The following is a 71,788-nucleotide window of genomic DNA, read 5'->3' as shown; positions in this document are numbered from 1 at the left end:
TCCTTTCAGACAAAATCACTTTCCTTTGAAAGTGCCTTAAGCTACTTACAAGCATTCAACTTATACTCACATGCATTTCTCTGAAAGAGAATCAGTCTGTTCCAACACTTCAATTCACTGTGCGAAGTAAATGGAGTGTTGCTTCACTTTCTAAATGCTGTCCTTTCAGAGAAAATCACTTTCCTTTGAAAGTGCCTTAAGCTACTTACAAGCATTCACCGGAAACTCACATGCGTTTCTCTGAAAGAGAAGCAGTCTGTTCCAACACTTCAATTCACTGTGCGAAGTGAATGGAGAGTTGCTTCACTTTCTAAATGCTGTCCTTTCAGAGAAAATCACTTTCCTTTGAAAGTTCCTTAAGCTACTTGCAAGCATTAGGAAGAAACTCACATGCGTTTCTCTGAAAGAGAAGCAGACTGTTCCAACACTTCAATTCACTGTGGGAAGTGAATGGAGTGTTACTTCACTTTCTAAATGCTGTCCTTTCAGAGAAAATCACTTTCCTTTGAAAGTGCCTTAAGCTACTTGCAAGCATTAGGAAGAAACTCACATGCGTTTCTCTGAAAGAGAAGCAGTCTGTTCCAACACTTCAATTCACTGTGTGAAGTGAATGGAGTGTTGCCTCACTTTCTAAATGCTGTCCTTTCAGAGAAAATCACTTTCCTTTGAAAGTGCCTTAAGCTACTTACAAGCATTCACCAGAAACTCACATGCGTTTCTCTGAAAGAGAAGCAGTCTGTTCCGACACTTCAATTCAATGTGCGAAGTGAATGGAGTGTTGCTTCACTTTCTAAATGCTGTCCATTCAGAGAAAATCACTTTCCTTTGAAAGTGACTTAAGCTACTTACAAACATTCAACAGACACTCTCATGCATTTCTCTGAAAAAGAAGCAGTCTGTTCCAACACTTCAATTCACTGTGCGAAGTGAATGGAGTGTTGCTTCACTTTCTAAATTATGTCCTTTCAGAGAAAATCACTTTCCTTTGAAAGTGCCTTAAGCAACTTGCAAGCATTCACAAGAAACACTAATGCGTTTATATGAAAGAGAAGCAGTCTGTTCCAACACTTCAATTCACTGTGCGAAGTGAATGGAGTGTTGCTTCACTTTCTAAATGCTGTCCTTTCAGAGAAAATCACTTTCCTTTCAAAGTGCCTTAAGCTACTTACAAGCATTCAACTTAAACTCACATGCATTTCTCTGAAAGAGAAGCAGTCTGTTCCAACACTTCAATTCACTGTGCGAAGTGAATGGAGTGTTGCTTCACTTTCTAAATGCTGTCCTTTCAGAGAAAATCACTTTCCTTTGAAAGTGCCTTAAGCTACTAACAAGCATTCACCGGAAACTCACATGCGTTTCTCTGAAAGAGAAGCAGTCTGTTCCAACACTTCAATTCACTGTGCGAAGTGAATGGAGTGTTGCTTCACTTTCTAAATGCTGTCCTTTCAGAGAAAATCACTTTCCTTTGAAAGTGCCTTAAGCTACTTGCAAGCATTAGGAAGAAACTCACATGCATTTCTCTGAAAGAGGAGCAGACTGTTCCAACACTTCAATTCACTGTGCGAAGTGAATGGAGTGTTGCCTCCCTTTCTAAATGCTGTCCTTTCAGAGAAAATCACTTTCCTTTGAAAGTGCCTTAAACTACTTTCAAGCATTCACAAAAAACTCACATGCGTTTCTTTTAAAGAGAAGCAGTGTGTTCCAACACTTCAATTCACTGTGCGAAGTGAATGGAGTGTTGCTTCAGTTTCTAAATGCTGTCCTTTCAGAGAAAATCACTTTCCTTTGAAAGTGCCTTAAGCAACTTGCAATAATTCACAAGAAACTCACATGCGTTTCTCTGAAAGAGAAGCAGTCTGTTCCAACACTTCAATTCACTGTGCGAAGTGAATGGAGTGTTGCTTCACTTTCTAAATGCTGTCCTTTCAGAGAAAATCACTTTCTTTTTAAAGTGCCTTAAGCTACTTGCAAGCATCAGGAAGAAACTCACATGCGTTTCTCTGAAAGAGAAGCAGTCTGTTCCAACACTTCAATTCACTGTGCGAAGTGAATGGAGTGTTGCTTCACTTTATAAATGCTGTCCTTTCAGAAAAAATCAATTTCCTTTGAAAGTGCCTTAGGCTACTTGCAAGCATTAGGAAGAAACTCACATGCGTTTCTCTGAAAGAGAAGCAGTCTGTTCCAACACTTCAATTCACTGTGCGAAGTGAATGGAGTGTTGCCTCCCTTTCTAAATGCTGTCCTTTCAGAGAAAATCACTTTCCATTGAAAGTGCCTTAAACTACTTTCAAGCATTCACAAAAAACTCACATGCGTTTCTCTGAAAGAGAAGCAGTCTGTTCCAACACTTCAATTCACTGTGTGAAGTGAATGGAGTGTTGCCTCACTTTCTAAATGCTGTCCTTTCAGAGAAAATCACTTTCCTTTAAAAGTGCCTTAAGCTACTTACAAGCATTAACCAGAAACTCACATGCGTTTCTCTGAAAGAGAAGCAGTCTGTTCCAACACTTCAATTCAATGTGCGAAGTGAATGGAGTGTTGCTGCACTTTCTAAATGCTGTCCTTTCAGAGAAAATCACTTTCCTTTGAAAGTGCCTTAAGCTACTTACAAGCATTCAACGGAAACTCACATGCATTTCTCTGAAAGAGAAGCAGTCTGTTCCAACAGTTCAATTCACTGTGCGAAGTGAATGGAGTGTTGCTTCACTTTCTAAATTATGTCCTTTCAGAGAAAATCACTTTCCTTTGAAAGTGCCTTAAGCAACTTGCAAGCATTCACAAGAAACACTAATGCGTTTATATGAAAGAGAAGCAGTCTGTTCCAACACTTCAATTCACTGCTCGAAGGGAATGGAGTGTTGCTTCACTTTCTAAATGCTGTCCTTTCAGAGAAAATCACTGTCCTTTGAAAGTGCCTTAAGCTACTAACAAGCATTCACCAGAAACTCACATGCGTTTCTCTGAAAGAGAAGCAGTCGGTTCCAACACTTCAATTCACTGTGTGAAGTGAATGGAGTGTTGCCTCACTTTCTAAACACTGTCCTTTCAGAGCAAATCACTTTCCTTTGAAAGTGCCTTAAACTACTTTCAAGCATTCATAAAAAACTCACATGCGTTTCTCTGAAAGAGAAGCAGTCTGTTCCGACACTTCAATTCAATGTGCGAAGTGAATGGAGTGTTGCTTCACTTTCTAAATGCTGTCCTTTCAGAGAAAATCACTTTCCTTTGAAAGTGCCTTAAGCTACTTACAAACATTCAACAGACACTCTCATGCATTTCTCTGAAAAAGAAGCAGTCTGTTCCAACACTTCAATTCACTGTGCGAAGTGAATGGAGTGTTGCTTCACTTTCTAAATTATGTCCTTTCAGAGAAAATCACTTTCCTTTGAAAGTGCCTTAAGCAACTTGCAAGCATTCACAAGAAACACTAATGCGTTTATATGAAAGAGAAGCAGTCTGTTCCAACACTTCAATTCACTGTGCGAAGTGAATGGAGTGTTGCTTCACTTTCTAAATGCTGTCCTTTCAGAGAAAATCACTTTCCTTTCAAAGTGCCTTAAGCTACTTACAAGCATTCAACTTAAACTCACATGCATTTCTCTGAAAGAGAAGCAGTCTGTTCCAACACTTCAATTCACTGTGCGAAGTGAATGGAGTGTTGCTTCACTTTCTAAATGCTGTCCTTTCAGAGAAAATCACTTTCCTTTGAAAGTGCCTTAAGCTACTAACAAGCATTCACCGGAAACTCACATGCGTTTCTCTGAAAGAGAAGCAGTCTGTTCCAACACTTCAATTCACTGTGCGAAGTGAATGGAGTGTTGCTTCACTTTCTAAATGCTGTCCTTTCAGAGAAAATCACTTTCCTTTGAAAGTGCCTTAAGCTACTTGCAAGCATTAGGAAGAAACTCACATGCATTTCTCTGAAAGAGGAGCAGACTGTTCCAACACTTCAATTCACTGTGCGAAGTGAATGGAGTGTTGCTTCACTTTCTAAATGCTGTCCTTTCAGAGAAAATCACTTTCCTTTGAAAGTGCCTTAAACTACTTTCAAGCATTCACAAAAAACTCACATGCGTTTCTTTTAAAGAGAAGCAGTGTGTTCCAACACTTCAATTCACTGTGCGAAGTGAATGGAGTGTTGCTTCAGTTTCTAAATGCTGTCCTTTCAGAGAAAATCACTTTCCTTTGAAAGTGCCTTAAGCAACTTGCAATAATTCACAAGAAACTCACATGCGTTTCTCTGAAAGAGAAGCAGTCTGTTCCAACACTTCAATTCACTGTGCGAAGTGAATGGAGTGTTGCTTCACTTTCTAAATGCTGTCCTTTCAGAGAAAATCACTTTCTTTTTAAAGTGCCTTAAGCTACTTGCAAGCATCAGGAAGAAACTCACATGCGTTTCTCTGAAAGAGAAGCAGTCTGTTCCAACACTTCAATTCACTGTGCGAAGTGAATGGAGTGTTGCTTCACTTTCTAAATGCTGTCCTTTCAGAGAAAATCACTTTCCTTTGAAAGTGCCTTAGGCTACTTGCAAGCATTAAGAAGAAACTCACATGCGTTTCTCTGAAAGAGAAGCAGTCTGTTCCAACACTTCAATTCACTGTGCGAAGTGAATGGAGTGTTGCCTCCCTTTCTAAATGCTGTCCTTTCAGAGAAAATCACTTTCCATTGAAAGTGCCTTAAACTACTTTCAAGCATTCACAAAAAACTCACATGCGTTTCTCTGAAAGAGAAGCAGTCTGTTCCAACACTTCAATTCACTGTGTGAAGTGAATGGAGTGTTGCCTCACTTTCTAAATGCTGTCCTTTCAGAGAAAATCACTTTCCTTTAAAAGTGCCTTAAGCTACTTACAAGCATTCACCAGAAACTCACATGCGTTTCTCTGAAAGAGAAGCAGTCTGTTCCAACACTTCAATTCAATGTGCGAAGTGAATGGAGTGTTGCTGCACTTTCTAAATGCTGTCCTTTCAGAGAAAATCACTTTCCTTTGAAAGTGCCTTAAGCTACTTACAAGCATTCAACGGAAACTCACATGCATTTCTCTGAAAGAGAAGCAGTCTGTTCCAACAGTTCAATTCACTGTGCGAAGTGAATGGAGTGTTGCTTCACTTTCTAAATTATGTCCTTTCAGAGAAAATCACTTTCCTTTGAAAGTGCCTTAAGCAACTTGCAAGCATTCACAAGAAACACTAATGCGTTTATATGAAAGAGAAGCAGTCTGTTCCAACACTTCAATTCACTGCTCGAAGGGAATGGAGTGTTGCTTCACTTTCTAAATGCTGTCCTTTCAGAGAAAATCACTGTCCTTTGAAAGTGCCTTAAGCTACTAACAAGCATTCACCAGAAACTCACATGCGTTTCTCTGAAAGAGAAGCAGTCGGTTCCAACACTTCAATTCACTGTGTGAAGTGAATGGAGTGTTGCCTCACTTTCTAAACACTGTCCTTTCAGAGCAAATCACTTTCCTTTGAAAGTGCCTTAAACTACTTTCAAGCATTCATAAAAAACTCACATGCGTTTCTCTGAAAGAGAAGCAGTCTGTTCCAACACTTCAATTCACTGTGCGAAGTGAACGGAGTTTTGCTTCACTTTCTAAATGCTGTCCTTTCAGAGAAAATCATTTTCCTTTGAATGTGCCTTAAGCTACTTACAAGCATTCACCAGAAACTCACATGCGTTTCTCTGAAAGAGAAGCAGTCTGGTCCAACACTTCAATTCACCGTGCGAAGTGAATGGAGTGTTGCTTCACTTTCTAAATGCTGTCCTTTCAGACAAAATCACTTTCCTTTTAAAGTGCCTTAAACTACTTTCAAGCATTCACAAAAAACTCACATGCGTTTCTCTTAAAGAGAAGCAGTCTGTTCGAACACTTCAATTCACTGTGCGAAGTGAATGGAGTGTTGCTTCAGTTTCTAAATGCTGTCCTTTCAGAGAAAATCACTTTCCTTTGAATGTGCCTTAAGCAACTTGCAAGCATTCAAAAGAAACTCACATGCGTTTCTCTGAAAGAGAAGCAGTCTGTTCCAACACTTCAATTCACTGTGCGAAGTGAATGGAGTGTTGCTTCACTTTCTAAATGCTGTCCTTTCAGAGAAAATCACTTTCCTTTGAAAGTGCCTTAAGCTACTTACAAGCATTCACCAGAAACTCACATGTGTTTCTCTGAAAGAGAAGCAGTCTGTTCCAATACTTCAATTCACTCTGCGAATTGAATGGAGTGTTGCTTCACTTTCTAAATGCTGTCCTTTCAGAGAAAATCACTTTCCTTTGAAAGTGCCTTAAGCTACTTGCAAGCATTAGGAAGAAACTCACATGCGTTTCTCTGAAAGAGAAGCAGTCTGTTCCAACACTTCAATTCACTGTGTGAAGTGAATGGAGTGTTGCCTCACTTTCTAAATGCTGTCCTTTCAGAGAAAATCACTTTCCTTTAAAAGTGCCTTAAGCTACTTACAAGCATTCACCAGAAACTCACATGCGTTTCTCTGAAAGAGAAGCAGTCTGTTCCAACACTTCAATTCAATGTGCGAAGTGAATGGAGTGTTGCTGCACTTTCGAAATGCTGTCCTTTCAGAGAAAATCACTTTCCTTTGAAAGTGCCTTAAGCTACTTACAAGCATTCAACAGAAACTCACATGCATTTCTCTGAAAGAGAAGCAGTCTGTTCGAACACTTCAATTCACTGTGCGTAGTGAATGGAGTGTTGCTTCACTTTCTAAATTATGTCCTTTCAGAGAAAATCACTTTCCTTTGAAAGTGCCTTAAGCAACTTGCAAGCATTCACAAGAAACACTAATGCGTTTATATGAAAGAGAAGCAGTCTGTTCCAACACTTCAATTCACTGCTCGAAGGGAATGGAGTGTTGCTTCACTTTCTAAATGCTGTCCTTTCAGAGAAAATCACTGTCCTTTGAAAGTGCCTTAAGCTACTAACAAGCATTCACCAGAAACTCACATGCGTTTCTCTGAAAGAGAAGCAGTCGGTTCCAACACTTCAATTCACTGTGCGAAGTGAATGGAGTGTTGCCTCACTTTCTAAACACTGTCCTTTCAGAGAAAATCACTTTCCTTTGAAAGTGCCTTAAACTACTTTCAAGCATTCATAAAAAACTCACATGCGTTTCTCTGAAAGAGAAGCAGTCTGTTCCAACACTTCAATTCACTGTGCGAAGTGAACGGAGTGTTGCTTCACTTTCTAAATGCTGTCCTTTCAGAGAAAATCAGTTTCCTTTGAAAGTGCCTTAAGCAACTTGCAAGCATTCACAAGAAACTCACATACGTTTCTCTGAAAGAAAAGCAGTCTGTTCCAACACTTCAATTCACTGTGCGAAGTGAATGGAGTGTTGCTTCACTTTCTAAATGCTGTCCTTTCAGAGAAAATCACTTTCCTTTGAAAGTGCCTTAAGCTACTTACAAGCATTCAACTTAAACTCACATGCATTTCTCTGAAAGAGAATCAGTCTGTTCCAACACTTCAATTCACTGTGCGAAGTGAATGGAGTGTTGCTTCACTTTCTAAATGCTGTCCTTTCAGAGAAAATCACTTTCCTTTGAAAGTGCCTTAAGCTACTTACAAGCATTCAACTTAAACTCACATGCGTTTCTCTGAAAGAGAAGCAGTCTGTTCCAACACTTCAATTCACTGTGCGAAGTGAATTTAGTGTTGCTTCACTTTCTAAATGCTGTCCTTTCAGAGAAAATCACTTTCCTTTGAAAGTGCCTTAAGCTACTTGCAAGCATCAGGAAGAAACTCACATGCGTTTCTCTGAAAGAGAAGCAGTCTGTTCCAACACTTCAATTCACTGTGCGAAGTGAATGGAGTGTTGCTTCACTTTCTAAATGCTGTCCTTTCAGAGAAAATCACTTTCCTTTGAAAGTGCCTTAAGCTACTTGCAAGCATTAGGAAGAAACTCACATACGTTTCTCTGAAAGAGAAGCAGTCTGTTCCAACACTTCAATTCACTGTGCGAAGTGAATGGAGTGTTGCTTCACTTTCTAAATGCTGTCCTTTCAGAGAAAATCACTTTCCTTTGAAAGTGCCTTAAGCTACTTACAAGCATTCACCGGAAACTCACATGCGTTTCTCTGAAAGAGAAGCAGTCTGTTCCAACACTTCAATTCACTGTGCGAAGTGAATGGAGTGTTGCTTCACTTTCTAAATGCTGTCCTTTCAGAGAAAATCACTTTCCTTTGAAAGTGCCTTAATCTACTTGCAAGCATTAAGAAGAAACTCACATGCATTTCTCTGAAAGAGGAGCAGACTGTTCCAACACTTCAATTCACTGTGCGAAGTGAATGGAGTGTTGCTTCACTTTCTAAATGCTGTCCTTTCAGAGAAAATCACTTTCCTTTGAAAGTGCCTTAAACTACTTTCAAGCATTCACAAAAAACTCACATGCGTTTCTTTTAAAGAGAAGCAGTGTGTTCCATCACTTCAATTCACTGTGCGAAGTGAATGGAGTGTTGCTTCAGTTTCTAAATGCTGTCCTTTCAGAGAAAATCACTTTCCTTTGAAAGTGCCTTAAGCGACTTGCAATAATTCACAAGACACTCACATGCATTTCTCTGAAAGAGAAGCAGTCTGTTCCAACACTTCAATTCACTGTGCGAAGTGAATGGAGTGTTGCTTCACTTTCTAAATGCTGTCCTTTCAGAGAAAATCACTTTCCTTTGAAAGTGCCTTAAACTACTTTCAAGCATTCATGAAAAACTCACATGCGTTTCTCTGAAAGAGAAGCAGTCTGTTCCAACACTTCAATTCACTGTGCGAAGTGAACGGAGTGTTGCTTCACTTTCTAAATGCTGTCCTTTCAGAGAAAATCACTTTCCTTTGAAAGTGCCTTAAGCTACTTGCAAGCATTAGGAAGAAACTCACATGCGTTTCTCTGAAAGAGAAGCAGTCTGTTCCAACACTTCAATTCACTGTGCGAAGTGAATGGAGTGTTGCCTCACTTTCTAAATGCTGTCCTTTCAGAGAAAATCACTTTCCATTGAAAGTGCCTTAAACTACTTTCAAGCATTCACAAAAAACTCACATGCGTTTCTCTGAAAGAGAAGCAGTCTGTTCCAACACTTCAATTCACTGTGCGAAGTGAATGGAGTGTTGCTTCACTTTCTAAATGCTGTCCTTTCAGAGAAAATCATTTTCCTTTGAATGTGCCTTAAGCTACTTACAAGCATTCACCAGAAACTCACATGCGTTTCTTTGAAAGAGAAGCAGTCTGGTCCAACACTTCAATTCACCGTACGAAGTGAATGGAGTGTTGCTTCACTTTCTAAATGCTGTCCTTTCAGACAAAATCACTTTCCTTTTAAAGTGCCTTAAACTACTTTCAAGCATTCACAAAAAACTCACATGCGTTTCTCTTAAAGAGAAGCAGTCTGTTCGAACACTTCAATTCACTGTGCAAAGTGAATGGAGTGTTGCTTCAGTTTCTAAATGCTGTCCTTTCAGAGAAAATCACTTTCCTTTGAATGTGCCTTAAGCAACTTGCAAGCATTGAAAAGAAACTCACATGCGTTTCTCTGAAAGAGAAGCAGTCTGTTCCAACACTTCAATTCACTGTGCGAAGTGAATGGAGTGTTGCTTCACTTTCTAAATGCTGTCCTTTCAGAGAAAATCACTTTCCTTTGAAAGTGCCTTAAGCTACTTACAAGCATTCACCAGAAACTCACATGTGTTTCTCTGAAAGAGAAGCAGTCTGTTCCAATACTTCAATTCACTCTGCGAAGTGAATGGAGTGTTGCTTCACTTTCTAAATGCTGTCCTTTCAGAGAAAATCACTTTCCTTTGAAAGTGCCTTAAGCTACTTGCAAGCATTAGGAAGAAACTCACATGCGTTTCTCTGAAAGAGAAGCAGACTGTTCCAACATTTCAATTTACTGTGCGAAGTGAATGGAGTGTTGCTTCACTTTCTAAATGCTGTCCTTTCAGAGAAAATCACTTTCCTTTGAAAGTGCCTTAAGCTACTTGCAAGCATTAGGAAGAAACTCACATGCGTTTCTCTGAAAGAGAAGCAGTCTGTTCCAACACTTCAATTCACTGTGTGAAGTGAATGGAGTGTTGCCTCACTTTCTAAATGCTGTCCTTTCAGAGAAAATCACTTTCCTTTAAAAGTGCCTTAAGCTACTTACAAGCATTCACCAGAAACTCACATGCGTTTCTCTGAAAGATAAGCAGTCTGTTCCAACACTTCAATTCAATGTGCGAAGTGAATGGAGTGTTGCTGCACTTTCTAAATGCTGTCCTTTCAGAGAAAATCACTTTCCTTTGAAAGTGCCTTAAGCAACTTGCAAGCATTCACAAGAAACACTAATGCGTTTATATGAAAGAGAAGCAGTCTGTTCCAAAACTTCAATTCACTGCTCGAAGGGAATGGAGTGTTGCTTCACTTTCTAAATGCTGTCCTTTCAGAGAAAATCACTGTCCTTTGAAAGTGCCTTAAGCTACTAACAAGCATTCACCAGAAACTCACATGCGTTTCTCTGAAAGAGAAGCAGTCGGTTCCAACACTTCAATTCACTGTGCGAAGTGAATGGAGTGTTGCCTCACTTTCTAAACACTGTCCTTTCAGAGAAAATCACTTTCCTTTGAAAGTGCCTTAAACTACTTTCAAGCATTCAACTTAAACTCACATGCGTTTCTCTGAAAGAGAAGCAGTCTGTTCCAACACTTCAATTCACTGTGCGAAGTGAATTTAGTGTTGCTTCTCTTTCTAAATGCTGTCCTTTCAGAGAAAATCACTTTCCTTTGAAAGTGCCTTAAGCTACTTGCAAGCATCAGGAAGAAACTCACATGCGTTTCTCTGAAAGAGAAGCAGTCTGTTCCAACACTTCAATTCACTGTGCGAAGTGAATGGAGTGTTGCTTCACTTTCTAAATGCTGTCCTTTCAGAGAAAATCACTTTCCTTTGAAAGTGCCTTAAGCTACTTGCAAGCATTAGGAAGAAACTCACATGCGTTTCTCTGAAAGAGAAGCAGTCTGTTCCAACACTTCAATTCACTGTGCGAAGTGAATGGAGTGTTGCTTCACTTTCTAAATGCTGTCCTTTCAGAGAAAATCACTTTCCTTTGAAAGTGCCTTAAGCTACTTACAAGCATTCACCGGAAACTCACATTCGTTTCTCTGAAAGAGAAGCAGTCTGTTCCAACACTTCAATTCACTGTGCGAAGTGAATGGAGTGTTGCTTCACTTTCTAAATGCTGTCCTTTCAGAGAAAATCACTTTCCTTTGAAAGTGCCTTAATCTACTTGCAAGCATTAAGAAGAAACTCACATGCATTTCTCTGAAAGAGGAGCAGACTGTTCCAACACTTCAATTCACTGTGCGAAGTGAATGGAGTGTTGCTTCACTTTCTAAATGCTGTCCTTTCAGAGAAAATCACTTTCCTTTGAAAGTGCCTTAAGCGACTTGCAATAATTCACAAGACACTCACATGCATTTCTCTGAAAGAGAAGCAGTCTGTTCCAACACTTCAATTCACTGTGCGAAGTGAATGGAGTGTTGCTTCACTTTCTAAATGCTGTCCTTTCAGAGAAAATCACTTTCCTTTGAAAGTGCCTTAAACTACTTTCAAGCATTCATGAAAAACTCACATGCGTTTCTCTGAAAGAGAAGCAGTCTGTTCCAACACTTCAATTCACTGTGCGAAGTGAACGGAGTGTTGCTTCACTTTCTAAATGCTGTCCTTTCAGAGAAAATCACTTTCCTTTGAAAGTGCCTTAAGCTACTTGCAAGCATCAGGAAGAAACTCACATGCGTTTCTCTGAAAGAGAAGCAGTCTGTTCCAACACTTCAATTCACTGTGCGAAGTGAATGGAGTGTTGCCTCACTTTCTAAATGCTGTCCTTTCAGAGAAAATCACTTTCCATTGAAAGTGCCTTAAACTACTTTCAAGCATTCACAAAAAACTCACATGCGTTTCTCTGAAAGAGAAGCAGTCTGTTCCAACACTTCAATTCACTGTGCGAAGTGAATGGAGTGTTGCTTCACTTTCTAAATGCTGTCCTTTCAGAGAAAATCATTTTCCTTTGAATGTGCCTTAAGCTACTTACAAGCATTCACCAGAAACTCACATGCGTTTCTTTGAAAGAGAAGCAGTCTGGTCCAACACTTCAATTCACCGTGCGAAGTGAATGGAGTGTTGCTTCACTTTCTAAATGCTGTCCTTTCAGACAAAATCACTTTCCTTTTAAAGTGCCTTAAACTACTTTCAAGCATTCACAAAAAACTCACATGCGTTTCTCTTAAAGAGAAGCAGTCTGTTCGAACACTTCAATTCACTGTGCAAAGTGAATGGAGTGTTGCTTCAGTTTCTAAATGCTGTCCTTTCAGAGAAAATCACTTTCCTTTGAATGTGCCTTAAGCAACTTGCAAGCATTCAAAAGAAACTCACATGCGTTTCTCTGAAAGAGAAGCAGTCTGTTCCAACACTTCAATTCACTGTGCGAAGTGAATGGAGTGTTGTTTCACTTTCTAAATGCTGTCCTTTCAGAGAAAATCACTTTCCTTTGAAAGTGACTTAAGCTACTTACAAGCATTCACCAGAAACTCACATGTGTTTCTCTGAAAGAGAAGCAGTCTGTTCCAATACTTCAATTCACTCTGCGAAGTGAATGGAGTGTTGCTTCACTTTCTAAATGCTGTCCTTTCAGAGAAAATCACTTTCCTTTGAAAGTGCCTTAAGCTACTTGCAAGCATTAGGAAGAAACTCACATGCGTTTCTCTGAAAGAGAAGCAGACTGTTCCAACATTTCAATTCACTGTGCGAAGTGAATGGAGTGTTGCTTCACTTTCTAAATGCTGTCCTTTCAGAGAAAATCACTTTCCTTTGAAAGTGCCTTAAGCTACTTGCAAGCATTAGGAAGAAACTCACATGCGTTTCTCTGAAAGAGAAGCAGTCTGTTCCAACACTTCAATTCACTGTGTGAAGTGAATGGAGTGTTGCCTCACTTTCTAAATGCTGTCCTTTCAGAGAAAATCACTTTCCTTTAAAAGTGCCTTAAGCTACTTACAAGCATTCACCAGAAACTCACATGCGTTTCTCTGAAAGAGAAGCAGTCTGTTCCAACACTTCAATTCAATGTGCGAAGTGAATGGAGTGTTGCTGCACTTTCTAAATGCTGTCCTTTCAGAGAAAATCACTTTCCTTTGAAAGTGCCTTAAGCAACTTGCAAGCATTCACAAGAAACACTAATGCGTTTATATGAAAGAGAAGCAGTCTGTTCCAACACTTCAATTCACTGCTCGAAGGGAATGGAGTGTTGCTTCACTTTCTAAATGCTGTCCTTTCAGAGAAAATCACTGTCCTTTGAAAGTGCCTTAAGCTACTAACAAGCATTCACCAGAAACTCACATGCGTTTCTCTGAAAGAGAAGCAGTCGGTTCCAACACTTCAATTCACTGTGCGAAGTGAATGGAGTGTTGCCTCACTTTCTAAACACTGTCCTTTCAGAGAAAATCACTTTCCTTTGAAAGTGCCTTAAACTACTTTCAAGCATTCATAAAAAACTCACATGCGTTTCTCTGAAAGAGAAGCAGTCTGTTCCAACACTTCAATTCACTGTGCGAAGTGAACGGAGTGTTGCTTCACTTTCTAAATGCTGTCCTTTCAGAGAAAATCACTTTCCTTTGAAAGTGCCTTAAGCAACTTGCAAGCATTCACAAGAAACTCACATACGTTTCTCTGAAAGAGAAGCAGTCTGTTCCAACACTTCAATTCACTGTGCGAAGTGAATGGAGTGTTGCTTCACTTTCTAAATGCTGTCCTTTCAGAGAAAATCACTTTCCTTTGAAAGTGCCTTAAGCTACTTACAAGCATTCAACTTAAACTCACATGCATTTCTCTGAAAGAGAAGCAGTCTGTTCCAACACTTCAATTCACTGTGCGAAGTGAATGGAGTGTTGCTTCACTTTCTAAATGCTGTCCTTTCAGAGAAAATCACTTTCCTTTGAAAGTGCCTTAAGCTACTTACAAGCATTCACCGGAAACTCACATGCGTTTCTCTGAAAGAGAAGCAGTCTGTTCCAACACTTCAATTCACTGTGCGAAGTGAATGGAGTGTTGCTTCACTTTCTAAATGCTGTCCTTTCAGACAAAATCACTTTCCTTTGAAAGTGCGTTAAGCTACTTGCAAGCATTAGGAAGAAACTCACATGCGTTTCTCTGAAAGAGAAGCAGACTGTTCCAACACTTCAATTCACTGTGCGAAGTGAATGGAGTGTTACTTCACTTTCTAAATGCTGTCCTTTCAGAGAAAATCACTTTCCTTTGAAAGTGCCTTAAGCTACTTGCAAGCATTAGGAAGAAACTCACATGCGTTTCTCTGAAAGAGAAGCAGTCTGTTCCAACACTTCAATTCACTGTGTGAAGTGAATGGAGTGTTGCCTCACTTTCTAAATGCTGTCCTTTCAGAGAAAATCACTTTCCTTTGAAAGTGCCTTAAGCTACTAACAAGCATTCACCAGAAACTCACATGCGTTTCTCTGAAAGAGAAGCAGTCTGTTCCAACACTTCAATTCACTGTGTGAAGTGAATGGAGTGTTGCCTCACTTTCTAAATGCTGTCCTTTCAGAGAAAATCACTTTCCTTTCAAAGTGCCTTAAGCTACTTACAAGCATTCACCAGAAACTCACATGCGTTTCTCTGAAAGAGAAGCAGTCTGTTCCAACACTTCAATTCAATGTGCGAAGTGAATGGAGTGTTGCTTCACTTTCTAAATGCTGTCCTTTCAGAGAAAATCACTTTCCTTTGAAAGTGCCTTAAGCTACTTACAAGCATTCAACAGACACTCACATGCATTTCTCTGAAAGAGAAGCAGTCTGTTCCAACACTTCAATTCACTGTGCGAAGTGAATGGAGTGTTGCTTCACTTTCTAAATGCTGTCCTTTCAGAGAAAATCACTTTCCTTTGAAAGTGCCTTAAGCAACTTGCAAGCATTCACAAGAAACACTAATGCGTTTATATGAAAGAGAAGCAGTCTGTTCCAACACTTCAATTCACTGTGCGAAGTGAATGGAGTGTTGCTTCACTTTCTAAATGCTGTCCTTTCAGAGAAAATCACTTTCCTTTGAAAGTGCCTTAAGCTACTTACAAGCATTCACCAGAAACTCACATCTGTTTCTCTGAAAGAGAAGCAGTCTGTTCCAATACTTCAATTCACTGTGCGAAGTGAATGGAGTGTTGCTTCACTTTCTAAATGCTGTCCTTTCAGAGAAAATCACTTTCCTTTGAAAGTGCCTTAAGCTACTTACAAGCATTCAACTTAAACTCACATGCATTTCTCTGAAAGAGAAGCAGTCTGTTCCAACACTTCAATTCACTGTGCGAAGTGAATGGAGTGTTGCTTCACTTTCTAAATGCTGTCCTTTCAGAGAAAATCACTTTCCTTTGAAAGTGCCTTAAGCTACTTACAAGCATTCAACAGAAACTCACATGCATTTCTCTGAAAGAGAAGCAGTCTGTTCCAACACTTCAATTCACTGTGCGAAGTGAATGGAGTGTTGCTTCACTTTCTAAATGCTGTCCTTTCAGAGAAAATCACTTTCCTTTGAAAGTGCCTTAAGCTACTTACAAGCATTCACCAGAAACTCACATGCATTTCTCTGAAAGAGAAACAGTCTTTTCCAACACTTCAGTTCACTGTGCGAAGTGAATGGAGTGTTGCTTCACTTTCTAAATGCTGTCCTTTCTGAGAAAATCACTTTCCTTTGAAAGTGCCTTAAGCTACTTGCAAGCATCAGGAAGAAACTCACATGCGTTTCTCTGAAAGAGAAGCAGTCTGTTCCAACACTTCAATTCACTGTGCGAAGTGAATGGAGTGTTGTTTCACTTTCTAAATGCTGTCCTTTCAGAGAAAATCACTTTCCTTTGAAAGTGCCTTAAGCTACTTGCAAGCATTAGGAAGAAACTCACATGCGTTTCTCTGAAAGAGAAGCAGTCTGTTCCAACACTTCAATTCACTGTGCGAAGTGAATGGAGTGTTGCTTCACTTTCTAAATGCTGTCCTTTCAGAGAAAATCACTTTCCTTTGAAAGTGCCTTAAGCTACTTACAAGCATTCACCGGAAACTCACATTCGTTTCTCTGAAAGAGAAGCAGTCTGTTCCAACACTTCAATTCACTGTGCGAAGTGAATGGAGTGTTGCTTCACTTTCTAAATGCTGTCCTTTCAGAGAAAATCACTTTCCTTTGAAAGTGCCTTAAACTACTTTCAAGCATTCATGAAAAACTCACATGCGTTTCTCTGAAAGAGAAGCAGTCTGTTCCAACACTTCAATTCACTGTGCGAAGTGAACGGAGTGTTGCTTCACTTTCTAAATGCTGTCCTTTCAGAGAAAATCACTTTCCTTTGAAAGTGCCTTAAGCTACTTGCAAGCATTAGGAAGAAACTCACATGCGTTTCTCTGAAAGAGAAGCAGTCTGTTCCAACACTTCAATTCACTGTGCGAAGTGAATGGAGTGTTGCCTCACTTTCTAAATGCTGTCCTTTCAGAGAAAATCACTTTCCATTGAAAGTGCCTTAAACTACTTTCAAGCATTCACAAAAAACTCACATGCGTTTCTCTGAAAGAGAAGCAGTCTGTTCCAACACTTCAATTCACTGTGCGAAGTGAATGGAGTGTTGCTTCACTTTCTAAATGCTGTCCTTTCAGAGAAAATCATTTTCCTTTGAATGTGCCTTAAGCTACTTACAAGCATTCACCAGAAACTCACATGCGTTTCTTTGAAAGAGAAGCAGTCTGGTCCAACACTTCAATTCACCGTGCGAAGTGAATGGAGTGTTGCTTCACTTTCTAAATGCTGTCCTTTCAGACAAAATCACTTTCCTTTTAAAGTGCCTTAAACTACTTTCAAGCATTCACAAAAAACTCACATGCGTTTCTCTTAAAGAGAAGCAGTCTGTTCGAACACTTCAATTCACTGTGCAAAGTGAATGGAGTGTTGCTTCAGTTTCTAAATGCTGTCCTTTCAGAGAAAATCACTTTCCTTTGAATGTGCCTTAAGCAACTTGCAAGCATTCAAAAGAAACTCACATGCGTTTCTCTGAAAGAGAAGCAGTCTGTTCCAACACTTCAATTCACTGTGCGAAGTGAATGGAGTGTTGTTTCACTTTCTAAATGCTGTCCTTTCAGAGAAAATCACTTTCCTTTGAAAGTGCCTTAAGCTACTTACAAGCATTCACCAGAAACTCACATGTGTTTCTCTGAAAGAGAAGCAGTCTGTTCCAATACTTCAATTCACTCTGCGAAGTGAATGGAGTGTTGCTTCACTTTCTAAATGCTGTCCTTTCAGAGAAAATCACTTTCCTTTGAAAGTGCCTTAAGCTACTTGCAAGCATTAGGAAGAAACTCACATGCGTTTCTCTGAAAGAGAAGCAGACTGTTCCAACATTTCAATTCACTGTGCGAAGTGAATGGAGTGTTGCTTCACTTTCTAAATGCTGTCCTTTCAGAGAAAATCACTTTCCTTTGAAAGTGCCTTAAGCTACTTGCAAGCATTAGGAAGAAACTCACATGCGTTTCTCTGAAAGAGAAGCAGTCTGTTCCAACACTTCAATTCACTGTGTGAAGTGAATGGAGTGTTGCCTCACTTTCTAAATGCTGTCCTTTCAGAGAAAATCACTTTCCTTTAAAAGTGCCTTAAGCTACTTACAAGCATTCACCAGAAACTCACATGCGTTTCTCTGAAATAGAAGCAGTCTGTTCCAACACTTCAATTCAATGTGCGAAGTGAATGGAGTGTTGCTGCACTTTCTAAATGCTGTCCTTTCAGAGAAAATCACTTTCCTTTGAAAGTGCCTTAAGCAACTTGCAAGCATTCACAAGAAACACTAATGCGTTTATATGAAAGAGAAGCAGTCTGTTCCAACACTTCAATTCACTGCTCGAAGGGAATGGAGTGTTGCTTCACTTTCTAAATGCTGTCCTTTCAGAGAAAATCACTGTCCTTTGAAAGTGCCTTAAGCTACTAACAAGCATTCACCAGAAACTCACATGCGTTTCTCTGAAAGAGAAGCAGTCGGTTCCAACACTTCAATTCACTGTGCGAAGTGAATGGAGTGTTGCCTCACTTTCTAAACACTGTCCTTTCAGAGAAAATCACTTTCCTTTGAAAGTGCCTTAAACTACTTTCAAGCATTCATAAAAAACTCACATGCGTTTCTCTGAAAGAGAAGCAGTCTGTTCCAACACTTCAATTCACTGTGCGAAGTGAACGGAGTGTTGCTTCACTTTCTAAATGCTGTCCTTTCAGAGAAAATCACTTTCCTTTGAAAGTGCCTTAAGCAACTTGCAAGCATTCACAAGAAACTCACATACGTTTCTCTGAAAGAGAAGCAGTCTGTTCCAACACTTCAATTCACTGTGCGAAGTGAATGGAGTGTTGCTTCACTTTCTAAATGCTGTCCTTTCAGAGAAAATCACTTTCCTTTGAAAGTGCCTTAAGCTACTTACAAGCATTCAACTTAAACTCACATGCATTTCTCTGAAAGAGAAGCAGTCTGTTCCAACACTTCAATTCACTGTGCGAAGTGAATGGAGTGTTGCTTCACTTTCTAAATGCTGTCCTTTCAGAGAAAATCACTTTCCTTTGAAAGTGCCTTAAGCTACTTACAAGCATTCACCGGAAACTCACATGCGTTTCTCTGAAAGAGAAGCAGTCTGTTCCAACACTTCAATTCACTGTGCGAAGTGAATGGAGTGTTGCTTCACTTTCTAAATGCTGTCCTTTCAGACAAAATCACTTTCCTTTGAAAGTGCGTTAAGCTACTTGCAAGCATTAGGAAGAAACTCACATGCGTTTCTCTGAAAGAGAAGCAGACTGTTCCAACACTTCAATTCACTGTGCGAAGTGAATGGAGTGTTACTTCACTTTCTAAATGCTGTCCTTTCAGAGAAAATCACTTTCCTTTGAAAGTGCCTTAAGCTACTTGCAAGCATTAGGAAGAAACTCACATGCGTTTCTCTGAAAGAGAAGCAGTCTGTTCCAACACTTCAATTCACTGTGTGAAGTGAATGGAGTGTTGCCTCACTTTCTAAATGCTGTCCTTTCAGAGAAAATCACTTTCCTTTGAAAGTGCCTTAAGCTACTAACAAGCATTCACCAGAAACTCACATGCGTTTCTCTGAAAGAGAAGCAGTCTGTTCCAACACTTCAATTCACTGTGTGAAGTGAATGGAGTGTTGCCTCACTTTCTAAATGCTGTCCTTTCAGAGAAAATCACTTTCCTTTCAAAGTGCCTTAAGCTACTTACAAGCATTCACCAGAAACTCACATGCGTTTCTCTGAAAGAGAAGCAGTCTGTTCCAACACTTCAATTCAATGTGCGAAGTGAATGGAGTGTTGCTTCACTTTCTAAATGCTGTCCTTTCAGAGAAAATCACTTTCCTTTGAAAGTGCCTTAAGCTACTTACAAGCATTCAACAGACACTCACATGCATTTCTCTGAAAGAGAAGCAGTCTGTTCCAACACTTCAATTCACTGTGCGAAGTGAATGGAGTGTTGCTTCACTTTCTAAATGCTGTCCTTTCAGAGAAAATCACTTTCCTTTGAAAGTGCCTTAAGCAACTTGCAAGCATTCACAAGAAACACTAATGCGTTTATATGAAAGAGAAGCAGTCTGTTCCAACACTGCAATTCACTGTGCGAAGTGAATGGAGTGTTGCTTCACTTTCTAAATGCTGTCCTTTCAGAGAAAATCACTTTCCTTTGAAAGTGCCTTAAGCTACTTACAAGCATTCACCAGAAACTCACATCTGTTTCCCTGAAAGAGAAGCAGTCTGTTCCAATACTTCAATTCACTGTGCGAAGTGAATGGAGTGTTGCTTCACTTTCTAAATGCTGTCCTTTCAGAGAAAATCACTTTCCTTTGAAAGTGCCTTAAGCTACTTACAAGCATTCAACTTAAACTCACATGCATTTCTCTGAAAGAGAAGCAGTCTGTTCCAACACTTCAATTCACTGTGCGAAGTGAATGGAGTGTTGCTTCACTTTCTAAATGCTGTCCTTTCAGAGAAAATCACTTTCCTTTGAAAGTGCCTTAAGCTACTTACAAGCATTCAACAGAAACTCACATGCATTTCTCTGAAAGAGAAGCAGTCTGTTCCAACACTTCAATTCACTGTGCGAAGTGAATGGAGTGTTGCTTCACTTTCTAAATGCTGTCCTTTCAGAGAAAATCACTTTCCTTTGAAAGTGCCTTAAGCTACTTACAAGCATTCACCAGAAACTCACATGCGTTTCTCTGAAAGAGAAACAGTCTTTTCCAACACTTCAGTTCACTGTGCGAAGTGAATGGAGTGTTGCTTCACTTTCTAAATGCTGTCATTTCTGAGAAAATCACTTTCCTTTGAAAGTGCCTTAAGCTACTTGCAAGCATCAGGAAGAAACTCACATGCGTTTCTCTGAAAGAGAAGCAGTCTGTTCCAACACTTCAATTCACTGTGCGAAGTGAATGGAGTGTTGTTTCACTTTCTAAATGCTGTCCTTTCAGAGAAAATCACTTTCCTTTGAAAGTGCCTTAAGCTACTTGCAAGCATTAGGAAGAAACTCACATGCGTTTCTCTGAAAGAGAAGCAGTCTGTTCCAACACTTCATTTCACTGTGCGAAGTGAATGGAGTGTTGCCTCACTTTCTAAATGCTGTCCTTTCAGAGAAAATCACTTTCCATTGAAAGTGTCTTAAACTACTTTCAAGCATTTACAAAAAACTCACATGCGTTTCTCTGAAAGAGAAGCAGTCTGTTCCAACACTTCAATTCACTGTGCGAAGTGAATGGAGTGTTGCTTCACTTTCTAAATGCTGTCCTTTCAGAGAAAATCATTTTCCTTTGAATGTGCCTTAAGCTACTTACAAGCATTCAACAGAAACTCACATGCATTTCTCTGAAAGAGAAGTAATCTGTTCCAACACTTCAATTCTCTGTGCGAAGTGAATTTAGTGTTGCTTCACTTTCTAAATGCTGTCCTTTCAGAGAAAATCACTTTCCTTTGAATGTGCCTTAAGCTACTTGCAAGCATTCACAAGAAACACTATTGCATTTCTATGAAAGAGAAGCAGTCTGTTCCAACACTTCAATTTATTGTGCGAAGGGAATGGAGTGTTGTTTTACTTTCTAAATGCTGTCCTTTGAGAGAAAATCACTTTCCTTTGAAAGAGCCTTAAGCTACTTACAAGCATTCAACAGAAACTCACATGCATTTCTCTGAAAGAGAAGCAGTCTGTTCCAACACTTCAATTCACTGTACAAAGTGAATGGAGTGTTGCTTCACTTTCTAAATGCTGTCCTTTCAGAGAAAATCACTTTCCTTTGAAAGTGCCTTAAGCAACTTGCAAGCATTCACAAGAAACACTCATGCGTTTCTATGAATGAGAAGCACTCTGTTCCAACACTTCAATTCACTGCACAAAGGGAATGGAGTGTTGCTTCACTTTCTAAATGCTCTTCTTTCAGAGAAAATCACTTTCCTTTGAAAGTGCCTTAAGCTACTTACAAGCATTCACCAGAAACTCACATGCGTTTCTTTGAAAGAGAAGCAGTCTGTTCCAACACTTCAATTCACTGTTCGAAGTGAATGGAGTGTTGCTTCACTTTCTAAATGCTGTCCAATCACAGAAAATCACTTTCCTTTGAAAGTGCCTTAAGCTACTTGCAAGCATTAGGAAGAAACTCACATGCGTTTCTCTGAAAGAGGAGCAGTCTGTTCCAACACTTCAATTCACTGTGCGAAGTGAATGGAGTGTTGCTTCACTTTCTAAATTCTGTCCTTTCAGAGAAAAACACTTTCCTTTGAAAGTGCCTTAAACTACTTTCAAGCATTCACAAAAAACTCACATGTGTTTCTCTGAAAGAGAAGCAGTCTGTTCCAACACTTCAATTCACAGTGCGAAGTGAATGGAGTGTTGCTTCACTTTCTAAATGCTGTCCTTTCAGAGAAAATCACTTTCCTTTGAAAGTGCCTTAAACTACTTTCAAGCATTCACAAAAAACTCACATGCGTTTCTCTTAAAGAGAAGCAGTCTGTTCGAACACTTCAATTCACTGTGCAAAGTGAATGGAGTGTTGCTTCACTTTCTAAATGCTGTCCTTTCAGAGAAAATCACTTTCCTTTGAATGTGCCTTAAGCAACTTGCAAGCATTCAAAAGAAACTCACATGCGTTTCTCTGAAAGAGAAGCAGTCTGTTCCAACACTTCAATTCACAGTGCGAAGTGAATGGAGTGTTGCTTCACTTTCTAAATGCTGTCCTTTCAGAGAAAATCACTTTCCTTTGAAAGAGCCTTAAGCTACTTACAAGCATTCAACAGAAACTCACATGCATTTCTCTGAAAGAGAAGCAGTCTGTTCCAACACTTCAATTCACTGTACAAAGTGAATGGAGTGTTGCTTCACTTTCTAAATGCTGTCCTTTCAGAGAAAATCACTTTCCTTTGAAAGTGCCTTAAGCAACTTGCAAGCATTCACAAGAAACACTAATGTGTTTCTATGAATGAGAAGCACTCTGTTCCAACACTTCAATTAACTGCACGAAGGGAATGGAGTGTTGCTTCACTTTCAAAATGCTGTCCTTTCAGAGAAAATCACTTTCCTTTGAAAGTGCCTTAAGCTACTTGCGAGCATTAGGAAGAAACTCACATGCGTTTCTCTGAAAGAGAAGCAGTCTGTTCCAACACTTCAATACACTGTACGAAGTGAATGGAGTGTTGCTTCACTTTCTAAATTCTGTATTTTCAGAGAAAAACACTTTTCTTTGAAAGTGCCTTAAACTACTTTCAAGCATTCACAAAAAACTCACATGCGTTTCTCTGAAAGAGAAGCAGTCTGTTCCAACACTTCAAGTCACAGTGCGAAGTGAATGGAGTGTTGCTTCACTTTCTAAATGCTGTCCTTTCAGAGAAAATCCCTTTCCTTTGAATGTGCCTTAAGCTACTTACAAGCATTCAACAGAAACTCACATGCATTTCTCTGAAAGAGAAGTAATCTGTTCCAACACTTCAATTCTCTGTGCGAAGTGAATGGAGTGTTGCTTCACTTTCTAAATGCTGTCCTTTCAGAGAAAATCACTTTCCTTTGAATGTGCCTTAAGCTACTTGCAAGCATTCACAAGACACACTAATGCGTTTCTATGAAAGAGAAGCAGTCTGTTCCAACACTTCAATTTATTGTGCGAAGGGAATGGAGTGTTGCTTTACTTTCTAAATGCTGTCCTTTCAGAGAAAATCACTTTCCTTTGAAAGAGCCTTAAGCTACTTACAAGCATTCAACAGAAACTCACATACATTTCTCTGAAAGAGAAGCAGTCTGTTCCAACACTTCATTTCACTGTACAAAGTGAATGGAGTGTTGCTTCACTTTCTAAATGCTGTCCTTTCAGAGAAAATCACTTTCCTTTGAAAGTGCCTTAAGCTACTTACAAGCATTAGGAAGAAACTCACATGCGTTTCTCTGAAAGAGAAGCAGTCTGTTCCAACACTTCAATTCACTGTGCGAAGTGAATGGAGTGTTGCATCACTTTCTAAATTCTGTCCTTTCAGAGAAAATCACTTTCCTTTGAAAGTGCCTTAAACTACTTTCAAGCATTCACAAAAAACTCACATGCGTTTCTCTGAAAGAGAAGCAGTCTGTTCCAATACTTCAATTCACTCTGCGAAGTGAATGGAGTGCTGCTTCACTTTCTAAATGCTGTCCTTTCAGGGAAAATCACTTTCCTTTGAAAGTGCCTTAAGCTACTTACAAGCATTCAACTTAAACTCACATGCATTTCTCTGAAAGAGAAGCAGTCTGTTCCAACACTTCAATTCACTGTGCGAAGTGACTGGAGTGTTGCTTCACTTTCTAAATGCTGTCCTTTCAGAGAAAATCACTTTCCTTTGAAAGTGCCTTAAGCTACTTACAAGCATTCACCAGAAACTCACATGCGTTTCTCTGAAAGAGAAGCAGTCTGTTCCAACACTTCAATTCACTGTGCGAAGTGAATGGAGTGTTGCTTCACTTTCTAAATGCTGTCCTTTCAGAGAAAATCACTTTCCTTTGAAAGTGCCTTAAGCTACTTGCAAGCATTAGGAAGAAACTCACATGCGTTTCTCTGAAAGAGAAGCAGTCTGTTCCAACACTTCAATTCACTGTGCGAAGTGAATGGAGTGTTGCTTCACTTTCTAAATTATGTCCTTTCAGAGAAAATCACTTTCCTTTGAAAGTGCCTTAAGCAACTTGCAAGCATTCACAAGAAACACTAATGCGTTTATATGAAAGAGAAGCAGTCTGTTCCAACACTTCAATTCACTGCTCGAAGGGAATGGAGTGTTGCTTCACTTTCTAAATGCTGTCCTTTCAGAGAAAATCACTGTCCTTTGAAAGTGCCTTAAGCTACTAACAAGCATTCACCAGAAACTCACATGCGTTTCTCTGAAAGAGAAGCAGTCGGTTCCAACACTTCAATTCACTGTGCGAAGTGAATGGAGTGTTGCCTCACTTTCTAAACACTGTCCTTTCAGAGAAAATCACTTTCCTTTGAAAGTGCCTTAAACTACTTTCAGGCATTCATAAAAAACTCACATGCGTTTCTCTGAAAGAGAAGCAGTCTGTTCCAACACTTCAATTCACTGTGCGAAGTGAACGGAGTGTTGCTTCACTTTCTAAATGCTGTCCTTTCAGAGAAAATCACTCTCCTTTGAAAGTGCCTTAAGCAACTTGCAAGCATTCACAAGAAACTCACATGCGTTTCTCTGAAAGAGAAGCAGTCTGTTCCAACACTTCAATTCACTGTGCGAAGTGAATGGAGTGTTGCTTCACTTTCTAAATGCTGTCCTTTCAGAGAAAATCACGTTCCTTTGAAAGTGCCTTAAGCTACTTACAAGCATTCAACAGAAACTAACATGCATTTCTCTGAAAGAGAAGCAGTCTGTTCCAACACTTCAATTCACTGCTCGAAGGGAATGGAGTGTTGCTTCACTTTCTAAATGCTGTCCTTTCAGAGAAAATCACTGTCCTTTGAAAGTGCCTTAAGCTACTAACAAGCATTCACCAGAAACTCACATGCGTTTCTCTGAAAGAGAAGCAGTCGGTTCAAACACTTCAATTCACTGTGCGAAGTGAATGGAGTGTTGCCTCACTTTCTAAACACTGTCCTTTCAGAGAAAATCACTTTCCTTTGAAAGTGCCTTAAACTACTTTCAAGCATTCATAAAAAACTCACATGCGTTTCTCTGAAAGAGAAGCAGTCTGTTCCAACACTTCAATTCACTGTGCGAAGTGAACGGAGTGTTGCTTCACTTTCTAAATGCTGTCCTTTCAGAGAAAATCACTTTCCTTTGAAAGTGCCTTAAGCAACTTGCAAGCATTCACAAGAAACTCACATACGTTTCTCTGAAAGAGAAGCAGTCTGTTCCAACACTTCAATTCACTGTGCGAAGTAAATGGAGTGTTGCTTCACTTTCTAAATGCTGTCCTTTCAGAGAAAATCACTTTCCTTTGAAAGTGCCTTAAGCTACTTACAAGCATTCAACTTAAACTCACATGCATTTCTCTGAAAGAGAATCAGTCTGTTCCAACACTTCAATTCACTGTGCGAAGTGAATGGAGTGTTGCTTCACTTTCTAAATGCTGTCCTTTCAGAGACAATCACTTTCCTTTGAAAGTGCCTTAAGCTACTTACAAGCATTCACCGGAAACTCACATGCGTTTCTCTGAAAGAGAAGCAGTCTGTTCCAACACTTCAATTCACTGTGCGAAGTGAATGGAGTGTTGCTTCACTTTCTAAATGCTGTCCTTTCAGAGAAAATCACTTTCCTTTGAAAGTGCCTTAAGCTACTTGCAAGCATTAGGAAGAAACTCACATGCGTTTCTCTGAAAGAGAAGCAGACTGTTCCAACACTTCAATTCACTGTGCGAAGTGAATGGAGTGTTATTTCACTTTCTAAATGCTGTCCTTTCAGAGAAAATCACTTTCCTTTGAAAGTGCCTTAAGCTACTTGCAAGCATTAGGAAGAAACTCACATGCGTTTCTCTGAAAGAGAAGCAGTCTGTTCCAAAACTTCAATTCACTGTGTGAAGTGAATGGAGTGATGCCTCACTTTCTAAATGCTGTCCTTTCAGAGAAAATCACTTTCCTTTGAAAGTGCCTTAAGCTACTTACAAGCATTCGCCAGAAACTCACATGCGTTTCTCTGAAAGAGAAGCAGTCTGTTCCAACACTTCAATTCAATGTGCGAAGTGAATGGAGTGTTGCCTCACTTTCTAAATGCTGTCCTTTCAGAGAAAATCACTTTCCTTTCAAAGTGCCTTAAGCTACTTACAAGCATTCAACAGAAACTCACATGCATTTCTCTGAAAGAGAAGCAGTCTGTTCCAACACTTCAATTCACTGTGTGAAGTGAATGGAGTGTTGCTTCACTTTCTAAATTATGTCCTTTCAGAGAAAATCACTTTCCTTTGAAAGTGCCTTAAGCAACTTGCAAGCATTCACAAGAAACACTAATGCGTTTATAGGAAAGAGAAGCAGTCTGTTCCAACACTTCAATTCACTGTGCGAAGTGAATGGAGTGTTGCTTCACTTTCTAAATGCTGTCCTTTCAGAGAAAATCACTTTCCTTTGAAAGTGCCTTAAGCTACTTACAAGCATTCAACTTAAACTCACATGCATTTCTCTGAAAGAGAAGCAGTCTGTTCCAACACTTCAATTCACTGTGCGAAGTGAATGGAGTGTTGCTTCACTTTCTAAATGCTGTCCTTTCAGAGAAAATCACTTTCCTTTGAAAGTGCCTTAAGCTACTTGCAAGCATTAGGAAGAAACTCACATGCGTTTCTCTGAAAGAGGAGCAGACTGTTCCAACACTCCAATTCACTGTGCGAAGTGAATGGAGTGTTGCTTCACTTTCTAAATGCTGTCCTTTCAGAGAAAATCACTTTCCTTTGAAAGTGCCTTAAGCTACTTGCAAGCATTAGGAAGAAACTCACATGCGTTTCTCTGAAAGAGAAGCAGTCTGTTCCAACACTTCAAGTCACTGTGTGAAGTGAATGAAGCATTGCCTCACTTTCTAAATGCTGTCCTTTCAGAGAAAATCACTTTCCTTTGTAAGTGCCTTTAACTACTTTCAAGCATTCATAAAAAACTCACATGCGTTTCTCTGAAAGAGAAGCAGTCTGTTCCAACACTTCAATTCACTGTGCGAAGTGAATTTAGTGTTGCTTCACTTTCTAAATGCTGTTCTTTCAGAGAAAATCACTTTCCTTGGAAAGTGCCTTAAGCTACTTGCAAGCATCAGGAAGAAACTCACATGCGTTTCTCTGAAAGAGAAGCAGTCTGTTCCAACACTTCAATTCACTGTGCGAAGTGAATGGAGTGTTGCTTCACTTTCTAAATGCTGTCATTTCAGAGAAAATCACTTTCCTTTGAAAGTGCCTTAAGCTACTTGCAAGCATTAGGAAGAAACTCACATGCGTTTCTCTGAAAGAGAAGCAGTCTGTTCCAACACTTCAATTCACTGTGCGAAGTGAATGGAGTGTTGCCTCACTTTCTAAATGCTGTCCTTTCAGAGAAAATCACTTTCCATTGAAAGTGCCTTAAACTACTTTCAAGCATTCACAAAAAACTCACATGCGTTTCTCTGAAAGAGAAGCAGTCTGTTCCAACACTTCAATTCACTGTGCGAAGTGAATGGAGTGTTGCTTCACTTTCTAAATGCTGTCCTTTCAGAGAAAATCATTTTCCTTTGAATGTGCCTTAAGCTACTTACAAGCATTCACCAGAAACTCACATGCGTTTCTCTGAAAGAGAAGCAGTCTGGTCCAACACTTCAATTCACCGTGCGAAGTGAATGGAGTGTTGCTTCACTTTCTAAATGCTGTCCTTTCAGACAAAATCACTTTCCTTTTAAAGTGCCTTAAACTACTTTCAAGCATTCACAAAAAACTCACATGCGTTTCTCTTAAAGAGAAGCAGTCTGTTCGAACACTTCAATTCACTGTGCGAAGTGAATGGAGTGCTGCTTCACTTTCTAAATGCTGTCCTTTCAGAGAAAATCACTGTCCTTTGAAAGTGATTTAAGCTACTTATAAGCATTCACCAGAAACTCACATGCGTTGCTCTGAAAGAGAAGCAGTCGGTTCCAACACTTCAATTCACTGTGCGAAGTGAATGGAGTGTTGCTTCACTTTCTAAATGCTGTCCTTTCAGAGAAAATCACTTTCCTTTGATAGTGCCTTAAGCTACTTGCAAGCATTAGGAAGAAACTCACATGCGTTTCTCTGAAAGAAAAGCAGTCTGTTCCAACACTTCAATTCACTGTGCGAAGTGAATGGAGTGTTGCTTCACTTTCTAAATGCTGTCCTTTCAGAGAAAATCACTTTCCTTTGAAAGTGCCTTAAGCTACTTACAAGCATTCAACAGACACTCACATACATTTCTCTGAAAGAGAAGCAGTCTGTTCCAACACTTCAATTCACTGTGCGAAGTGAATGGAGTGTTGCTTCACTTTCTAAATTATGTCCTTTCAGAGAAAATCACTTTCCTTTGAAAGTGCCTTAAGCAACTTGCAAGCATTCACAAGAAACACTAATGCGTTTATATGAAAGAGAAGCAGTCTGTTCCAACACTTCAATTCACTGTGCGAAGTGAATGGAGTGTTGCTTCACTTTCTAAATGCTGTCCTTTCAGAGAAAATCACTTTCCTTTGAAAGTGCCTTAAGCTACTTACAAGCATTCACCAGAAACTCACATCCGTTTCTCTGAAAGAGAAGCAGTCTGTTCCAATACTTCAATTCACTGTGCGAAGTGAATGGAGTGTTGCTTCACTTTCTAAATGCTGTCCTTTCAGAGAAAATCACTTTCTTTTGAAAGTGCCTTAAGCTACTTACAAGCATTCAACTTAAACTCACATGCATTTCTCTGAAAAAGAAGCAGTCTGTTCCAACACTTCAATTCACTGTGCGAAGTGAATGGAGTGTTGCTTCACTTTCTAAATGCTGTCCTTTCAGAGAAAATCACTTTCCTTTGAAAGTGCCTTAAGCTACTTACAAGCATTCACCGGAAATTCACATGCGTTTCTCTGAAAGAGAAGCAGTCTGTTCCAACACTTCAATTCACTGTGCGAAGTGAATGGAGTGTTGCTTCAGTTTCTAAATGCTGTCCTTTCAGAGAAAATCACTTTCCTTTGAAAGTGCCTTAAGCTACTTGCAAGCATTAGGAAGAAACTCACATGCGTTTCTCTGAAAGAGGAGCAGACTGTTCCAACACTTCAATTCACTTTGCGAAGTGAATGGAGTGTTGCTTCACTTTCTAAATGCTGTCCTTTCAGAGAAAATCACTTTCCTTTGAAAGTGCCTTAAGCTACTTGCAAGCATTAGGAAGAAACTCACATGCGTTTCTCTGAAAGAGAAGCAGTCTGTTCCAACACTTCAAGTCACTGTGTGAAGTGAATGGAGTGTTGCCTCACTTTCTAAATGCTGTCCTTTCAGAGAAAATCACTTTCCTTTGAAAGTGCCTTTAACTACTTTCAAGCATTCATAAAAAACTCACATGCGTTTCTCTGAAAGAGAAGCAGTCTGTTCCAACACTTCAATTCACTGTGCGAAGTGAATTTAGTGTTGCTTCACTTTCTAAATGCTGTCCTTTCAGAGAAAATCACTTTCCTTTGATAGTGCCTTAAGCTACTTGCAAGCATTAGGAAGAAACTCACATGCGTTTCTCTGAAAGAGAAGCAGTCTGTTCCAACACTTCAATTCACTGTGCGAAGTGAATGGAGTGTTGCTTCACTTTCTAAATGCTGTCCTTTCAGAGAAAATCACTTTCCTTTGAAAGTGCCTTAAGCTACTTACAAGCATTCACCGGAAACTCACATGCGTTTCTCTGAAAGAGAAGCAGTCTGTTCCAACACTTCAATTCACTGTGCGAAGTGAATGGAGTGTTGCTTCACTTTCTAAATGCTGTCCTTTCAGAGAAAATCACTTTCCTTTGAAAGTGCCTTAAGCTACTTGCAAGCATTAGGAAGAAACTCACATGCGTTTCTCTGAAAGAGAAGCAGACTGTTCCAACACTTCAATTCACTGTGCGAAGTGAATGGAGTGTTGCTTCACTTTCTAAATGCTGTCCTTTCAGAGAAAATCACTTTCCTTTGAAAGTGCCTTAAGCTACTTGCAAGCATTAGGAAGAAACTCACATGCGTTTCTCTGAAAGAGAAGCAGTCTGTTCCAACACTTCAATTCACTGTGTGAAGTGAATGGAGTGTTGCCTCACTTTCTAAATGCTGTCCTTTCAGAGAAAATCACTTTCCTTTGAAAGTGCCTTAAGCTCCTTACAAGCATTCACCAGAAACTCACATGCGTTTCTCTGAAAGAGAAGCAGTCTGTTCCAACACTTCAATTCAATGTGCGAAGTGAATGGAGTGTTGCTTCACTTTCTAAATGCTGTCCTTTCAGAGAAAATCACTTTCCTTTGAAAGTGCCTTAAGCTACTTACAAGCATTCAACAGAAACTCACATGCATTTCTCTGAAAGAGAAGCAGTCTGTTCGACACTTCAATTCACTGTGCGAAGTGAATGGAGTGTTGCTTCACTTTCTAAATTATGTCCTTTCAGAGAAAATCACTTTCCTTTGAAAGTGCCTTAAGCAACTTGCAAGCATTCACAAGAAACACTAATGCGTTTATATGAAAGAGAAGCACTCTGTTCCAACACTTCAATTCACTGCACGAAGGGAATGGAGTGTTGCTTCACTTTCTAAATGCTGTCCTTTCAGAGAAAATCACTGTCCTTTGAAAGTGCCTTAAGCTACTTGCAAGCATTAGGAAGAAACTCACATGCGTTTCTCTGAAAGAGAAGCAGTCTGTTCCAATACTTCATTTCACTGTGCGAAGTGAATGGAGTGTTGCCTCACTTTCTAAATGCTGTCCTTTCAGAGAAAATCACTTTCCTTTGAAAGTGCCTTAAGCTACTTGCAAGTAATCATAAAAAACTCACATGCGTTTCTCTGAAAGAGAAGCAGTCTGTTCCAACACTTCAATTCACTGTGCGAAGTGAATGGAGTGTTGCTTCACTTTCTAAATGCTGTCCTTTCAGAGAAAATCACTTTCCTTTGATAGTGCCTTAAGCTACTTGCAAGCATTAGGAAGAAACTCACATGCGTTTCTCTGAAAGAAAAGCAGTCTGTTCCAACACTTCAATTCACTGTGCGAAGTGAATGGAGTGTTGCTTCACTTTCTAAATGCTGTCCTTTCAGAGAAAATCACTTTCCTTTGAAAGTGCCTTAAGCTACTTGCAAGCATTAGGAAGAAACTCACATGCATTTCTCTGAAAGAGAAGCAGACTATTCCAACACTTCAATTCACTGTGCGAAGTGAATGGAGTGTTGCTTCACTTTCTAAATGCTGTCCTTTCAGAGAAAATCACTTTCCTTTGAAAGTGCCTTAAACTACTTTCAAGCATTCATAAAAAACTCACATCCATTTCTCTGAAAGAGAAGCATTCTGTTCCAACACTTCAATTCACTGTGCAAAGTGAATGGAGTGTTTCTTCACTTTCTAAATTATGTCCTTTCAGAGAAAATCACTTTCCTTTGAAAGTGCCTTAAGCTACTAACAAGCATTCACCAGAAACTCACATGCGTTTCTCTGAAAGAGAAGCAGTCGGTTCCAACACTTCAATTCACTCTGCGAAGTGAATGGAGTGTTGCTTCACTTTCTAAATGCTGTCCTTTCAGGAAAATCACTTTCCTTTGAAAGTGCCTTAAGCTACTTGCAAGCATTAGGAAGAAACTCACATGTGTTTCTCTGAAAGAGAAGCAGTCTGTTCCAACACTTCAATTCACTATGCGAAGTGAATGGAGTGTTGCCTCACTTTCTAAATGCTGTCCTTTCAGAGAAAATCACTTTCCTTTGAAAGTGCCTTAAGCAACTTGCAAGTATTCACAAGAAACTCACATACGTTTCTCTGAAAGAGAAGCAGTCTGTTCCAACACTTCAATTCACTGTGCGAAGTGAATGGAGTGTTGCTTCACTTTCTAAATGCTGTCCTTTCAGAGAAAATCACTTTCCTTTGAAAGTGCCTTAAGCTACTTACAAGCATTCACCAGAAACTCACATGCGTTTCTCTGAAAGAGAAGCAGTCTGTTCCAACACTTCAATTCACTCTGCGAAGTGAATGGAGTGTTGCTTCACTTTCTAAATGCTGTCCTTTCAGAGAAAATCACTTTCCTTTGAAAGTGCCTTAAGCTACTTACAAGCATTCACCAGAAACTCACATCCGTTTCTCTGAAAGAGAAGCAGTCTGTTCCAATACTTCAATTCACTCTGCGAAGTGAATGGAGTGTTGCTTCACTTTCTAAATGCTGTCCTTTCAGAGAAAATCACTTTCCTTTGAAAGTGCCTTAAGCTACTTACAAGCATTCACAAGAAACTCACATGCGTTTCTCTGAAAGAGAAGCAGTCTGTTCCAACACTTCAATTCACTGTGCGAAGTGAATGGAGTGTTGCTTCACTTTCTAAATGCTGTCCTTTCAGAGAAAATCACTTTCCTTTGAAAGTGCCTTAAGCTACTTACAAGCATTCACCGTAAACTCACATGCGTTTCTCTGAAAGAGAAGCAGTCTGTTCCAACACTTCAATTCACTGTGCGAAGTGAATGGAGTGTTGCTTCACTTTCTAAATGCTGTCCTTTCAGAGAAAATCACTTTCCTTTGAAAGTGCCTTAAGCTACTTGCAAGCATTAGGAAGAAACTCACATGCATTTCTCTGAAAGAGAAGCAGACTATTCCAACACTTCAATTCACTGTGCGAAGTGAATGGAGTGTTGCTTCACTTTCTAAATGCTGTCCTTTCAGAGAAAATCACTTTCCTTTGAAAGTGCCTTAAACTACTTTCAAGCATTCATAAAAAACTCACATCCGTTTCTCTGAAAGAGAAGCATTCTGTTCCAACACTTCAATTCACTGTGCAAAGTGAATGGAGTGTTGCTTCACTTTCTAAATTATGTCCTTTCAGAGAAAATCACTTTCCTTTGAAAGTGCCTTAAGCTACTAACAAGCATTCACCAGAAACTCACATGCGTTTCTCTGAAAGAGAAGCAGTCGGTTCCAACACTTCAATTCACTCTGCGAAGTGAATGGAGTGTTGCTTCACTTTCTAAATGCTGTCCTTTCAGGTAAATCACTTTCCTTTGAAAGTGCCTTAAGCTACTTGCAAGCATTAGGAAGAAACTCACATGTGTTTCTCTGAAAGAGAAGCAGTCTGTTCCAACACTTCAATTCACTATGCAAAGTGAATGGAGTGTTGCCTCACTTTCTAAATGCTGTCCTTTCAGAGAAAATCACTTTCCTTTGAAAGTGCCTTAAGCTACTTGCAAGTATTCACAAGAAACTCACATACGTTTCTCTGAAAGAGAAGCAGTCTGTTCCAACACTTCAATTCACTGTGCGAAGTGAATGGAGTGTTGCTTCACTTTCTAAATGCTGTCCTTTCAGAGAAAATCACTTTCCTTTGAAAGTGCCTTAAGCTACTTACAAGCATTCACCAGAAACTCACATGCGTTTCTCTGAAAGAGAAGCAGTCTGTTCCAACACTTCAATTCACTCTGCGAAGTGAATGGAGTGTTGCTTCACTTTCTAAATGCTGTCCTTTCAGAGAAAATCACTTTCCTTTGAAAGTGCCTTAAGCTACTTACAAGCATTCACCAGAAACTCACATCCGTTTCTCTGAAAGAGAAGCAGTCTGTTCCAATACTTCAATTCACTCTGCGAAGTGAATGGAGTGTTGCTTCACTTTCTAAATGCTGTCCTTTCAGAGAAAATCACTTTCCTTTGAAAGTGCCTTAAGCTACTTACAAGCATTCACAAGAAACTCACATGCGTTTCTCTGAAAGAGAAGCAGTCTGTTCCAACACTTCAATTCACTGTGCGAAGTGAATGGAGTGTTGCTTCACTTTCTAAATGCTGTCCTTTCAGAGAAAATCACTTTCCTTTGAAAGTGCCTTAAGCTACTTACAAGCATTCACCGTAAACTCACATGCGTTTCTCTGAAAGAGAAGCAGTCTGTTCCAACACTTCAATTCACTGTGCGAAGTGAATGGAGTGTTGCTTCACTTTCTAAATACTGTCCTTTCAGAGAAAATCACTTTCCTTTGAAAGTGCCTTAAGCTACATGCAAGCATTAGGAAGAAACTCACATGCGTTTCTCTGAAAGAGGAGCAGACTGTTCCAACACTTCAATTCAATGTGCGAAGTGAATGGAGTGTTGCTTCACTTTCTAAATGCTGTACTTTCAGAGAAAATCACTTTCCTTTGAAAGTGCCTTAAGCTACTTGCAAGCATTAGGAAGAAACTCACATGCGTTTCTCTGAAAGAGAAGCAGTCTGTTCCAACACTTCAAGTCACTGTGTGAAGTGAATGGAGTGTTGCCTCACTTTCTAAATGCTGTCCTTTCAGAGAAAATCACTTTCCTTTGAAAGTGCCTTTAACTACTTTCAAGCATTCATAAAAAACTCACATGCGTTTCTCTGAAAGAGAAGCAGTCTGTTCCAACACTTCAATTCACTGTGCGAAGTGAATTTAGTGTTGCTTCACTTTCTAAATGCTGTCCTTTCAGAGAAAATCACTTTCCTTTGATAGTGCCTTAAGCTATTTGCAAGCATTAGGAAGAAACTCACATGCGTTTCTCTGAAAGAGAAGCAGTCTGTTCCAGCACTTCAATTCACTGTGCGAAGTGAATGGAGTGTTGCTTCACTTTCTAAATGCTGTCCTTTCAGAGAAAATCACTTTCCTTTGAAAGTGCCTTAAGCTACTTACAAGCATTCACCGGAAACTCACATGCGTTTCTCTGAAAGAGAAGCAGTCTGTTCCAACACTTCAATTCACTGTGCGAAGTGAATGGAGTGTTGCTTCACTTTCTAAATGCTGTCCTTTCAGAGAAAATCACTTTCCTTTGAAAGTGCCTTAAGCTACTTGCAAGCATTAGGAAGAAACTCACATGCGTTTCTCTGAAAGAGAAGCAGTCTGTTCCAACACTTCAATTCACTGTGCGAAGTGAATGGAGTGTTGCTTCACTTTCTAAATGCTGTCCTTTCAGAGAAAATCACTTTCCTTTGAAAGTGCCTTAAGCTACTTACAAGCAATCACCAGAAACTCACATGCGTTTCTCTGAAAGAGAAGCAGTCTGTTCCAACACTTCAATTCACTGTGCGAAGTGAATGGAGTGTTGCTTCACTTTCTAAATGCTGTCCTTTCAGAGAAAATCACTTTCCTTTGAAAGTGCCTTAAGCTACTTGCAAGCATTAGGAAGAAACTCACATGCGTTTCTCTGAAAGAGAAGCAGTCTGTTCCAACACTTCAATTCACTGTGTGAAGTGAATGGAGTGTTGCTTCACTTTCTAAATGCTGTCCTTTCAGAGAAAATCACTTTCCTTTGAAAATGCCTTAAGCTCCTTACAAGCACTCAACAGAAACTCACATGTTTTTCTCTGAAAGAGAAGCAGTCTGTTTCAACACTTCAATTCACTGTGCGAAGTGAATGGAGTGTTGCTTCACTATCTACATGCTGTCCTTTCAGAGAAAATCACTTTCCTTTGAAAGTGCCTTAAGCTACTTGCAAGCATTCCCAAGAAACACTAATGCGTTTCTATGAAAGAGAAGCAGTCTGTTCCAACACTTCAATTCACTGTGCGAAATGAATGGAGTGTTGCTTCACTTTCTAAATGCTGTCCTTTCAGAGAAAATCACTTTCCTTTGAAAGTACCTTAAGCTACTTGCAAGCATTAGGAATAAACTCACATGCGTTTCTCTGAAAGAGAAGCAGTCTGTTCCAACACTTCAATTCACTGTGCGAAGTGAATGGAGTGTTGCTTCACTTTCTAAATGCTGTCCTTTCAGAGAAAATCACTTTCCTTTGAAAGTGCCTTAAGCTACTTACAAGCATTCACCAGAAACTCACATGCATTCCTCTGAAAGAGAAGCAGTCTGTTCCAACACATCAATTCTCTGTGCGAAGTGAATGGAGTGTTGCTTCACTTTCTAAATGCTGTCCTTTCAGAGAAAATCACTTTCCTTTGAAAGTGCCTTAAGCTACTTACAAGCATTCAACAGAAACTCACATGCATTTCTCTGAAAAAGAAGCATTCTGTTACAAAACTTCAATTCTCTGTGCGAAGTGAATGGAGTGTTGCTTCACTTTCTAAATGTTGTCCTTTCAGAGAAAATCACTTTCCTTTGAAAGTGCCTTAAGCTACTTACAAGCAATCACCAGAAACTCACATGCGTTTCTCTGAAAGAGAAGCAGTCTGTTCCAACACTTCAATTCACTGTGCGAAGTGAATGGAGTGTTGCCTCACTTTCTAAATACTGTCCTTTCAGAGAAAATCACTTTCATTTGAAAATGCCTTAAGCTCCTTACAAGCATTCAACAGAAACTCACATGCGTTTCTCTGAAAGAGAAGCAGTCTGTTTCAACACTTCAATTCACTGTGCGAAGTGAATGGAGTGTTGCTTCACTATCTAAATGCTGTCCTTTCAGAGAAAATCACTTTCCTTTGAAAGTGCCTTAAGCTACTTGCAAGCATTCCCAAGAAACACTAATGCGTTTCTCTGAAAGAGAAGCAGTCTGTTCCAACACTTCAATTCACTGTGCGAAGTGAATGGAGTGTTGCTTCACTTTCTAAATGCTGTCCTTTCAGAGAAAATCACTTTCCTTTGAAAGTGCCTTAAGCTACTTACAAGCATTAGGAAGAAACTCACATGCGTTTCTCTGAAAGAGGAGCAGTCTGTTCCAACACTTCAATTCATTGTGCGAAGTGAATGGAGTGTTGCTTCACTTTCTAAATTCTGTCCTTTCAGAGAAAATCACTTTCCTTTGAAAGTGCCTTAAACTACTTTCAAGCATTCACAAAAAACCACATGCGTTTCTCTTAAAGAGAAGCAGTGTGTTCCAACACTTCAATTCACTGTGCGAAGTGAATGGAGTGTTGCTTCAGTTTCTAAATGCTGTCCTTTCAGAGAAAATCACTTTCCTTTGAAAGTGCCTTAAGCGACTTGCAATAATTCACAAGAAACTCACATGCGTTTCTCTGAAAGAGAAGCAGTCTGTTCCAACACTTCAATTCACTGCGCGAAGTGAATGGAGTGTTGCTTCAGTTTCTAAATGCTGTCCTTTCAGAGAAAATCACTTTCCTTTGAAAGTGCCTTAAGCTACTTACAAGCATTCACCAGAAACTCACATGCGTTTCTCTGAAAGAGAAGCAGTCTGTTCCAACACTTCAATTCACTGTGCGAAGTGAATGGAGTGTTGCTTCACTTTCTAAATGCTGTCATTTCAGAGAAAATCACTTTCCTTTAAAAGTGCCTTAAACTACTTTCAAGCATTCACAAAAAACTCACATGCGTTTCTCTTAAAGAGAAGCAGTCTGTTCCAACACTTCAATTCACTGTGCGAAGTGAACGGAGTGTTGCTTCAGTTTCTAAATGCTGTCCTTTCAGAGAAAATCACTTTCCTTTGAAAGTGCCTTAAGCAACTTGCAAGCATTCACAAGAAACACTAATGCGTTTATATGAAAGAGAAGCACTCTGCTCCAACACTTCAATTCACAGCACGAAGGGAATGGAGTGTTGCTCCACTTTCTAAATGCTGTCCTTTCAGAGAAAATCACTTTCCTTTGAAAGTGCCTTAAGCTACTTACAAGCATTCACCAGAAACCCACTTGCGTTTCTCTGAAAGAGAAGCAGTCTGGTCCAACACTTCAATTCACTGTGCGAAGTGAATAGAGTGTTGCTTCACTTTCTAAATGCTGTCCTTTCAGAGAAAATCACTTTCCTTTGAAAGTACCTTAAGCTACATGCAAGCATTCCCAAGAAACACTAATGCGTTTCTCTGAAAGAGAAGCAGTCTGTTCCAACACTTCAATTCATTGCGCGAAGGGAATGGAGTGTTGCTTTACTTTCTAAATGCTGTCCTTTCATAGAAAATCACTTTCCTTTGAAAGAGCCTTAAGCTACTTACAAGCATTCAACAGAAACTCACATGCATTTCTCTGAAAGAGAAGCCGTCTGTTCCAACACGTCAATTCACTGTACAAAGTGAATTGAGTGTTGCTTCACTTTCTAAATGCTGTCCTTTCAGAGAAAATCACTTTCCTTTGAAAGTGCCTTAAGCAATTTGCAAGCATTCACAAGAAACACTAATGCGTTTCTATGAAAGAGAAGCACTCTGTTCCAACACTTCAATTCACTGCACGAAGGGAATGGAGTGTTGCTTCACTTTCTAAATGCTGTCCTTTCAGAGAAAATCACTTTCCTTTGAAAGTGCCTTAAGCTACTTACAAGCATTCACCAGAAATTCACATGCGTTTCTCTGAAAGAGAAGCAGTCTATTCCAACACTTCAATTCACTGTGCGAAGTGAATGGAGTGTTGCTTCACTTTCTAAATTCTGTCCTTTCAGAGAATATCACTTTCCTTTGAAAGTGCCTTAAACTACTTTCAAGCATTCACAAAAAACCACATGCGTTTCTCTTAAAGAGAAGCAGTGTGTTCCAACACTTCAATTCACTGTGCGAAGTGAATGGAGTGTTGCTTCAGTTTCTAAATGCTGTCCTTTCAGAGAAAATCACTTTCCTTTGAAAGTGCCTTAAGCAACTTGCAATAATTCACAAGAAACTCACATGCGTTTCTCTGAAAGAGAAGCAGTCTGTTCCAACACTTCAATTCACTGCGCGAAGTGAATGGGGTGTTGCTTCAGTTTCTAAATGCTGTCCTTTCAGAGAAAATCACTTTCCTTTGAAAGTGCCTTAAGCTACTTACAAGCATTCACCAGAAACTCACATGCGTTTCTCTGAAAGAGAAGCAGTCTGTTCCAACACTTCAATTCACTGTGCGAAGTGAATGGAGTGTTGCTTCAGTTTCTAAATGCTGTCCTTTCAGAGAAAATCACTTTCCTTTGAAAGTGCCTTAAGCAATTTGCAAGCATTCACAAGAAACACTAATGAGTTTCTATGAAAGAGAAGCACTCTGTTCCAACACTTCAATTCACTGCACGAAGGGAATTGAGTGTTGCTTCACTTTCTAAATGCTGTACTTTCAGAGAAAATCACTTTCCTTTGAAAGTGCCTTAAGCTACTTACAAGCATTAGGAAGAAACTCACATGCGTTTCTCTGAAAGAGAAGCAGTCTGTTCCAACACTTCAATTCACTGTGCGAAGTGAATGGAGTGTTGCATCACTTTCTAAATTCTGTCCTTTCAGAGAAAATCACTTTCCTTTGAAAGTGCCTTAAACTACTTTCAAGCATTCACAAAAAACTCACATGCGTTTCTTTTAAAGAGAAGCAGTGTGTTCCAACACTTCAATTCACTGTGCGAAGTGAATGGAGTGTTGCTTCAGTTTCTAAATGCTGTCCTTTCAGAGAAAATCACTTTCCTTTGAAAGTGCCTTAAGCGACTTGCAATAATTCACAAGAAACTCACATGCGTTTCTCTTAAAGAGAAGCAGTCTGTTCCAACACTTCAATTCACTGCGCGAAGTGAATGGAGTGTTGCTTCACTTTCTAAATGCTGTCCTTTCAGAGAAAATCACTTTCCTTTTAAAGTGCCTTAAGCTACTTGCAAGCATTAGGAAGAAACTCACATGCGTTTCTCTGAAAGAGAAGCAGTCTGTTCCAACACTTCAATTCATTGCGCAAAGGGAATGGAGTGTTGCTTTACTTTCTAAATGCTGTCCTTTCATAGAAAATCACTTTCCTTTGAAAGAGCCTTAAGCTACTTACAAGCATTCAACAGAAACTCACATGCATTTCTCTGAAAGAGAAGCAGTCTGTTCCAACACTTCAATTCACTGTACAAAGTGAATTGAGTGTTGCTTCACTTTCTAAATGCTGTCCTTTCAGAGAAAATCACTTTCCTTTGAAAGTGCCTTAAGCAACTTGCAAGCATTCACAAGAAAGACTAATGAGTTTCTATGAAAGAGAAGCACTCTGTTCCAACACTTCAATTCACTGCACGAAGGGAATGGAGTGTTGCTTCACTTTCTAAATGCTGTCCTTTCAGAGAAAATCACTTTCCTTTGAAAGTGCCTTAAGCGACTTGCAATAATTCACAAGAAACTCACATGCGTTTCTCTGAAAGAGAAGCAGTCTGTTCCAACACTTCAATTCATTGTGCGAAGTGAATGGAGTGTTGCTTCAGTTTCTAAATGCTGTCCTTTCAGAGAAAATCACTTTCCTTTGAAAGTGCCTTAAGCAATTTGCAAGCATTCACAAGAAACACTAATGCGTTTCTATGAAAGAGAAGCACTCTGTTCCAACACTTCAATTCACTGCACGAAGGGAATTGAGTGTTGCTTCACTTTCTAAATGCTGTCCTTTCAGAGAAAATCACTTTCCTTTGAAAGTGCCTTAAGCTACTTACAAGCATTAGGAAGAAACTCACATGCGTTTCTCTGAAAGAGAAGCAGTCTGTTCCAACACTTCAATTCACTGTGCGAAGTGAATGGAGTGTTGCATCACTTTCTAAATTATGTCCTTTCAGAGAAAATCACTTTCCTTTGAAAGTGCCTTAAACTACTTTCAAGCATTCACAAAAAACTCACATGCGTTTCTCTTAAAGAGAAGTAGTGTGTTCCAACACTTCAATTCACTGTGCGAAGTGAATGGAGTGTTGCTTCAGTTTCTAAATGCTGTCCTTTCAGAGAAAATCACTTTCCTTTGAAAGTGCCTTAAGCGACTTGCAATAATTCACAAGAAACTCACATGCGTTTCTCTGAAAGAGAAGCAGTCTGTTCCAACACTTCAATTCACTGTGCGAAGTGAATGGAGTGTTGCTTCAGTTTCTAAATGCTGTCCTTTCAGAGAAAATCACTTTCCTTTGAAAGTGCCTTAAGCTACTTACAAGCATTCACCAGAAACTCACATGCGTTTCTCTGAAAGAGAAGCAGTCTGTTCCAACACTTCAATTCACTGTCCGAAGTGAATGGAGTGTTGCTTCACTTTCTAAATGCTGTCCTTTCAGAGAAAATCACTTTCCTTTGAAAGTGCCTTAAGCTACTTGCAAGCATTAGGAAGAAACTCACATGCGTTTCTCTGAAAGAGAAGCAGTCTCTTCCAACACTTCAATTCACTGTGCGAAGTGAATGGAGTGTTGCTTCACTTTCTAAATGCTGTCCTTTCAGAGAAAATCACTTTTCTTTGAAAGTTCCTTAAGCTACATACAAGCATTCACCAGAAACTCACATGCGTTTCTCCGAAAGAGAAGCAGTCTGTTCCAACACTTAAATTCACTGTATAAAGTGAATTGAGTGTTGCTTCACTTTCTAAATGCTGTCCTTTCAGAGAAAATCACTTTCCTTTGAAAGTGCCTTAAGCTACTTACAAGCATTCACAAAAAACTCACATGCGTTTCTCTTAAAGAGAAGCAGTCTGTTCCAACACTTCAATTCACTGTGCGAAGTGAATGGAGTGTTGCTTCACTTTCTAAATGCTGTCCTTTCAGAGAAAATCACTTTCCTTTGAAAGTGCCTTAAGCTACTTGCAAGCATTAGGAAGAAACTCACATGCGTTTCTCTGAAAGAGAAGCAGACTGTTCCAACACTTCAATTCACTGTGTGAAGTGAATGGAGTGTTACTTCACTTTCTAAATGCTGTCCTTTCAGAGAAAATCACTTTCCTTTGAAAGTGCCTTAAGCTACTTACAAGCATTCAACTTAAACTCACATGCATTTCTCTGAAAGAGAAGCAGTCTGTTCCAACACTTCAATTCACTGTGCGAAGTGAATGGAGTGTTGCTTCACTTTCTAAATGCTGTCCTTTCAGAGAAAATCACTTTCCTTTGAAAGTGCCTTAAGCTACTTACAAGCATTCACCAGAAACTCACATGCGTTTCTCTGAAAGAGAAGCAGTCTGTTCCAACACTTCAATTCACTGTGCGAAGTGAATGGAGTGTTGCTTCACTTTCTAAATGCTGTCCTTTCAGAGAAAATCACTTTCCTTTGAAAGTGCCTTAAGCTACTTGCAAGCGTTAGGAAGAAAATCACATGCGTTTCTCTGAGAGAGAAGCAGACTGTTCCAACATTTCAATTCACTGTGCGAAGTGAATGGAGTGTTGCTTCACTTTCTAAATGCTGTCCTTTCAGAGAAAATCACTCTTCTTTGAAAGTGCCTTAAGCTACTTTCAAGCATTCACAAAAAACTCACATGCGTTTCTCTTAAAGAGAAGCAGTGTGTTCCAACACTTCAATTCACTGTGCGAAGTGAATGGAGTGTTGCTTCAGTTTCTAAATGCTGTCCTTTCAGAGAAAATCACTTTCCTTTGAAAGTGCCTTAAGCAATTTGCAAGCATTCACAAGAAACACTAATGCGTTTCTATGAAAGAGAAGCACTCTGTTCCAACACTTCAATTCACTGCACGAAGGGAATTGAGTGTTGCTTCACTTTCTAAATGCTGTCCTTTCAGAGAAAATCACTTTCCTTTGAAAGTGCCTTAAGCTACTTACAAGCATTAGGAAGAAACTCACATGCGTTTCTCTGAAAGAGAAGCAGTCTGTTCCAACACTTCAATTCACTGTGCGAAGTGAATGGAGTGTTGCATCACTTTCTAAATTCTGTCCTTTCAGAGAAAATCACTTTCCTTTGAAAGTGCCTTAAACTACTTTCAAGCATTCACAAAAAACTCACATGCGTTTATTTTAAAGAGAAGCAGTGTGTTCCAACACTTCCATTCACTGTGCGAAGTGAATGGAGTGTTGCTTCAGTTTCTAAATGCTGTCCTTTCAGAGAAAATCACTTTCCTTTGAAAGTGCCTTAAGCGACTTGCAATAATTCACAAGAAACTCACATGCGTTTCTCTGAAAGAGAAGCAGTCTGTTCCAACACTTCAATTCACTGTGCGAAGTGAATGGAGTGTTGCTTCACTTTCTAAATGCTGTCCTTTCAGAGAAAATCACTTTCCTTTTAAAGTGCCTTAAGCTACTTGCAAGCATTAGGAAGAAACTCACATGCGTTTCTCTGAAAGAGAAGCAGTCTTTTCCAACACTTAAATTCACTGTGTGAAGTGAATGGAGTGTTGCCTCACTTTCTAAATGCTGTCCTTTCAGAGAAAATCACTTTCCTTTGAAAGTGCCTTAAGCTACTTACAAGCATTCACCAGAAACTCACATGCGTTTCTCTGAAAGAGAAGCAATCTGTTCCAACACTTCAATTCACTGCGCGAAGTGAATGGAGTGTTGCTTCACTATCTAAATGCTGTCCTTTCAGAGAAAATCAATTTCCTTTGAAAGTGCCTTAAGCTACTTGCAAGCATTCCCAAGAAACACTGATGCGTTTCTATGAAAGAGAAGCAGTCTGTTCCAACACTTCAATTCATTGCGCGAAGGGAATGGAGTGTTGCTTTACTTTCTAAATGCTGTCCTTTCATAGAAAATCACTTTCCTTTGAAAGAGCCTTAAGCTACTTACAAGCATTCAACAGAAACTCACATGCATTTCTCTGAAAGAGATGCAGTCTGTTCCAACACTTCAATTCACTGTACAAAGTGAATTGAGTGTTGCTTCTTTTCTAAATGCTGTCCTTTCAGAGAAAATCACTTTCCTTTGAAAGTGCCTTAAGCAACTTGCAAGCATTCACAAGAAACACTAATGCGTTTCTCTGAAAGAGAAGCAGTCTGTTCCAACACTTCAATTCACTGTGCGAAGTGAAGGGAGTGTTGCTTCAGTTTCTAAATGCTGTCCTTTCAGAGAAAATCACTTTCCTTTGAAAGTGCCTTAAGCAATTTGCAAGCATTCACAAGAAACACTAATGCGTTTCTATGAAAGAGAAGCACTCTGTTCCAACACTTCAATTCACTGCACGAAGGGAATTGAGTGTTGCTTCACTTTCTAAATGCTGTCCTTTCAGAGAAAATCACTTTCCTTTGAAAGTGCCTTAAGCTACTTACAAGCATTAGGAAGAAACTCACATGCGTTTCTCTGAAAGAGAAGCAGTCTGTTCCAACACTTCAATTCACTGTGCGAAGTGAATGGAGTTGCATCACTTTCTAAATTATGTCCTTTCAGAGAAAATCACTTTCCTTTGAAAGTGCCTTAAACTACTTTCAAGCATTCACAAAAAACTCACATGCGTTTCTCTTAAAGAGAAGTAGTGTGTTCCAACACTTCAATTCACTGTGCGAAGTGAATGGAGTGCTGCTTCAGTTTCTAAATGCTGTCCTTTCAGAGAAAATCACTTTCCTTTGAAAGTGCCTTAAGCGACTTGCAATAATTCACAAGAAACTCACATGCGTTTCTCTGAAAGAGAAGCAGTCTGTTCCAACACTTCAATTCACTGTGCGAAGTGAATGGAGTGTTGCTTCAGTTTCTAAATGCTGTCCTTTCAGAGAAAATCACTTTCCTTTGAAAGTGCCTTAAGCTACTTACAAGCATTAGGAAGAAACTCACATGCGTCTCTCTGAAAGAGAAGCAGTCTGTTCCAACACTTCAATTCACTGTGCGAAGTGAATGGAGTGTTGCTTCACTTTCTAAATGCTGTCCTTTCAGAGAAAATCACTTTCCTTTGAAAGTGCCTTAAGCTACTTACAAGCATTCACCAGAAACTCACATGCGTTTCTCTGAAAGAGAAGCAGTCTGTTCCAACACTTCAATTCACTGTGCGAAGTGAATGGAGTGTTGCTTCACTTTCTAAATGCTGTCCTTTCAGAGAAAATCACTTTCCTTTGAAAGTGCCTTAAGCTACTTGCAAGCATTAGGAAGAAATTCACATGCGTTTCTCTGAAAGAGAAGCAGACTGTTCCAACACTTCAATTCACTGTGCGAAGTGAATGGAGTGTTGCTTCACTTTCTAAATGCTGTCCTTTCAGAGAAAATCACTTTCCTTTGAAAGTGCCTTAAGCTACTTGCAAGCATTAGGAAGAAACTCACATGCGTTTCTCTGAAAGAGAAGCAGTCTGTTCCAACACTTCAATTCATTGCGCGAAGGGAATGGAGTGTTGCTTTACTTTCTAAATGCTGTCCTTTCATAGAAAATCACTTTCCTTTGAAAGAGCCTTAAGCTACTTACAAGCATTCAACAGAAACTCACATGCATTTCTCTGAAAGAGAAGCACTCTGTTCCAACACTTCAATTCACTGCACGAAGGGAATGGAGTGTTGCTTCACTTTCTAAATGCTGTCCTTTCAGAGAAAATCACTTTCCTTTGAAAGTGCCTTAAGCGACTTGCAATAATTCACAAGAAACTCACATGCGTTTCTCTGAAAGAGAAGCAGTCTGTTCCAACACTTCAATTCACTGTGCGAAGTGAATGGAGTGTTGCTTCAGTTACTAAATGCTGTCCTTTCAGAGAAAATCACTTTCCTTTGAAAGTGACTTAAGCAATTTGCAAGCATTCACAAGAAACACTAATGCGTTTCTATGAAAGAGAAGCACTCTGTTCCAACACTTCAATTCACTGCACGAAGGGAATTGAGTGTTGCTTCACTTTCTAAATGCTGTCCTTTCAGAGAAAATCACTTTCCTTTGAAAGTGCCTTAAGCTACTTACAAGCATTAGGAAGAAACTCACATGCGTTTCTCTGAAAGAGAAGCAGTCTGTTCCAACACTTCAATTCACTGTGCGAAGTGAATGGAGTGTTGCATCACTTTCTAAATTATGTCCTTTCAGAGAAAATCACTTTCCTTTCAAAGTGCCTTAAACTACTTTCAAGCATTCACAAAAAACTCACATGCGTTTCTCTTAAAGAGATGTAGTGTGTTCCAACACTTCAATTCACTGTGCGAAGTGAATGGAGTGTTGCTTCAGTTTCTAAATGCTGTCCTTTCAGAGAAAATCACTTTCCTTTGAAAGTGCCTTAAGCGACTTGCAATAATTCACAAGAAACTCACATGCGTTTCTCTGAAAGAGAAGCAGTCTGTTCCAACACTTTAATTCACTGTGCGAAGTGAATGGAGTGTTGCTTCAGTTTCTAAATGCTGTCCTTTCAGAGAAAATCACTTTCCTTTGAAAGTGCCTTAAGCTACTTACAAGCATTAGGAAGAAACTCACATGCGTTTCTCTGAAAGAGAAGCAGTCTGTTCCAACACTTCAATTCACTGTGCGAAGTGAATGGAGTGTTGCTTCACTTTCTAAATGCTGTCCTTTCAGAGAAAATCACTCTTCTTTGAAAGTGCCTTAAGCTACTTTCAAGCATTCACAAAAAACTCACATGCGTTTCTCTTAAAGAGAAGCAGTGTGTTCCAACACTTCAATTCACTGTGCGAAGTGAATGGAGTGTTGCTTCAGTTTCTAAATGCTGTCCTTTCAGAGAAAATCACTTTCCTTTGAAAGTGCCTTAAGCAATTTGCAAGCATTCACAAGAAACACTAATGCGTTTCTATGAAAGAGAAGCACTCTGTTCCAACACTTCAATTCACTGCACGAAGGGAATTGAGTGTTGCTTCACTTTCTAAATGCTGTCCTTTCAGAGAAAATCACTTTCCTTTGAAAGTGCCTTAAGCTACTTACAAGCATTAGGAAGAAACTCACATGCGTTTCTCTGAAAGAGAAGCAGTCTGTTCCAACACTTCAATTCACTGTGCGAAGTGAATGGAGTGTTGCATCACTTTCTAAATTCTGTCCTTTCAGAGAAAATCACTTTCCTTTGAAAGTGCCTTAAACTACTTTCAAGCATTCACAAAAAACTCACATGCGTTTCTTTTAAAGAGAAGCAGTGTGTTCCAACACTTCAATTCACTGTGCGAAGTGAATGGAGTGTTGCTTCAGTTTCTAAATGCTGTCCTTTCAGAGAAAATCACTTTCCTTTGAAAGTGCCTTAAGCGACTTGCAATAATTCACAAGAAACTCACATGCGTTTCTCTGAAAGAGAAGCAGTCTGTTCCAACACTTCAATTCACTGTGCGAAGTGAATGGAGTGTTGCTTCACTTTCTAAATGCTGTCCTTTCAGAGAAAATCACTTTCCTTTTAAAGTGCCTTAAGCTACTTGCAAGCATTAGGAAGAAACTCACATGCGTTTCTCTGAAAGAGAAGCAGTCTGTTCCAACACTTAAATTCACTGTGTGAAGTGAATGGAGTGTTGCCTCACTTTCTAAATGCTGTCCTTTCAGAGAAAATCACTTTCCTTTGAAAGTGCCTTAAGCTACTTACAAGCATTCACCAGAAACTCACATGCGTTTCTCTGAAAGAGAAGCAGTCTGTTCCAACACTTCAATTCACTGCGCAAAGTGAATGGAGTGTTGCTTCACTATCTAAATGCTGTCCTTTCAGAGAAAATCAATTTCCTTTGAAAGTGCCTTAAGCTACTTGCAAGCATTCCCAAGAAACACTGATGCGTTTCTATGAAAGAGAAGCAGTCTGTTCCAACACTTCAATTCATTGCGCGAAGGGAATGGAGTGTTGCTTTACTTTCTAAATGCTGTCCTTTCATAGAAAATCACTTTCCTTTGAAAGAGCCTTAAGCTACTTACAAGCATTCAACAGAAACTCACATGCATTTCTCTGAAAGAGATGCAGTCTGTTCCAACACTTCAATTCACTGTACAAAGTGAATTGAGTGTTGCTTCACTTTCTAAATGCTGTCCTTTCAGAGAAAATCACTTTCCTTTGAAAGTGCCTTAAGCAACTTGCAAGCATTCACCAGAAACTCACATGCGTTTCTCTGAAAGAGAAGCAGTCTGTTCCAACACTTCAATTCACTGTGCGAAGTGAATGGAGTGTTACTTCACTTTCTAAATGCTGTCCTTTCAGAGAAAATCACTTTCTTTTGAAAGTGCCTTAAGCTACTTGCAAGCATTAGGAAGAAACTCACATGCGTTTCTCTGAAAGAGAAGCTGTCTGTTCCAACACTTCAATTCATTGCGCGAAGGGAATGGAGTGTTGCTTTACTTTCTAAATGCTGTCCTTTCATAGAAAATCACTTTCCTTTGAAAGAGCCTTAAGCTACTTACAAGCATTCAACAGAAACTCACATGCGTTTCTCTGAAAGAGAAGCAGTCTGTTCCAACACTTAAATTCACTGTACAAAGTGAATTGAGTGTTGCTTCACTTTCTAAATGCTGTCCTTTCAGAGAAAATCACTTTCCTTTGAAAGTGCCTTAAGCTACTTACAAGCATTCACAAAAAACTCACATGCGTTTCTCTTAAAGAGAAGCAGTCTGTTCCAACACTTCAATTCACTGTGCGAAGTGAATGGAGTGTTGCTTCACTTTCTAAATGCTGTCCTTTCAGAGAAAATCACTTTCCTTTGAAAGTGCCTTAAGCTACTTGCAAGCATTAGGAAGAAACTCACATGCGTTTCTCTGAAAGAGAAGCAGACTGTTCCAACACTTCAATTCACTGTGTGAAGTGAATGGATTGTTGCCTCACTTTCTAAATGCTGTCCTTTCAGAGAAAATCACTTTCTTTGAAAGTGCCTTAAGCAACTTGCAAGCATTCACCAGAAACTCACATGCGTTTCTCTGAAAGAGAAGCAGTCTGTTCCAACACTTCAATTCACTGTGCGAAGTGAATGGAGTGTTACTTCACTTTCTAAATGCTGTCCTTTCAGAGAAAATCACTTTCCTTTGAAAGTGCCTTAAGCTACTTACAAGCATTCAACTTAAACTCACATGCATTTCTCTGAAAGAGAAGCAGTCTGTTCCAACACTTCAATTCACTGTGCGAAGTGAATGGAGTGTTGCTTCACTTTCTAAATGCTGTCCTTTCAGAGAAAATCACTTTCCTTTGAAAGTGCCTTAAGCTACTTACAAGCATTCACCAGAAACTCACATGCGTTTCTCTGAAAGAGAAGCAGTCTGTTCCAACACTTCAATTCACTGTGCGAAGTGAATGGAGTGTTGCTTCACTTTCTAAATGTTGTCCTTTCAGTGAAAATCACTTTCCTTTGAAAGTGCCTTAAGCTACTTACAAGCATTCACCAGAAACTCACATGCGTTTCTCTGAAAGAGAAGCAGACTGTTCCAACACTTCAATTCACTGTGCGAAGTGAATGGAGTGTTGCTTCACTTTCTAAATGCTGTCCTTTCAGAGAAAATCACTTTCCTTTGAAAGTGCCTTAAGCTACTTGCAAGCATTAGGAAGAAACACACATGCGTTTCTCTGAAAGAGAAGCAGTCTGTTCCAACACTTCAATTCACAGTGCGAAGTGAATGGAGTGTTGCTTCAGTTTCTAAATGCTGTCCTTTCAGAGAAAATCACTTTCCTTTGAAAGTGCCTTAAGCAACTTGCAAGAATTCACAAGAAACTCACATGCGTTTCTCTGAAAGAGAAGCAGTCTGTTCCAACACTTCAATTCACTGTGCGAAGTGAATGGAGTGTTGCTTCACTATCTAAATGCTGTCCTTTCAGAGAAAATCAATTTCCATTGAAAGTGCCTTAAGCTACTTGCAAGCATTCCCAAGAAACACTAATGCGTTTCTATGAAAGAGAAGCAGTCTGTTCCAACACTTCAATTCATTGCGCGAAGGGAATGGAGTGTTGCTTTACTTTCTAAATGCTGTCCTTTCATAGAAAATCACTTTCCTTTGAAAGAGCCTTAAGCTACTTACAAGCATTCAACAGAAACTAACATGCGTTGCTCTGAAAGAGAAGCAGTCTGTTCCAAAACTTCAATTCACTCTGCGAAGTGAATGGAGTGTTGCTTCACTTTCTAAATGCTGTCCTTTCAGAGAAAATCACTTTCCTTTGAAAGTGCCTTAAGCTACTTACAAGCATTCAACTTAAACTCACATGAATTTCTCTGAAAGAGAAGCAGTCTGTTCCAACACTTCAATTCACTGTGTGAAGTGAATGGAGAGTTGCTTCACTTTCTAAATGCTGTCCTTTCAGAGAAAATCACTTTCCTTTGAAAGTGCCTTAAGCTACTTACAAGCATTCACCAGAAACTCATGCGTTTCTCTGAAAGAGAAGCAGTCTGTTCCAACACTTCAATTCACTGTGCGAAGTGAATGGAGTGTTGCTTCACTTTCTAAATGCTGTCCTTTCAGAGAAAATCACTTTCCTTTTAAAGTGCCTTAAGCTACTTGCAAGCATTAGGAAGAAACTCACATGCGTTTCTCTGAAAGAGAAGCAGTCTGTTCCAACACTTAAATTCACTGTGTGAAGTGAATGGAGTGTTGCCTCATTTTCTAAATGCTGTCCTTTCAGAGAAAATCACTTTCCTTTGAAAGTGCCTTAAGCTACTTACAAGCATTCACCAGAAACTCACATGCGTTTCTCTGAAAGAGAAGCAGTCTGTTCCAACACTTCAATTCACTGTGCGAAGTGAATGGAGTGTTGCATCACTTTCTAAATTATGTCCTTTCAGAGAAAATCACTTTCCTTTGAAAGTGCCTTAAACTACTTTCAAGCATTCACAAAAAAGTCACATGCGTTTCTCTTAAAGAGAAGTAGTGTGTTCCAACACTTCAATTCACTGTGCGAAGTGAATGGAGTGTTGCTTCAGTTTCTAAATGCTGTCCTTTCAGAGAAAATCACTTTCCTTTGAAAGTGCCTTAAGCAACTTGCAATAATTCACAAGAAACTCACATGCGTTTCTCTGAAAGAGAAGCAGTCTGTTCCAACACTTCAATTCACTGTGCGAAGTGAATGGAGTGTTGCTTCACTTTCTAAATGCTGTCCTTTCAGAGAAAATCACTTTCCTTTGAAAGTGCCTTAAGCTACTTACAAGCATTAGGAAGAAACTCACATGCGTTTCTCTGAAAGAGAAGCAGTCTGTTCCAACACTTCAATTCACTGTGCGAAGTGAATGGAGTGTTGCTTCACTTTCTAAATGCTGTCCTTTCAGAGAAAATCAATTTCCTTTGAAAGTGCCTTAAGCTACTTGCAAGCATTCCCAAGAAACACTAATGCGTTTCTATGAAAGAGAAGCAGTCTGTTCCAACACTTCAATTCATTGCGCGAAGGGAATGGAGTGTTGCTTTACTTTCTAAATGCTGTCCTTTCATAGAAAATCACTTTCCTTTGAAAGAGCCTTAAGCTACTTACAAGCATTCAACAGAAACTCACATGCGTTTCTCTGAAAGAGAAGCAGTCTGTTCCAAAACTTCAATTCACTCTGCGAAGTGAATGGAGTGTTGCTTCACTTTCTAAATGCTGTCCTTTCAGAGAAAATCACTTTCCTTTGAAAGTGCCTTAAGCTACTTACAAGCATTCACCAGAAACTCATTCGTTTCTCTGAAAGAGAAGCAGTCTGTTCCAACACTTCAATTCACTGTGCGAAGTGAATGGAGAGTTGCTTCACTTTCTAAATGCTGTCCTTTCAGAGAAAATCACTTTCCTTTGAAAGTGCCTTAAGCTACTTACAAGCATTCACCAGAAACTCATGCGTTTCTCTGAAAGAGAAGCAGTCTGTTCCAACACTTCAATTCACTGTGCGAAGTGAATGGAGTGTTGCTTCACTTTCTAAATGCTGTCCTTTCAGAGAAAATCACTTTCCTTTTAAAGTGCCTTAAGCTACTTGCAAGCATTAGGAAGAAACTCACATGCGTTTCTCTGAAAGAGAAGCAGTCTGTTCCAACACTTAAATTCACTGTGTGAAGTGAATGGAGTGTTGCCTCACTTTCTAAATGCTGTCCTTTCAGAGAAAATCACTTTCCTTTGAAAGTGCCTTAAGCTACTTACAAGCATTCACCAGAAACTCACATGCGTTTCTCTGAAAGAGAAGCAGTCTGTTCCAACACTTCAATTCACTGTGCGAAGTGAATGGAGTGTTGCATCACTTTCTAAATTATGTCCTTTCAGAGAAAATCACTTTCCTTTGAAAGTGCCTTAAACTACTTTCAAGCATTCACAAAAAAGTCACATGCGTTTCTCTTAAAGAGAAGTAGTGTGTTCCAACACTTCAATTCACTGTGCGAAGTGAATGGAGTGTTGCTTCAGTTTCTAAATGCTGTCCTTTCAGAGAAAATCACTTTCCTTTGAAAGTGCCTTAAGCGACTTGCAATAATTCACAAGAAACTCACATGCGTTTCTCTGAAAGAGAAGCAGTCTGTTCCAACACTTCAATTCACTGTGCGAAGTGAATGGAGTGTTGCTTCAGTTTCTAAATGCTGTCCTTTCAGAGAAAATCACTTTCCTTTGAAAGTGCCTTAAGCTACTTACAAGCATTAGGAAGAAACTCACATGCGTTTCTCTGAAAGAGAAGCAGTCTGTTCCAACACTTCAATTCACTGTGCGAAGTGAATGGAGTGTTGCTTCACTTTCTAAATGCTGTCCTTTCAGAGAAAATCACTTTCCTTTGAAAGTGCCTTAAGCTACTTACAAGCATTCACCAGAAACTCACATGCGTTTCTCTGAAAGAGAAGCAGTCTGTTCCAAAACTTCAATTCACTCTGCGAAGTGAATGGAGTGTTGCTTTACTTTCTAAATGCTGTCCTTTCAGAGAAAATCACTTTCCTTTGAAAGTGCCTTAAGCTACTTACAAGCATTCAACTTAAACTCACATGAATTTCTCTGAAAGAGAAGCAGTCTGTTCCAACACTTCAATTCACTGTGCGAAGTGAATGGAGTGTTGCTTCACTTTCTAAATGCTGTCCTTTCAGAGAAAATCACTTTCCTTTGAAAGTGCCTTAAGCTACTTACAAGCATTCACCAGAAACTCATGCGTTTCTCTGAAAGAGAAGCAGTCTGTTCCAACACTTCAATTCACTGTGCGAAGTGAATGGAGTGTTGCTTCACTTTCTCAATTATGTCCTTTCAGAGAAAATCACTTTCCTTTCAAAGTGCCTTAAGCAACTTGCAAGCATTCACAAGAAACACTAATGCGTTTATATGAAAGAGAAGCACTCTGTTCCAACACTTCAATTCACTGCACGAAGGGAATGGAGTGTTGCTTCACTTTCTAAATGCTGTCCTTTCAGAGAAAATCACTGTCCTTTGAAAGTGCCTTAAGCTACTTACAAGCATTCACCAGAAACTCACATGCGTTTCTCTGAAAGAGAAGCAGTCGGTTCCAACACTTTAATTAACTGTGCGAAGTGCATGGATTGTTGCTTCACTTTCTAAATGCTGTCCTTTCAGAGAAAATCACTTTCCTTTGAAAGTGCCTTAAGCTACTTTCAAGCATTCACAAAAAACTCACATGCGTTTCTCTTAAAGAGAAGCAGTGTGTTCCAACACTTCAATTCACTGTGCGAAGTGAATGGAGTTGTGCTTCAGTTTCTAAATGCTGTCCTTTCAGAGAAAATCACTTTCCTTTGAAAGTGCCTTAAGCAATTTGCAAGCATTCACAAGAAACACTAATGTGTTTCTATGAAAGAGAAGCACTCTGTTCCAACACTTCAATTCACTGCACGAAGGGAATTGAGTGTTGCTTCACTTTCTAAATGCTGTCCTTTCAGAAAAAATCACTTTCCTTTGAAAGTGCCTTAAGCTACTTACAAGCATTAGGAAGAAACTCACATGCGTTTCTCTGAAAGAGAAGCAGTCTGTTCCAACACTTCAATTCACTGTGCGAAGTGAATGGAGTGTTGCATCACTTTCTAAATTCTGTCCTTTCAGAGAAAATCACTTTCCTTTGAAAGTGCCTTAAACTACTTTCAAGCATTCACAAAAAACTCACATGCGTTTATCTGAAAGAGAAGCAGTCTGTTCCAACACTTCAATTCACTGTGCGAAGTGAATGGAGTGTTGCTTCACTTTCTAAATGCTGTCCTTTCAGAGAAAATCACTTTCCTTTGAAAGTGCCTTAAGCTACTTACAAGCATTCACCAGAAACTCACATGCGTTTCTCTGAAAGAGAAGCAGTCTGTTCCAACACTTCAATTCACTGTGCGAAGTGAATGGAGTGTTGTTTCACTTTCTAAATGCTGTCCTTTCAGAGAAATTCACTTTCCTTTGAAAGTGCCTTAAGCTACTTACAAGCATTCACCAGAAACTCACATGCGTTTCTCTGAGAGAAGCAGTCTGTTCCAAAACTTCAATTCACTCTGCGAAGTGAATGGAGTGTTTCTTCACTTTCTAAATGCTGTCCTTTCAGAGAAAATCACTTTCCTTTGAAAGTGCCTTAAGCTACTTACAAGCATTCAACTTAAACTCACATGAATTTCTCTGAAAGAGAAGCAGTCTGTTCCAACACTTCAATTCACTGTGCGAAGTGAATGGAGAGTTGCTTCACTTTCTAAATGCTGTCCTTTCAGAGAAAATCACTTTCCTTTGAAAGTGCCTTAAGCTACTTGCAAGCATTCACCAGAAACTCATGCGTTTCTCTGAAAGAGAAGCAGTCTGTTCCAACACTTCAATTCACTGTGCGAAGTGAATGGAGTGTTGCTTCACTTTCTAAATGCTGTCCTTTCAGAGAAAATCACTTTCCTTTGAAAGTGCCTTAAGCTACTTGCAAGCATTAGGAAGAAACTCACATGCGTTTCTCTGAAAGAGAAGCAGTCTGTTCCAACACTTCAATTCACTGTGTGAAGTGAATGGAGTGTTGCCTCACTTTCTAAATGCTGTCCTTTCAGAGAAAATCACTTTCCTTTGAAAGTGCCTTAAGCTACTTACAAGCATTCACCAGAAACTCACATGCGTTTCTCTGAAAGAGAAGCAGTCTGTTCCAACACTTCAATTCACTGTGCGAAGTGAATGGAGTGTTGCTTCACTTTCTAAATGCTGTCCTTTCAGAGAAAATCACTTTCCTTTGAAAGTGCCTTAAGCTGCTTACAAGCATTCAACAGAAACTCACATGCATTTCTCTGAAAGAGAAGCAGTCTGTTCCAACACTTCAATTCACTGTGCGAAGTGAATGGAGTGTTGCTTCACTTTCTAAATTATGTCCTTTCAGAGAAAATCACTTTCCTTTGAAAGTGCCTTAAGCAACTTGCAAGCATTCACAAGAAACACTAATGCGTTTATATGAAAGAGAAGCACTCTGTTCCAACACTTCAATTCACTGCACGAAGGGAATGGAGTGTTGCTTCACTTTCTAAATGCTGTCCTTTCAGAGAAAATCACTGTCCTTTGAAAGTGCCTTAAGCTACTTACAAGCATTCACCAGAAACTCACATGCGTTTCTCTGAAAGAGAAGCAGTCTGTTCCAACACTTCAATTCACTGTGCGAAGTGCATGGATTGTTGCTTCACTTTCTAAATGCTGTCCTTTCAGAGAAAATCACTTTCCTTTGAAAGTGCCTTAAGCTACTTGCAAGCATTAGGAAGAAACTCACATGTGTTTCTCTGAAAGAGAAGCAGTCTGTTCCAACACTTCAATTCACTGTGCGAAGTGAATGGAGTGTTGCTTCACTTTCTAAATGCTGTCCTTTCAGAGAAAATCACTTTCCTTTGATAGTGCCTTAAGCTACTTGCAAGCATTAGGAAGAAACTCACATGCATTTCTCTGAAAGAGAAGCAGTCTGTTCCAACACTTCAATTCACTGTGCGAAGTGCATGGATTGTTGCTTCACTTTCTAAATGCTGTCCTTTCAGAGAAAATCACTTTCCTTTGAAAGTACCTTAACCTACTTTCAAGCATTCACCAAAAACTCACATGCGTTTCTCTTAAAGAGAAGCAGTGTGTTCCAACACTTCAATTCACTGTGCGAAGTGAATGGAGTTGTGCTTCAGTTTCTAAATGCTGTCCTTTCAGAGAAAATCACTTTCCTTTGAAAGTGTCTTAAGCAATTTGCAAGCATTCACAAGAAACACTAATGCGTTTCTGTGAAAGAGAAGCAGTCTGTTCCAACACTTCAATTCACTGCACGAAGGGAATTGAGTGTTGCTTCACTTTCTAAATGCTGTCCTTTCAGAGAAGATCACTTTCCTTTGAAAGTGCCTTAAGCTACTTACAAGCATTAGGAAGAAACTCACATGCGTTTCTCTGAAAGAGAAGCAGTCTGTTCCAACACTTCAATTCACTGTGCGAAGTGAATGGAGTGTTGCTTCAGTTTCTAAATGCTGTCCTTTCAGAGAAAATCACTTTCCTTTGAAAGTGCATTAAGCTACTTACAAGCATTCACCAGAAACTCCCATGCGTTTCTCTGAAAGAGAAGCAGTCTGTTCCAACACTTCAATTCACTGTGCGAAGTGAATGGAGTGTTGCTTCACTTTCTAAATGCTGTCCTTTCAGAGAAAATCACTTTCCTTTGAAAGTGCCTTAAGCTACTTACAAGCATTCACCAGAAACTCACATGCGTTTCTCTGAAAGAGAAGCAGTCTGTTCCAACACTTCAATTCACTCTGCGAAGTGAATGGAGTGTTGCTTCACTTTCTAAATGCTGTCCTTTCAGAGAAAATCACTTTCCTTTGAAAGTGCCTTAAGCTACTTACAAGCATTCAACTTAAACTCACATGAATTTCTCTGAAAGAGAAGCAGTCTGTTCCAACACTTCAATTCACTGTGCGAAGTGAATGGAGTGTTGCTTCACTTTCTAAATGCTGTCATTTCAGAGAAAATCACTTTCCTTTGAAAGTGCCTTAAGCTACTTACAAGCATTCACCAGAAACTCACATGCGTTTCTCTGAAAGAGAAGCAGTCTGTTCCAACACTTCAATTCACTGTGCGAAGTGAATGGAGTGTTGCTTCACTTTCTAAATGCTGTCCTTTCAGAGAAAATCACTTTCCTTTGAAAGTGCCTTAAGCTGCTTACAAGCATTCAACAGAAACTCACATGCATTTCTCTGAAAGAGAAGCAGTCTGTTCCAACACTTCAATTCACTGTGCGAAGTGAATGGAGTGTTGCTTCACTTTCTAAATTATGTCCTTTCAGATAAAATCACTTTCCTTTGAAAGTGCCTTAAGCAACTTGCAAGCATTCACATGAAACACTAATGCGTTTATATGAAAGAGAAGCACTCTGTTCCAACACTTCAATTCACTGCACGAAGGGAATGGAGTGTTGCTTCACTTTCTAAATGCTGTCCTTTCAGAGAAAATCACTGTCCTTTGAAAGTGCCTTAAGCTACTTACAAGCATTCACCAGAAACTCATGCGTTTCTCTGAAAGAGAAGCAGTCTGTTCCAACACTTCAATTCACTGTGCGAAGTGAATGGAGTGTTGCTTCACTTTCTAAATGCTGTCCTTTCAGAGAAAATCACTTTCCTTTGAAAGTGCCTTAAGCTACTTACAAGCATTCACCAGAAACTCACATGCGTTTCTCTGAAAGAGAAGCAGTCTGTTCCAAAACTTCAATTCACTCTGCGAAGTGAATGGAGTGTTGCTTTACTTTCTAAATGCTGTCCTTTCAGAGAAAATCACTTTCCTTTGAAAGTGCCTTAAGCTACTTACAAGCATTCAACTTAAACTCACATGAATTTCTCTGAAAGAGAAGCAGTCTGTTCCAACACTTCAATTCACTGTGCGAAGTGAATGGAGTGTTGCTTCAGTTTCTAAATGCTGTCCTTTCAGAGAAAATCACTTTCCTTTGAAAGTGCATTAAGCTACTTACAAGCATTCACCAGAAACTCCCATGCGTTTCTCTGAAAGAGAAGCAGTCTGTTCCAACACTTCAATTCACTGTGCGAAGTGAATGGAGTGTTGCTTCACTTTCTAAATGCTGTCCTTTCAGAGAAAATCACTTTCCTTTGAAAGTGCCTTAAGCTACTTACAAGCATTCACCAGAAACTCACATGCGTTTCTCTGAAAGAGAAGCAGTCTGTTCCAACACTTCAATTCACTCTGCGAAGTGAATGGAGTGTTGCTTCACTTTCTAAATGCTGTCCTTTCAGAGAAAATCACTTTCCTTTGAAAGTGCCTTAAGCTACTTACAAGCATTCAACTTAAACTCACATGAATTTCTCTGAAAGAGAAGCAGTCTGTTCCAACACTTCAATTCACTGTGCGAAGTGAATGGAGTGTTGCTTCACTTTCTAAATGCTGTCATTTCAGAGAAAATCACTTTCCTTTGAAAGTGCCTTAAGCTACTTACAAGCATTCACCAGAAACTCACATGCGTTTCTCTGAAAGAGAAGCAGTCTGTTCCAACACTTCAATTCACTGTGCGAAGTGAATGGAGTGTTGCTTCACTTTCTAAATGCTGTCCTTTCAGAGAAAATCACTTTCCTTTGAAAGTGCCTTAAGCTGCTTACAAGCATTCAACAGAAACTCACATGCATTTCTCTGAAAGAGAAGCAGTCTGTTCCAACACTTCAATTCACTGTGCGAAGTGAATGGAGTGTTGCTTCACTTTCTAAATTATGTCCTTTCAGATAAAATCACTTTCCTTTGAAAGTGCCTTAAGCAACTTGCAAGCATTCACATGAAACACTAATGCGTTTATATGAAAGAGAAGCACTCTGTTCCAACACTTCAATTCACTGCACGAAGGGAATGGAGTGTTGCTTCACTTTCTAAATGCTGTCCTTTCAGAGAAAATCACTGTCCTTTGAAAGTGCCTTAAGCTACTTACAAGCATTCACCAGAAACTCATGCGTTTCTCTGAAAGAGAAGCAGTCTGTTCCAACACTTCAATTCACTGTGCGAAGTGAATGGAGTGTTGCTTCACTTTCTAAATGCTGTCCTTTCAGAGAAAATCACTTTCCTTTGAAAGTGCCTTAAGCTACTTACAAGCATTCACCAGAAACTCACATGCGTTTCTCTGAAAGAGAAGCAGTCTGTTCCAAAACTTCAATTCACTCTGCGAAGTGAATGGAGTGTTGCTTTACTTTCTAAATGCTGTCCTTTCAGAGAAAATCACTTTCCTTTGAAAGTGCCTTAAGCTACTTACAAGCATTCAACTTAAACTCACATGAATTTCTCTGAAAGAGAAGCAGTCTGTTCCAACACTTCAATTCACTGTGCGAAGTGAATGGAGTGTTGCTTCACTTTCTAAATGCTGTCCTTTCAGAGAAAATCACTTTCCTTTGAAAGTGCCTTAAGCTACTTACAAGCATTCACCAGAAACTCATGCGTTTCTCTGAAAGAGAAGCAGTCTGTTCCAACACTTCAATTCACTGTGCGAAGTGAATGGAGTGTTGCTTCACTTTCTCAATTATGTCCTTTCAGAGAAAATCACTTTCCTTTCAAAGTGCCTTAAGCAACTTGCAAGCATTCACAAGAAACACTAATGCGTTTATATGAAAGAGAAGCACTCTGTTCCAACACTTCAATTCACTGCACGAAGGGAATGGAGTGTTGCTTCACTTTCTAAATGCTGTCCTTTCAGAGAAAATCACTGTCCTTTGAAAGTGCCTTAAGCTACTTACAAGCATTCACCAGAAACTCACATGCGTTTCTCTGAAAGAGAAGCAGTCGGTTCCAACACTTTAATTAACTGTGCGAAGTGCATGGATTGTTGCTTCACTTTCTAAATGCTGTCCTTTCAGAGAAAATCACTTTCCTTTGAAAGTGCCTTAAGCTACTTTCAAGCATTCACAAAAAACTCACATGCGTTTCTCTTAAAGAGAAGCAGTGTGTTCCAACACTTCAATTCACTGTGCGAAGTGAATGGAGTTGTGCTTCAGTTTCTAAATGCTGTCCTTTCAGAGAAAATCACTTTCCTTTGAAAGTGCCTTAAGCAATTTGCAAGCATTCACAAGAAACACTAATGTGTTTCTATGAAAGAGAAGCACTCTGTTCCAACACTTCAATTCACTGCACGAAGGCAATTGAGTGTTGCTTCACTTTCTAAATGCTGTCCTTTCAGAAAAAATCACTTTCCTTTGAAAGTGCCTTAAGCTACTTACAAGCATTAGGAAGAAACTCACATGCGTTTCTCTGAAAGAGAAGCAGTCTGTTCCAACACTTCAATTCACTGTGCGAAGTGAATGGAGTGTTGCATCACTTTCTAAATTCTGTCCTTTCAGAGAAAATCACTTTCCTTTGAAAGTGCCTTAAACTACTTTCAAGCATTCACAAAAAACTCACATGCGTTTATCTGAAAGAGAAGCAGTCTGTTCCAACACTTCAATTCACTGTGCGAAGTGAATGGAGTGTTGCTTCACTTTCTAAATGCTGTCCTTTCAGAGAAAATCACTTTCCTTTGAAAGTGCCTTAAGCTACTTACAAGCATTCACCAGAAACTCACATGCGTTTCTCTGAAAGAGAAGCAGTCTGTTCCAACACTTCAATTCACTGTGCGAAGTGAATGGAGTGTTGTTTCACTTTCTAAATGCTGTCCTTTCAGAGAAATTCACTTTCCTTTGAAAGTGCCTTAAGCTACTTACAAGCATTCACCAGAAACTCACATGCGTTTCTCTGAAAGAGAAGCAGTCTGTTCCAAAACTTCAATTCACTCTGCGAAGTGAATGGAGTGTTTCTTCACTTTCTAAATGCTGTCCTTTCAGAGAAAATCACTTTCCTTTGAAAGTGCCTTAAGCTACTTACAAGCATTCAACTTAAACTCACATGAATTTCTCTGAAAGAGAAGCAGTCTGTTCCAACACTTCAATTCACTGTGCGAAGTGAATGGAGAGTTGCTTCACTTTCTAAATGCTGTCCTTTCAGAGAAAATCACTTTCCTTTGAAAGTGCCTTAAGCTACTTGCAAGCATTCACCAGAAACTCATGCGTTTCTCTGAAAGAGAAGCAGTCTGTTCCAACACTTCAATTCACTGTGCGAAGTGAATGGAGTGTTGCTTCACTTTCTAAATGCTGTCCTTTCAGAGAAAATCACTTTCCTTTGAAAGTGCCTTAAGCTACTTGCAAGCATTAGGAAGAAACTCACATGCGTTTCTCTGAAAGAGAAGCAGTCTGTTCCAACACTTCAATTCACTGTGTGAAGTGAATGGAGTGTTGCCTCACTTTCTAAATGCTGTCCTTTCAGAGAAAATCACTTTCCTTTGAAAGTGCCTTAAGCTACTTACAAGCATTCACCAGAAACTCACATGCGTTTCTCTGAAAGAGAAGCAGTCTGTTCCAACACTTCAATTCACTGTGCGAAGTGAATGGAGTGTTGCTTCACTTTCTAAATGCTGTCCTTTCAGAGAAAATCACTTTCCTTTGAAAGTGCCTTAAGCTGCTTACAAGCATTCAACAGAAACTCACATGCATTTCTCTGAAAGAGAAGCAGTCTGTTCCAACACTTCAATTCACTGTGCGAAGTGAATGGAGTGTTGCTTCACTTTCTAAATTATGTCCTTTCAGAGAAAATCACTTTCCTTTGAAAGTGCCTTAAGCAACTTGCAAGCATTCACAAGAAACACTAATGCGTTTATATGAAAGAGAAGCACTCTGTTCCAACACTTCAATTCACTGCACGAAGGGAATGGAGTGTTGCTTCACTTTCTAAATGCTGTCCTTTCAGAGAAAATCACTGTCCTTTGAAAGTGCCTTAAGCTACTTACAAGCATTCACCAGAAACTCACATGCGTTTCTCTGAAAGAGAAGCAGTCTGTTCCAACACTTCAATTCACTGTGCGAAGTGCATGGATTGTTGCTTCACTTTCTAAATGCTGTCCTTTCAGAGAAAATCACTTTCCTTTGAAAGTGCCTTAAGCTACTTGCAAGCATTAGGAAGAAACTCACATGTGTTTCTCTGAAAGAGAAGCAGTCTGTTCCAACACTTCAATTCACTGTGCGAAGTGAATGGAGTGTTGCTTCACTTTCTAAATGCTGTCCTTTCAGAGAAAATCACTTTCCTTTGATAGTGCCTTAAGCTACTTGCAAGCATTAGGAAGAAACTCACATGCATTTCTCTGAAAGAGAAGCAGTCTGTTCCAACACTTCAATTCACTGTGCGAAGTGCATGGATTGTTGCTTCACTTTCTAAATGCTGTCCTTTCAGAGAAAATCACTTTCCTTTGAAAGTACCTTAACCTACTTTCAAGCATTCACCAAAAACTCACATGCGTTTCTCTTAAAGAGAAGCAGTGTGTTCCAACACTTCAATTCACTGTGCGAAGTGAATGGAGTTGTGCTTCAGTTTCTAAATGCTGTCCTTTCAGAGAAAATCACTTTCCTTTGAAAGTGTCTTAAGCAATTTGCAAGCATTCACAAGAAACACTAATGCGTTTCTGTGAAAGAGAAGCAGTCTGTTCCAACACTTCAATTCACTGCACGAAGGGAATTGAGTGTTGCTTCACTTTCTAAATGCTGTCCTTTCAGAGAAGATCACTTTCCTTTGAAAGTGCCTTAAGCTACTTACAAGCATTAGGAAGAAACTCACATGCGTTTCTCTGAAAGAGAAGCAGTCTGTTCCAACACTTCAATTCACTGTGCGAAGTGAATGGAGTGTTGCTTCAGTTTCTAAATGCTGTCCTTTCAGAGAAAATCACTTTCCTTTGAAAGTGCATTAAGCTACTTACAAGCATTCACCAGAAACTCCCATGCGTTTCTCTGAAAGAGAAGCAGTCTGTTCCAACACTTCAATTCACTGTGCGAAGTGAATGGAGTGTTGCTTCACTTTCTAAATGCTGTCCTTTCAGAGAAAATCACTTTCCTTTGAAAGTGCCTTAAGCTACTTACAAGCATTCACCAGAAACTCACATGCGTTTCTCTGAAAGAGAAGCAGTCTGTTCCAACACTTCAATTCACTCTGCGAAGTGAATGGAGTGTTGCTTCACTTTCTAAATGCTGTCCTTTCAGAGAAAATCACTTTCCTTTGAAAGTGCCTTAAGCTACTTACAAGCATTCAACTTAAACTCACATGAATTTCTCTGAAAGAGAAGCAGTCTGTTCCAACACTTCAATTCACTGTGCGAAGTGAATGGAGTGTTGCTTCACTTTCTAAATGCTGTCATTTCAGAGAAAATCACTTTCCTTTGAAAGTGCCTTAAGCTACTTACAAGCATTCACCAGAAACTCACATGCGTTTCTCTGAAAGAGAAGCAGTCTGTTCCAACACTTCAATTCACTGTGCGAAGTGAATGGAGTGTTGCTTCACTTTCTAAATGCTGTCCTTTCAGAGAAAATCACTTTCCTTTGAAAGTGCCTTAAGCTGCTTACAAGCATTCAACAGAAACTCACATGCATTTCTCTGAAAGAGAAGCAGTCTGTTCCAACACTTCAATTCACTGTGCGAAGTGAATGGAGTGTTGCTTCACTTTCTAAATTATGTCCTTTCAGATAAAATCACTTTCCTTTGAAAGTGCCTTAAGCAACTTGCAAGCATTCACATGAAACACTAATGCGTTTATATGAAAGAGAAGCACTCTGTTCCAACACTTCAATTCACTGCACGAAGGGAATGGAGTGTTGCTTCACTTTCTAAATGCTGTCCTTTCAGAGAAAATCACTTTCCTTTGAAAGTGCCTTAAGCTACTTACAAGCATTCACCAGAAACTCACATGCGTTTCTCTGAAAGAGAAGCAGTCTGTTCCAACACTTCAATTCACTGTGCGAAGTGAATGGAGTGTTGCTTCACTTTCTAAATGCTGTCATTTCAGAGAAAATCACTTTCCTTTGAAAGTGCCTTAAGCTACTTACAAGCATTCACCAGAAACTCACATGCGTTTCTCTGAAAGAGAAGCAGTCTGTTCCAACACTTCAATTCACTGTGCGAAGTGAATGGAGTGTTGCTTCACTTTCTAAATGCTGTCCTTTCAGAGAAAATCACTTTCCTTTTAAAGTGCCTTAAGCTACTTGCAAGCATTAGGAAGAAACTCACATGCGTTTCTCTGAAAGAGAAGCAGTCTGTTCCAACACTTCAATTCACTGTGTGAAGTGAATGGAGTGTTGCCTCACTTTCTAAATGCTGTCCTTTCAGAGAAAATCACTTTCCTTTGAAAGTGCCTTAAGCTACTTACAAGCATTCACCAGAAACTCACATGCGTTTCTCTGAAAGAGAAGCAGTCTGTTCCAACACTTCAATTCAATGTGCGAAGTGAATGGAGTGTTACTTCACTTTCTAAATGCTGTCCTTTCAGAGAAAATCACTTTCCTTTGAAAGTGCCTTAAGCTGCTTAAAAGCATTCAACAGAAACTCACATGCATTTCTCTGAAAGAGAAGCAGTCTGTTCCAACACTTCAATTCACTGTGCAAAGTGAATGGAGTGTTGCTTCACTTTCTAAATGCTGTCCTTTCAGAGAAAATCACTTTCCTTTGAAAGTGCCTTAAGCTACTTACAAGCATTCACCAGAAACTCACATGCGTTTCTCTGAAAGAGAAGCAGTCTGTTCCAAAACTTCAATTCACTCTGCGAAGTGAATGGAGTGTTGCTTCACTTTCTAAATGCTGTCATTTCAGAGAAAAACACTTTCCTTTGAAAGTGCCTTAAGCTACTTACAAGCATTCAACTTAAACTCACATGAATTTCTCTGAAAGAGAAGCAGTCTGTTCCAACACTTCATTTCACTGTGCGAAGTGAATGGAGAGTTGCTTCACTTTCTAAATGCTGTCCTTTCAGAGAAAATCACTTTCCTTTGAAAGTGCCTTAAGCTACTTACAAGCATTCACCAGAAACTCATGCGTTTCTTTGAAAGAGAAGCAGTCTGTTCCAACACTTCAATTCACTGTGCGAAGTGAATGGAGTGTTGCTTCACTTTCTAAATGCTGTCCTTTCAGAGAAAATCACTTTCCTTTTAAAGTGCCTTAAGCTACTTGCAAGCATTAGGAAGAAACTCACATGCGTTTCTCTGAAAGAGAAGCAGTCTGTTCCAACACTTCAATTCACTGTGTGAAGTGAATGGAGTGTTGCCTCACTTTCTAAATGCTGTCCTTTCAGAGAAAATCACTTTCCTTTGAAAGTGCCTTAAGCTACTTACAAGCATTCACCAGAAACTCACATGCGTTTCTCTGAAAGAGAAGCAGTCTGCTCCAACACTTCAATTCAATGTGCGAAGTGAATGGAGTGTTGCTTCACTTTCTAAATGCTGTCCTTTCAGAGAAAATCACTTTCCTTTGAAAGTACCTTAAGCTGCTTACAAGCATTCAACAGAAACTCACATGCATTTCTCTGAAAGAGAAGCAGTCTGTTCCAACACTTCAATTCACTGTGCGAAGTGAATGGAGTGTTGCTTCACTTTCTAAATTATGTCCTTTCAGAGAAAATCACTTTCCTTTGAAAGTGCCTTAAGCAACTTGCAAGCATTCACAAGAAACACTAATGCGTTTATATGAAAGAGAAGCACTCTGTTCCAACACTTCAATTCACTGCACGAAGGGAATGAAGTGTTGCTTCACTTTCTAAATGCTGTCCTTTCAGAGAAAATCACTTTCCTTTGAAAGTGCCTTAAGCTACTTGCAAGCATTAGGAAGAAACTCACATGTGTTTCTCTGAAAGAGAAGCAGTCTGTTCCAACACTTCAATACACTGTGCGAAGTGAATGGAGTGTTGCTTCACTTTCTAAATGCTGTCCTTTCAGAGAAAATCACTTTCCTTTGAAAGTGCCTTAAGCTACTTGCAAGCATTAGGAAGAAACTCACATGCATTTCTCTGAAAGAGAAGCAGTCTGTTCCAACACTTCAATTCACTGTGTGAAGTGAATAGAGTGTTGCCTCACGTTCTAAATGCTGTCCTTTCAGAGAAAATCACTTTCCTTTGAAAGTGCCTTAAGCTACTTACAAGCATTCACCAGAAACTCACATGCGTTTCTCTGAAAGAGAAGCAGTCTGTTCCAACACTTCAATTCACTGTGCGAAGTGAATGGAGTGTTGCTTCACTTTCTAAATGCTGTCCTTTCAGAGAAAATCACTTTCCTTTGAAAGTGCCTTAAGCTACTTGCAAGCATTAGGAAGAAACTCACATGTGTTTCTCTGAAAGAGAAGCAGTCTGTTCCAACACTTCAATTCACTGTGCGAAGTGAATGGAGTATTGCCTCACTTTCTAAATGCTGTCCTTTCAGAGAAAATCACTTTCCTTTGATAGTGCATTAAGCTACTTGCAAACATTAGGAAGAAACTCACATGCATTTCTCTGAAAGAGAAGCAGTCTGTTCCAACACTTCAATTCACTGTGTGAAGTGAATAGAGTGTTGCCTCACGTTCTAAATGCTGTCCTTTCAGAGAAAATCACTTTCCTTTGAAAGTGCCTTAAGCTACTTACAAGCATTCACCAGAAACTCACATGCGTTTCTCTGAAAGAGAAGCAGTCTGTTCCAACACTTCAATTCACTGTGCGAAGTGAATGGAGTGTTGCTTCACTTTCTAAATGCTGTCCTTTCAGAGAAAATCACTTTCCTTTGAAAGTGCCTTAAACTACTTTCAAGCATTCACAAAAAACTCACATGCGTTTCTCTTAAAGAGACGCAGTGTGTTCCAACACTTCAATTCACTGTGCGAAGTGAATGGAGTTGTGTTTCAGTTTTAAATGCTGTCCTTTCAGAGAAAATCACTTTCCTTTGAAAGTGCCTTAAGCAATTTGCAAGCATTCACAAGAAACACTAATGCGTTTCTATGAAAGAGAAGCAGTCTGTTCCAACACTTCAATTCACTGTGCGAAGTGAATGGAGTGTTGCATCACTTTCTAAATTCTGTCCTTTCAGAGAAAATCACTTTCCTTTGAAAGTGCCTTAAACTACTTACAAGCATTCACCAGAAACTCACATGCGTTTCTCTGAAAGAGAAGCAGTCTGTTCCAACACTTCAATTCACTGCACGAATGGAATGGAGTGTTGCTTCACTTTCTAAATGCTGTCCTTTCAGAGAAAATCACTTTCCTTTGAAAGTGCCTTAAGCTACTTGCAAGCATTAGGAAGAAACTCACATGCGTTTCTCTGAAAGAGAAGCAGACTGTTCCAACACTTCAATTCACTGTGCGAAGTGAATGGAGTGTTGCTTCACTTTCTAAATGCTGTCCTTTCAGAGAAAATCACTTTCCTTTGAAAGTGCCTTAAGCTACTTACAAGCATTCAACAGAAACTCACATGCATTTCTCTGAAAGAGAAGCAGTCTGTTCCAACACTTCAATTCACTGTGCGAAGTGAATGGAATGTTGCTTCACTTTCTTAATTATGTCCTTTCAGAGAAAATCACTTTCCTTTGAAAGTGCCTTAAGCAACTTACAAGCATTCACAAGAAACACTAATGCGTTTATATCAAAGAGAAGCACTCTGTTCCAACACTTCAATTCACTGCACGAACTGAATCGAGTGTTGCTTCACTTTCTAAATGCTGTCCTTTCAGAGAAAATCACTGTCCTTTGAAAGTGCCTTAAGCTACTTACAAGCATTCACCAGAAACTCACATGCGTTTCTCTGAAAGAGAAGCAGTCGGTTCCAACACTTCAATTCACTGTGCGAAGTGCATGGATTGTTGCTTCACTTTCTAAATGCTGTCCTTTCAGAGAAAATCACTTTCCTTTGAAAGTGCCTTAAGCTACTTGCAAGCATTAGGAAGAAACTCACATGTGTTTCTCTGAAAGAGAAGCAGTCTGTTCCAACACTTCAATACACTGTGCGAAGTGAATGGAGTGTTGCTTCACTTTCTAAATGCTGTCCTTTCAGAGAAAATCACTTTCCTTTGATAGTGCCTTAAGCTACTTGCAAGCATTAGGAAGAAACTCACATGCATTTCTCTGAAAGAGAAGCAGTCTGTTCCAACACTTCAATTCACTGTGTGAAGTGAATAGAGTGTTGCCTCACGTTCTAAATGCTGTCCTTTCAGAGAAAATCACTTTCCTTTGAAAGTGCCTTAAGCTACTTACAAGCATTCACCAGAAACTCACATGCGTTTCTCTGAAAGAGAAGCAGTCTGTTCCAACACTTCAATTCACTGTGCGAAGTGAATGGAGTGTTGCTTCACTTTCTAAATGCTGTCCTTTCAGAGAAAATCACTTTCCTTTGAAAGTGCCTTAAGCTACTTGCAAGCATTAGGAAGAAACTCACATGTGTTTCTCTGAAAGAGAAGCAGTCTGTTCCAACACTTCAATTCACTGTGCGAAGTGAATGGAGTATTGCCTCACTTTCTAAATGCTGTCCTTTCAGAGAAAATCACTTTCCTTTGATAGTGCATTAAGCTACTTGCAAACATTAGGAAGAAACTCACATGCATTTCTCTGAAAGAGAAGCAGTCTGTTCCAACACTTCAATTCACTGTGTGAAGTGAATAGAGTGTTGCCTCACGTTCTAAATGCTGTCCTTTCAGAGAAAATCACTTTCCTTTGAAAGTGCCTTAAGCTACTTACAAGCATTCACCAGAAACTCACATGCGTTTCTCTGAAAGAGAAGCAGTCTGTTCCAACACTTCAATTCACTGTGCGAAGTGAATGGAGTGTTGCTTCACTTTCTAAATGCTGTCCTTTCAGAGAAAATCACTTTCCTTTGAAAGTGCCTTAAACTACTTTCAAGCATTCACAAAAAACTCACATGCGTTTCTCTTAAAGAGACGCAGTGTGTTCCAACACTTCAATTCACTGTGCGAAGTGAATGGAGTTGTGTTTCAGTTTTAAATGCTGTCCTTTCAGAGAAAATCACTTTCCTTTGAAAGTGCCTTAAGCAATTTGCAAGCATTCACAAGAAACACTAATGCGTTTCTATGAAAGAGAAGCAGTCTGTTCCAACACTTCAATTCACTGTGCGAAGTGAATGGAGTGTTGCATCACTTTCTAAATTCTGTCCTTTCAGAGAAAATCACTTTCCTTTGAAAGTGCCTTAAACTACTTACAAGCATTCACCAGAAACTCACATGCGTTTCTCTGAAAGAGAAGCAGTCTGTTCCAACACTTCAATTCACTGCACGAATGGAATGGAGTGTTGCTTCACTTTCTAAATGCTGTCCTTTCAGAGAAAATCACTTTCCTTTGAAAGTGCCTTAAGCTACTTACAAGCATTCCCCAGAAACTCACATGCGTTTCTCTGAAAGAGAAGCAGTCTGTTCCAACACTTCAATTCACTGTGCGAAGTGAATGTGGTGTTGCTTCACTTTCTAAATGCTGTCCTTTCAGAGAAAATCACTTTCCTTTGAAAGTGCCTTAAGCTACTTACAAGCATTCACCAGAAACTCACATGCGTTTCTCTGAAAGAGAAGCAGTCTGTTCCAACACTTCAATTCACTCTGCGAAGTGAATGGAGTGTTGCTTCACTTTCTAAATGCTGTCCTTTCAGAGAAAATCACTTTCCTTTGAAAGTGCCTTAAGCTACTTGCAAGCATTAGGAAGAAACTCACATGTGTTTCTCTGAAAGAGAAGCAGTCTGTTCCAACACTTCAATTCACTGTGCGAAGTGAATGGAGTGTTGCCTCACTTTCTAAAGGCTGTCCTTTCAGAGAAAATCACTTTCCTTTGATAGTGCCTTAAGCTACTTGCAAGCATTAGGAAGAAACTCACATGCATTTCTCTGAAAGAGAAGCAGTCTGTTCCAACACTTCAATTCACTGTGTGAAGTGAATAGAGTGTTGCCTCACGTTCTAAATGCTGTCCTTTCAGAGAAAATCACTTTCCTTTGAAAGTGCCTTAAGCTACTTACAAGCATTCACCAGAAACTCATATGCGTTTCTCTGAAAGAGAAGCAGTCTGTTCCAACACTTCAATTCACTGTGCGAAGTGAATGGAGTGTTGCTTCACTTTCTAAATGCTGTCCTTTCAGAGAAAATCACTTTCCTTTGAAAGTGCCTTAAACTACTTTCAAGCATTCACAAAAAACTCACATGCGTTTCTCTTAAAGAGAAGCAGTGTGTTCCAACACTTCAATTCACTGTGCGAAGTGAATGGAGTTGTGCTTCAGTTTCTAAATGCTGTCCTTTCAGAGAAAATCACTTTCCTTTGAAAGTGCCTTAAGCTACTTACAAGCATTCACCAGAAACTCACATGCGTTTCTCTGAAAGAGAAGCAGTCTGTTCCAACACTTCAATTCACTCTGCGAAGTGAATGGAGTGTTGCTTCACTTTCTAAATGCTGTCCTTTCAGAGAAAATCACTTTCCTTTGAAAGTGCCTTAAGCTACTTACAAGCATTCAACTTAAACTCACATGAATTTCTCTGAAAGAGAAGCAGTCTGTTAAAACACTTCATTTCACTGTGCGAAGTGAATGGAGAGTTGCTTCACTTTCTAAATGCTGTCCTTTCAGAGAAAATCACTTTCCTTTGAAAGTGCCTTAAGCTACTTACAAGCATTCACCAGAAACTCATGCGTTTCTCTGAAAGAGAAGCAGTCTCTTCCAACACTTCAATTCACTGTGCGAAGTGAATGGAGTGTTGCTTCACTTTCTAAATGCTGTCCTTTCAGAGAAAATCACTTTCCTTTTAAAGTGCCTTAAGCTACTTGCAAGCATTAGGAAGAAACTCACATGCGTTTCTCTGAAAGAGAAGCAGTCTGTTCCAACACTTCAATTCACTGTGTGAAGTGAATGGAGTGTTGCCTCACTTTCTAAATGCTGTCCTTTCAGAGAAAATCACTTTCCTTTGAAAGTGCCTTAAGCTACTTACAAGCATTCACCAGAAACTCACATGCGTTTCTCTGAAAGAGAAGCAGTCTGTTCCAACACTTCAATTCACTGTGCGAAGTGAATGGAGTGTTGGTTAACTTTCTAAATGCTGTCCTTTCAGAGAAAATCACTTTCCTTTGAAAGTACCTTAAGCTGCTTACAAGCATTCAACAGAAACTCACATGCATTTCTCTGAAAGAGAAGCAGTCTGTTCCAATACTTCAATTCACTGTGCGAAGTGAATGGAGTGTTGCTTCACTTTCTAAATTATGTCCTTTCAGAGAAAATCACTTTCCTTTGAAAGTGCCTTAAGCAACTTGCAAGCATTCACAAGAAACACTAATGTGTTTATATGAAAGAGAAGCACTCTGTTCCAACACTTCAATTCACTGCACGAAGGGAATGAAGTGTTGCTTCACTTTCTAAATGCTGTCCTTTCAGAGAAAATCACTGTCCTTTGAAAGTGCCTTAAGCTACTTGCAAGCATTCACCAGAAACTCACATGCGTTTCTCTGAAAGAGAAGCAGTCGGTTCCAACACTTCAATTCACTGTGCGAAGTGCATGGATTGTTGCTTCACTTTCTAAATGCTGTCCTTTCAGAGAAAATCACTTTCCTTTGAAAGTGCCTTAAGCTACTTGCAAGCATTAGGAAGAAACTCACATGTGTTTCTCTGAAAGAGAAGCAGTCTGTTCCAACACTTCAATTCACTGTGCGAAGTGAATGGAGTGTTGCTTCACTTTCTAAATGCTGTCCTTTCAGAGAAAATCACTTTCCTTTGATAGTGCCTTAAGCTACTTGCAAGCATTAGGAAGAAACTCACATGCATTTCTCTGAAAGAGAAGCAGTCTGTTCCAACACTTCAATTCACTGTGTGAAGTGAATAGAGTGTTGCCTCACGTTCTAAATGCTGTCCTTTCAGAGAAAATCACTTTCCTTTGAAAGTGCCTTAAGCTACTTACAAGCATTCACCAGAAACTCACATGCGTTTCTCTGAAAGAGAAGCAGTCTGTTCCAACACTTCAATTCACTGTGCGAAGTGAATGGAGTGTTGCTTCACTTTCTAAATGCTGTCCTTTCAGAGAAAATCACTTTCCTTTGAAAGTGCCTTAAACTATTTTCAAGCATTCACAAAAAACTCACATGCGTTTCTCTTAAAGAGAAGCAGAGTGTTCCAACACTTCAATTCACTGTGCGAAGTGAATGGAGTTGTGCTTCAGTTTCTAAATGCTGTCCTTTCAGAGAAAATCACTTTCCTTTGAAAGTGCCTTAAGCAATTTGCAAGCATTCACAAGAAACACTAATGCGTTTCTATGAAAGAGAAGCAGTCTGTTCCAACACTTCAATTCACTGCACGAAGGGAATTGAGTGTTGCTTCACTTTCTAAATGCTGTCCTTTCAGAGAAAATCACTTTCCTTTGAAAGTGCCTTAAGCTACTTACAAGCATTAGGAAGAAACTCACATGCGTTTCTCTGAAAGAGAAGCAGTCTGTTCCAACACTTCAATTCACTGTGCGAAGTGAATGGAGTGTTGCATCACTTTCTAAATTCTGTCCTTTCAGAGAAAATCACTTTCCTTTGAAAGTGCCTTAAACTACTTTCAAGCATTCACAAAAAACTCACATGCGTTTCTCTTAAAGAGAAGCAGTTTGTTCCAACACTTCAATTCACTGTGCGAAGTGAATGGAGTGTTGCT

This window comes from Myodes glareolus, chromosome 21 (genome assembly GCF_982192425.1).
Source record: "Myodes glareolus chromosome 21, mMyoGla1.1, whole genome shotgun sequence".
Classification (NCBI taxonomy): domain Eukaryota; kingdom Metazoa; phylum Chordata; class Mammalia; order Rodentia; family Cricetidae; genus Myodes; species Myodes glareolus.
Note: the sequence above shows the minus strand (reverse complement) of the source record.